The following is a 72089-nucleotide window of genomic DNA, read 5'->3' on the forward strand; positions in this document are numbered from 1 at the left end:
ATTAATTTTGAATCATATCCAAAATGAAATTTATATTATAAAGTTTAATTAAAATATAAACTTTATATTATAATGTATCATTATACATTATATTATTTCACTAAGTGAATTTGAATATTTCAAACTCTATTCAAGACATAATTATCTCAATTTCATTTACGATCTAGGAAGGAAACCTCATGGACCTACAGATCAGAAGCTTCATCGATATGAGATTAATTGGGTAAACTCATTAACCTCATTAATTAATATTCATTAACTATAGGTACACTCCACTAAAGACCCACAACTACACTCTTCCCACAGCAGATATATTTCTGTATCCATGGATATAAACCAATAATAGCAAGTTAGTCCTTCATAAGTGTTCGTAACACCAGCTGGGTAAAAAGTACCATTTTACCCCTAGGTTATTTCTTTATCCTTAAGTACTAGTGCTCCTCTAATGAACAACGTATTCATGGTCCAACCATTAAATAGAAACTTTTCTCAGTCCAGTGAGAGGGTATGGCCCTTTGTTCATGTCTTAGAGACACCACTTAGGGGAACCTCATCTACTTACTCTATTGTCGGGAATGAATGAAATTCATCTTGTATTATTATGTTTTCAGCTCTTCACTCGGTTTTGTCCCCAAAATGGTAGTCATATTGAGTCGGGGAACTGGTCACTCTCACCTATACAAATAAAAAGACAATCCCTCGTAAACAAGAGTTCATAATAGACTCAAGATTAAGACTAAGTTACCTAGGTCATCCTACTGAAATAGAAACCTAACTAGTCAACGGAGTTACATCTAGTGGTTACTATTTTGTGGCCCGATCTTATGTAAACTCATTGCATAGGCTCCACTCACATGTCACCTATACAAACACATTGTATCATTGCATTTATATCAAATACAAAGTGGGTCGTATCCATAATGTCACCAGGATAAGGTACCCAACCTTATCCCTATACTGTAAATCCTTTAGGTTGTATCTTTAACATTGATCCCTGTATATCTCCACATATAGTTCAAGACTCATAAGACGGCCTAGGATGTTAGTTTATTGAATTAGGGTTATTAAGACAAAATGAATTCAACACAATCAATAACACTTATTGAAATAACTCTTTATTGATGACAATCAATTATTTACATTTTATATCTACGAGTTTTAGGGCATAAAACCCAAAAAACTTCCACTTGAACTAAAACTCTAGTTAGTGGGATGTACATAATACCAATAATCCGAAAAAACGAGAATGGTAAATAAATACATTAAACTAGGGCATCCATATACTATTACACATCTCCCACTTCCCCTAGATTATACAATGTACATGTCTTGCTGACCTAAACTCTCTAAATGACCCTCGAACACTTTAGCCGAGAGAGCCTTCGTAAATAGATCAATGATATTGTGCTCCGAAGCGATCTTTGTGATGATCACATCTCCTCGTTGCACAATCTCCCGTATCAGGTGGTACTTCCTCTCAATATGTATACCTCATTTGTGGCTACGAGGCTCTCACAGTTGGCTACTGCCCCACTATTGTCACAGTATAAGATGATAGGCAAGTCTATATTTGGAACAACTTCCAAATCATTTAGGAACTTCCTAAGTCAAACTACTTCCTTTGCTGCTTCACAAGTAACTACATATTCTGCGTCCATGATGGAGTTTGCATTGTATCCTTGCTTGATGCCATGCCATACTAAAGCTCCCCCATTTATGTTGAACACTAATCCTGACGTGGATTTCCTAGAATCCTTGTTAGTTTGGAAAGCAAAGTCGGTGTATCTTGTAAGGATCAAATCCTTAGCTCTATACACTAACATGCAGTCCATCATTCTTCTAATATACTCGAGGATGTTCTTAACTGCAATCCAATGGTCTAACCCATGATTGGACTGGTACCTACTGACTATTCCCACTACATAGTAAATGTCTGGCCTAGTGTAGAGCATAACATATATTAAGTTACCCATAGTTGAGGCATAGGGAATACGTCTCATATCCTCAATTTCTTGAGGTGTCTTAAGACATTATTCCTTAGATAAGTAAACCTCGTGCCTGAAAGGTAATAAATCCTTCTTAGAATTTTGCATCAAATATCGAGTCAACATTTTATTCATATAATTTGTTGAGGCAAAACCAATGTTCTATTCTTACGATCTCTAATAATTTAGATCCCAATAATATACTGCACCTCTCCCAAATCTTTCATTTGAAATTGGGCTACTAGCCATTTTTTAACGTCAGTAAGGTACCCTACATCATTCTCAATGAGTTGGATATTATCTACATAAAGTACCAAGAAAGATACTTTAATGTTGATGATTTTCTTGTAGACACAAGGTTCCTTAACATTTTGATCAAAACTAAAAGATTTGATTGCAGTATCAAACCTAATATTCCAAGATCTGGATGCTTGCTTCAACTCATAAATGGATCGATTCAGTTTGCAAACTTTTTGCTCCTGACCTTGGGCTAAGAAACCCTCAAATTGAGACATGAAGATGCTATATTCAAGATTATAATTCAGAAAAGTAGTCATGACATCCATTTTTCATATCTCATAGTCATAATATGTGGCTATGGATAAGAGAATTCTTATAGACTAAAGCATGGGAACAAAGGAAAAAGTTTCCTCATAGTCAACCTCTTCTCTCTGGGTATAACCCTTTGTTACAAGTTTAGTTTATTGGATTTAGGGTTATTAAGACAAAACGAATTCAACACAATCAATAACACTTATTGAAATAACATCAATAACTCTTTATTGATGACAGTCAATTATTTACATTGTCCATCAATGAGTTTTAGGGCATAAAATCCAACATAATCGACATCAACAAGGGCTCTTCAACAACTCTTGTTGAAGTTTCAGTATTTTCATTAGAAAGCTCATTTAACACAATTTTACTGCGTGGCTTATGCTCCATAATGTGTTCCTCGTCTAAAAATATAACATTTGTCGACAAAAATACTTTATTATCTTTACGATCGTAAAAGTAACCACCCCTTGTTTCCTTGGAATAACCTACAAATAGGCATAATTTTGAACGAGGTTCCAATTTTGAAATGACATAAATTATCTTTATGATCATTCCATAATTCCAAAGGTATTTCAAAAACACTCTTAGATGGAATGTAGTTCAAAATATAAGTTGCAGTCTGTACTGCATAACTCTAAATGAATCAAGTAATTGAGCATAACTCATCATAGACCGAACCATGTCCAACACGATTCTATTTCTCTTTTATGATACACCATTCTACTGAGGTGTACCAGGTGCTGAGAGCTGGGATGCAATTCCATGTTTTATCAAATAATCTTGAAATTGTATACCATATACTCTTTACCTTAATTGGTTCAAAACATCTTAATTGTTTTACCTAATGTATTCTCATCCTCAGTCTTATACTCCTTGAACTTTTCAAGTGCTTTAGACTTATGTTGCATTAGGTAAATATACTCATACCTAGAATAATCATTTATAAAAGAGATGAAATATTCAAACTCTCCTCTTGAGTTAAAATTCATGGGAGCACAAAGGTCCGAATGCATAAGTTCCAAGGGTCTTTTGGCGCTATAATGGTTTCCAGTAAAATTTCTTTTATTCATTTTGCCTTCAAGGTATGACTCACATACTGATAAAGAATTTTCTTCTAACTCGTTTAAAAGTCCATTCTTAACCAACCTCTCAATTCTATTGAGATTTATATAACCTAATCTTAGGTGCTAAATTTGGTCATTTTCTTTAAGAGAATTTTTTTGTCTTTTATTCTGAGTTATCACAGTTCAGAATTTCAATATTAAGAATGACCTTAGATGATTATAATCTAAAGACCTTAGCACATAAAGATTACTTTCTAAGTTTGTAGAATAAATAAAAGAACCATTCTTGTAAACAAATAATTTATTTACATTAAAGTTAAGAGAATAATTCTATTCAAGCAAACATTTTATAGAAATCGGGTTCCTTTTCAAATCAGGAACTACATATACACTATCCAATAATAAATATTATTTCTGTAAAAGTAATCGAGGCCTCTCATTGCCACAACTGAGACGACTTGCCCAGTTCCAATTTAATAGTCATCTTGCTAGTCCTGAGCTGCTGCCAGGAACTAATTCCCTGAAAAGAAGAACATGATTAGTGGTGCCTGGATCAATTATCAGGAAGAATCATCATTCTCTACTAAACAAGTTTCCAAAACTTGTAAATCACATTTATCTTGTTTGGATTTCCTTTTTTTCGCCAAATTCTTAGGATAGTTCCGTTTCCAGTGTCTTTTCTGGTTACAATAGAAGCAAATTCCTTTGGTAACCTTGGCCTTCCTGCCCCTCTGGGCTACAATTCGGTTAGCTTTTCCTTGACCTCCCTTCTTCTCCTTCCACTTTTTGGTGCCGGAAGAAGAAGTTATAGAATTCGTTCTAGAGGTTGAACCTTTGTGAAACTTCTTAGCCGAAGTGGCAACATTTGCCTCTCCCTTCTACTTCTTGACTTTCATCAAGGACTGATAAGTCTGAAATTCATTAAGGAGGGTAGCCAGGTTGTAGTCTAGCTTGTTCATAATAGCGTTACTACAGAACTGGAGAAAACTCTCGGGTAGAGTCTCCAAAATGAAGCTAACCTAATTGGCTTCGTTAATAACAAACTCATTCATCTCAACCATGTTAAAATGGACCATCATTTTGAGAACATGTTCTCGAGCAGAGGCCCCTTCTTTCATACGGACATTAAAAATGTATTTCACATCATCATGCTAGAGTTGTATGGACGGTTGTCCAAACATCTCCCTCAACGAATCCATGATTTCACGTGTAGTGACCATAGTTTCCTACTTCTTGGCCAAGACTTCAGATAAGTTGGCCAAAATGTATGCTTGGGCCTTTCGTTTGCCTTGACCCATCTATCATATGCATCCTGAACATTTCGAGATGCTCCAGTAGAGGGTACATGAGGACATTCCTCAACAAGGACAAACCTCAAGTCATCGATTATCAACATAATGTTTATAGTTTTTTTTCTAACTCGTGTAATTGTTGTCATTCAGTTTGTCAGCACTTAACATGTTTATTGTAACGCTAGTCATAATTGAGGATTACTGAAACCATAAAATTTATTTATATTAGTTATTAAAGAATTTTCCATGAAAAGACAATCAAATTTTAGCAAAAAACTAATGTGCCCTATGTGACATCTATTTTGCAATGATGCTTTAGCGAGTCGGGATAAAAGCCACCGTAGGGTGGTTAGTCACCCCTTCATTAAGTTGAAACAATCTTAACCAACCATTACACTAGAATAACTCTTATCTCTATAATGATTAGTCACCATTATTTGGTCCAGAAATCATTAACTCATTTAAAAATTTCTTGTAAGTGTAACCCTTCATTTTAAACTATAGAGTTCTGCCCTAATTAGTCAACCATAAGGAAAAATCGATTAGGGCAGTAACTAAAGAATTCCTATCCATTTTTTAAGTTTGTATAAAATTTCATGTAAATGTCATCTAAAGGAGGACACAAGCAAAGGTGCTTCGAGGCCGAGTGGTAACGGGTAGAAATGCACGTTATTACAGTGCTAAGTCATTAAACAATGCAAGTTTGCGTTGATAAAATATGTTAGATTGCGTTCAAAAAGCATTAAGTTCATAACATTGTGGTCGCATGCGTTCATCACATAAGAACAGTTAACTTTTATATTTTTATGCAGAATATGCGTTGACGTAAGGCGAAAAGCGCGATCACAAGAAATCAATAGTCGAGCGCAGCACTACCGCAAGGCTTTGCGGTGATTTGTGCTCGCAAACATCTACTCAAGAAGGATTGTCGCTTAGAGACGGCGCAACTTGGTGGGCGCATTTGGGTGAAAAGCATAATTAATCACAATGGAACAGAAAGTTGATGACGATCAAGTCCGAATTAAGTTGACAAGCCGCTAACGATAAGAAGTATACTCAGTTTTTCGGTGACAAATATTTGGCACATCAGCCAGAGAATTAAAGTCATCCCATTAGTGCAATCATAAGAGAGAAGTCGCCTTTCACCCCGAAGCTCTATAAATACCAAGGACAACCTTCAGGAAAGGAGTTCGGATAGTTAGAGAATTTTCCCTTAGAGAGAATAGTCTTGTTCTTAGTTTTTCTTTTATTTTAAGGTGGAGCGAGAGAAGGAAGAGACACGGGAAGATCGCTCAGGGCAACTCGAAAGAGAACCCGGAGGCATGGAAAGCCAAAGAGTGGGCCGACTCTCGTGAGAGCGAGACTATCTTTAGAAAAGACAGTGTAAAAGCCTTGGGAAGCAAGAGGTTGCTACCAGGCTCTTTATTCTCATCTTGCATTGTTATTTTGTATTTCAACTTTATATCTATACAATGGAATTTCTTTATCTACATTTGTTCACTCTCTTGAAAGCATGCATGAGTAGCTAAATTTAATGAATGGGTTGATAAGAACTAAGCTAACATGACCTAGGATCTTCATCGCATGCGATTATCTTGTTTTATACTGTGTCCAACACCCCTTTAGAGCTACTCGAGAGAGAGTTTAAAGAAAGAACCTAAGACTTGAGAGAGCTAAGTTAGAATCTAGACTCGAGAGAGCAAAATTTGATCTGCATAAGCAAGAGATATGAACTTAGAGATAAGCTCTGTTTGCCAACCTGCATCGCATGCACCCTAGAGATAGGTTATGATATTATGTGGTCGCCTTATTTGTGTGTGTGTCATTTTGTCATCGCATAAATAAGAATAGAGGCTTATGTGTAGGTCTTATAGACTCATCGCATATATCACATGCGTTATAGTATTAGAAGCTGTAGCATCTGCGTCGAGAGATGGTTTGCTATTGTATGTGTGTTGCATGATCGCATAACATGAACGCATCCTAGGAAGTGTTAGCCGAACCCCTTCTCAACCCGTTCACCGCATACTCATCGCATCTTCCGCACACTAAACAACTATTTGATTTATCAGTTACCGTAAAGTCTTTTGAAAAATTATCACCGCATACCGTTTTCCTTAGTCTTTGAGATCGACCCTGGACTTACCAGGAAACTCCGTGGGGTTTATACTTGGATTCCACTAAGAAAACTTGTTGCTCAATGCATTCCATCACCACATTTCATTCCATATTTTCACCTCATAAAACAACGCATCACCGAGCATGATACTTTACAACAAACCAATGAAGAAGACCGTGGGATGTGTTGACACATTCCTCTCCCACTTACTATAAACACTCTCTTCATTCACCTTGGTATTAATCTATGGAAACAACATTCGTAGGGAAACACAAACAAAGGTGTCTTGAGGCCAAGCATAGATCTCACGGTGTGAACTATTTAGGGAGAAAGATGAAAGAAACTGACATATCATTTACATCATTTTTCTCCCATTGGGTGTTTTAAATCTAGGGTTTATTAACTTAGAAAAATTTGACTAATAATTTAACTCAGTGTTTGTTAAATTTGCCTAATATAACTCTTATATTGGATAGTTTAACAATAATGATTCTTGTTTATTAAACACTTTAATAAACCTAATCATTTGTTGCATACTTATAACATATTTGTCTAATTCATCTTCCAGGTTAGTTCCCAAGTAGGGGTGTTTCTTTTCCGTCAGCTTAAATACCCTAGCCTTAGACAGAATCTTCCTTAGACAAAGGTCCCTTATAGACAATTATGTTATAAAGTTAATTTTTTATTTAATCTAATTTAATCCTATTAGAAGGAAATTAAAAGATTAAACCTATTTCTAATCATATTAGAAATATTATTAGCATACGTTTAAGTGAAATCAATTCTAAACCATTTAAAATTAAATTAACTTATGTTTCCATGCAACTCTTGATTATAGATTTTAATTTTAATTTCATTAAATTATAATTCTTGTTAAGAATAATGAAACAATTAAAACCTATGCATGCATCTAATGATATACTTCAAAAAATATATATATATTTCTAGTGATGTCATGCTTCATGCATATCCAATTTCATTACATAACATAACATTTATCTTATAAAGTAACGAAAACTATAATATCCCTCCATCATCCAAACTATATATTATAATAATTATAATATAAAATAATGCATGGACATATTATATATGCATGCAATCATATAATATAACAATTATATTAAAATTAATGCATGATATAATGTTTATCATGTGGTGGAATTTTTATACTATATGGAATATATTATGCAATATTATAAACTATGTTGATATCAAAAATCGCACCAACAGTAAATTTGTATTTTTGTTTAGAGAGGGTAACTCGATATCCTACAAAAAAAAAATGAGTAAAGCTAACACCGGTGTGGTGTTGAGCCCGGTGGTGAGCCAAATTCACTTTGATGCTCTAGTTAGAATTGGGTTTGAATCTAATTCAACTAGAAAAAAATTAGTATAAGTTTGAAATCATACCCCTCTTTGACCGCGACTCCAAGATTGGGTCGTCCATTTAATAACTGAACCTAGCTTAACCTTTCGGCTTCCAAGCCATTACCAATCTTTAATTTGCCTGTTTCCAATCTAAGTCATCATTATCTAAGCCATTACACATTTCAATCTTTAATGTGCTCAACTCTTGGGTAGAACTATGACGATTGATTCACCAATTATTATTTGTAATGTAATTATATCTCTTTAATATATTCATTGCCTAGCAAATAATTGGGTTACACAAAACGAAAATGGGCAACTTATTAGTCTCCAAAAAATAGTTATTTTGATATGTTCTTTTTAATGTAAATGCATGGCTTATGCATATCTAGGCCATACTAAGAATTCTTTCATAATACCAACATGGCCTTTGCATGGCCAAACAATGCAAAATTCTACTAAGAAATTCTTATAGTATAAATATATATATATATTCCAACATGCTATACAAGGCAAAAAAGGCTATGCAACCTTGCCTCAAATGGGCTTGCCCATTTGAGGCACCTTGATAAGTTGGTTGGAAAGTTATTGACCCCCTCTTTCTTTTTCTTTTTCTTTTTTCTTTTTTTTTTTTTTATAAAGATGGGCTGACCTCCTTTGAGGTCAGCCAAACTGGCAATCGGGCTGCCTTACCAACCCATGAGGTTGACATTTCAAAATGGGGGTCAATAAATCGTTGACCCCTCCCCTCATTATCTTTTATATATATTTTACTATTTTGCACAGCTAAGATGCATATTTCACAATATTGCTCCTAAATGGCTAAAAACCATAAAAAAGACTATTAGCTTGGCATCCTAACTCGAGTTATTTTCTGATCTTGACTTGTTTTTCTTAGCTTAGTATTCCAGCTCGACTCGATCTCTTAACTCGGCTTACATTCTTAGCTCAAATAGGTCAAGCTAATTAAAATATTTTCTCAGCTCAATTACCTTTGCCCAAAACTTGGCTTTAATTAAATTAAGTAGGTTTAATTTCACCCTCCACAGTCGCCCTCTCTGGAACTAGGCTGTGTATAGCCTTTAAACGGAGCCTAGCTCGAGAGTTCTTTCTCAAACCTTAAGGGCGTTCATTGCTTTAGCTTGCCTTAGTAAAAATTTCTCATTTTTCGTGCCAAATTTCCTAATAAAAAGGATTAATGTGGCTATCAAAATTCACCACATTCCAATCTTCATCTTTCTTCCACCAATCCTCGAGGTAATTTCCTACTTAGCTTATTTTTGTCCATGGAGAACACCCAAGCCTTAGCTCCTAGGATCGATGTGTCAATCGATTCCAATGATACAACCTTCATCCCCAATCAAAGGCCTCAAACTATATTCGGAGGGAGTGTGGATTCTGAGATGACGATTTGGTTTCCCATGTTCCTCTCTCGAGTCCCTTAACCATAGATATTCTAAATTCCGTTAGAAAAAAATTTAGAATTCCTGACTCGGTGCACATGAGAATCCCTTTCTTAGGCAAGGAACCATCTGACCCACTCTTAATTGAATTAGCTTTCTATCCTATCATGTTCACCTTCAGAGTCAGGCTTCCATTCCATCCTTTTATTCAATAATTTTTAGCTTACGTAAATATGGAACCCTTCCAACTATTTCCAAACTCTTACTGTGTCTTATTGGGTGTTATGTTCTCTAGCTGCAACTAGGGAACCCCAATCCCATCACTATGGGGTGTTTATGTCCCTTCATAACCTTAAGAAAATAAAACCTTCAGCAAACTTCTATTATGTTACCATCCGCAAAGGAAACTTCTTTGTTTCATGTCCAACTACCACAAAAGGGTGGACCAAACAATCGTTTTCATCAACGGTGACTGGCTCGCATCAAACTGCGAAGGTTCTTCTTTTCTGGTCCTGACCGAGTTTCGGACTTTTAGTAAGTTTCTCACGTGTTCACTCAATGGGAACCAACTTTTATAACATTCTAAAAATTTTCTTTTTTTCTATACAATTGATTGCAAGCCTACTTTGACCAACGCAACTACTACTTTTTGAGAATCAATTTTTTCAACAGACAACTTGCTCCGCTACGGTTCATGCTTGGTTCAACAAGAATTCCACGACATCTTTAAGCTCGACCTCTCAGTTTACATTGGTTTGACTAGTTTTCTCTTCTTTTTCTTTAAAATGCAAATAGCTATGGAGAATACTTTGAAGCTTTATCTAACCATTTTTTTTTAAGGAATGGCTCCTCGCAAAACTATACACCAAAAGATGGAAGTCGAACTGGGGATTAGTACGCGTATTCCTCAATTTTGCCTTTCAAACCCCACTCCCATAACTTTTATGGTGCAACAGTGGGGCCTAGCTCCTTTTAGAATCCATCCAACAAACCGCCTTCCCAATGCCCATGCGTTTAGACTTCTTCTTGTCACAATATCTCTACTCAAATAGTGATCATTCCAAACCCCTCAACTGCTGAAGGATCCAATTTGTCCTCTGCATATCCTTTCTGTTGGATCGACACCATCACAGCGGAAGAAATCAGGATTTATAAGCATTCTAATTCATTAATTTTGGTTGAAAAAAAACATGCTAAAAACAAAGTTTAATGGGTTTCAAGAACATACCTTGGCCGAACCAATGAAATCTCCATTTCTAGCTACAAAATTCTCTGAATCCTTGTGTAGACCACCACAAGATCTTTCCTACTATTCTCTTGGTGCTAGATTGAGTTATAGGACTAAAAATAAGCTGGAATAAAAAAAAATATGGAGAAAGCTCACTGAACAGAACTCATTGAAGAACACCTTCTTCATCCGAATTTTTCAGCAAAAATTCAGTCGGTTCTTATGTCTTTCTTCACTCCAATCTCTTCAATATATTGCAGACTATCATGAAAAGAGATTTGCTGCATAGGATGCAACTCATGCTTGGAGTAAAGCAAAGGAGGAGGTGGTGGGTTCTTTATAAGCTACTCAAAGATGAATTGAAAAATCCATTTTTTCAAGTTTTTGTGTAACTTTCAATTTCCAAAATCTATTTTGATTTAAAATCATATTTTATTTCTAAAATCAATATTTATTAATTTTCCAAATTAATTTTCTTATAAAATTAATAAATAATTATTTAAACAATTTAAATAATTCTAATTAATTTAATATCCAATATTAAATTAATTTTTACACAAATTCATCTTCATATATTTAAATCATATTTATATATATTTTCTCCAATTCGTTTGATTCTAATTTGAACGTTTCAAATTAACTTATCACACTACTCTAGAGTTAATCCACTTCCGAGCTAGTAGGGGGACCTCATGGACCTACAAATCATGGGCTCCAACGATCTAAGATTAATTGACTAAACTCGTTAGACCGATCTAACCCCCATTCGTTAACTAATGGGTCACTCAACTAAAGCCCATAGTTGAACTCCCCTCACTGTAGATATATTATATCCACTCGATATAACCATGATTAATAAGTTAACCCTTCACAAGTTATTCGTAATAACGGTTGGGTCAAATCTATGTTTTACCCCCAACACTACTTGTTCTTTAAGTCCCCACTGATCCCTTAATGAACAATTATTTTGTGATCCAATCACAAAATCGAGTCCCTCTCATTCCAAATGAGAGGGCTAGATCCCTTGTTCAAGCCCTAGAATCAGCACTTAAGGGAACAACCTCTCTACTATCCCTAAAGCGGGTAGGAGTGAATTCCCTCTTGCACTCTATATCCCCAGCTATCTATCCAATCATACCCCTGAAATGGCAGTCATATTGAGTCGGCGCTGTTGAGCCAACCCTGGCAATCCTAGATAAATGGGAGTTCATAGTTAGCTCAGGATTAAGGTTAAGTTACCTAGGTCATCGCTTTGAAATAGTCAGTCTTAAACAGTAAACAACGTTTTAAAGTAAGAGTGACTCATTTCATGGTCCGATCTTGTACAAACTCTTTTGCACAAGGACACCCCCAATCCTCATGTCCAACATGAATAAATTAGGATCACCTCGTTTGTAGCACTTTACAACTCCTTTAACAACTACATAGCAGGTCGTATCCAATAGTGTTACCAGAATAAGGTAACCAACCTTATCCATGTACTATAGATCATTTTGACTATTTACTCTAACCTGATCCACCTTTATGTCTCCACATAAAGTTCAAGTACTCATCAATAGTCAAGAGACTTTTAGGTTTATTGGATTTTTATTCAAGCAATAGATCTATTCAATAACACTTTTATTGAATTTTCAGAATAAGCTCCATTGTTTACATACCACGAGTTTTAGGACATAAAACCCAACACTTTCGACTTCAATGAACCATACAAGTCCGAAAGTGACGAAACTGCATACCTTACTCTAAAGGTGTACATAGTTCGGGTTGGGTCGGGTTGAAAGATTTTTGTGGACCAACCCAAAAAATTCGGATTGGCTAATAATGAACCCTATTAGTTCTTTTTTGGAGGGTCAATCCAACCCAACCTAACTTAAAATTTTTGGGTCGGGTTAGGTTGGGTCACCGATTCTGTTTTTTTTTTTTAATTTGACTGTTTTTTTCATTTTTTTTATATATATATTCGGGTCAGGTTGGGTCGACCCAACCCGACCCTGAAATGGAGTAACTCTTGACCCAATCCGAATTTAATATTTTTTAACATTTTTAACCCAACCCAACCCTTGCGATTTGGGTTGGGTAGTCCGGGTTGGTCGGGTTACTGGGTTTTCTGAACACCCCTACCTTACTCGAGCTATGGCGCAATGTAAATGAAAAGGTGCCAGCTCGATGGCATGTCGAACCCAGGTCGGGTATTGCACAGGCCCAACAATACCTTTGCATGGTACAAGATTATATTAGATCATACTTTTGCATTTTCCAACTGGCTATATACATATTCTCATTCTTCTCGCTTTTTTTTATAGGCATCCTACAAGATGCTGATGTCTTGCCAGAAATAGAGTAACGAGGTGGAATTTCATAAATGAAACCATGCGAGATTAGGTGAGGAGATGGAAATTCTCAAGCAAAATTCTGTCTCTCGTGGATAATTTGACCAAGTTTCAACTTTGTCTACTGAGGTATCCCCCAAGCTTGCCCACTCTCAAGTATCTTTAGTGACACTTCAATCTCAGTACGATTCTTCGGTCAGTGAGCTAAAGGAGAAGCTATCCACAGTTAACACTGAATTGCAGAAAGCTCGAGCCAAGCTATCAAATGCTAAATATTTGGCTAAGAGCTTCCAAAAAATAGAAACATACTGTCAGATGGAGGATGAGTGCCTTCAGTATGGAGTCACACTACCGTGGGCAAGGTGAAATACCCTAACATTGACTACAGTTTTGTTCAATCCAAAGTCGATTCTTGGCGAAACGATGAAACCTAAGGTATCGATAACATGGTTTTTTTTACTAGTCAAGCCTTGCCAACTGCCCCTCAGCATAACTTTACTGATGCATTCCTCCAGGGTGTCTCTGATTTTCCTGATTTAAGAACTCTGGCAGAGCTTGGTGATATCGAGAATATAGACAAATAAATTTTGTTTTAGATCCTTTAACTTATAAATCCTGAAGGAAATCGAACTCGAGATTTCCATGATTGGCGGAAATAAGATCATTCCAAATTACAATCATGAATGAACATTACAAATTATAGTCGTATAGAAATATACAGTTATGCTATTGTTACAGAAATTACAACATGAACAACTACAAATGAACAAGGAGAAAACTCTACGAACATTTGTAGACTCGTCTCCACGCTAATTGCTCACGAACGCTAGAACACAGCTACCTCAAACGATCGAACAACACAACCGCAACACTGCACGAACACCGCGCACTCGTCCTTTACAATTGCCTCAGTCACGAACACCTGAGCAACACGAATGGCCTCCACAGAACCTCAATGGTGTTGAGTTGAGTATGACACCACCAAGAAGGTTACCTGGTATTCTCGGTGTGAGAATCTAGAGGGTGGGCTCTGTTCGGACTTGGTATGAGGCAGGCGAAGGAGGAAAGAACAATTGTGTACACGATCGAGCAAGTGGGAGAAGATAGAGACATATCGTATAGGTCGATGCCCAATCATTTAGTTAAAGCTAAGCGATCGTCTAGCAAAAGCTAAGCGATCGTTTAGCTCATCGTTTAACTTAGTGTTTGTCGCCTACAAATACTACACGATCGTTTACTTTCAGCAAGTTGTTGCTTAGTAAATACTGAACGACCGTTTAGCTTGCCCAAGCTGTCATTTAGTAAATTTGTATTTACTTGACAACTACCATGAGTTTTCTTTTTGCGAGAGAAAAACTCAAAACCACATTCCAACATTTGTAAAAAACTTACTAAAATTAGGAAAACTATTTTCCTTTTAACTCACAGTTACCATGAAAACATAATAACCACCCACTCAATTGGTTATTAAAGAAAAAGAGTTAATTATCCAATAATTAATATTATTATAAATATAAATGATAACTAACTTATCATGCAATATTTATAACCTATAGTTTTAATATTTCATCTCATGAAACATATAAACCATAACTCTTTTTCTATTCCATGGTACTTAATGTAAATCTCATTTACATCAATCCTCCACTAGATGTATCTCACACATCATACCGATTATATCATATATAATCAAAATACCTCTTGTCAATTTGAACATTTCAAATCAACACCAAGAACTAATCCTCAACTGAATCCATTGAGCTACCAAGAGGACTTTATGTACCTGTAGCTCAAAGCTCTAGCGGTACGTGAATAACTGACTAAACTCTTTAGCCACAGGATCCACCATCCATTAACTGCCAGGCACTTCACTAAAGACTGACAGTTGAACTCTCCTTACTAAAAATATATTATTTGTTCATCTTAACCAATCAGAAGTACGACAACCCTTTACAGATAGTTCATAAGTACAACTGGGTCAATAACCGTTATGCCCCTGTAGTTACATTTGTCTCTTTAAGTACCATTGATCCTTATAATGAACATAAGTTATAGTCCTACTATGACTGAGTCCTCTCTTCCAAAGAAAAGTCGTGGCCACTATGTTCAAGCCCCGGAATCAGCCCTTAAGGGTGCAATCTCTCTACTTATCCCTGCTTCAGGAAATGAGTGAATTTCATCTTATGAATTGAGGTCCCAGCTCCCAGATCAGACAAGTCCCCAAAAAGATGAGCACGTTGAGTTGGCAATTTGACCACTCTCATCCATACTAATCAAAGGACCGCCCTCAAAGGCAGGAGTTCCCAAAACACTCAGGATTGAGGTCGTGTCACCTATGGTCGTTTAGGTGAGATGCAAGTCTCTAGTATCAACGGCGTTATATACAAAGTTTAGTCATCTCGTGTCTAGGTATTATATAAACTCTTTGTATAGGAGACCCCCGCTCGCACGTCTCTACATGAATGGTTAGGATCTATCATCTATAGTAGTTTAAAACACTTGTAAACCTCTACAAAGTGGGTCGTATCCGTAGTGTTACTAGGATCAAGTATCCCACCTTAATCCTTATACTACAAACCTATTTAGGTTATCACTTAAGTCATGATCCACTTGTATATTACATATACATGCTTAAGTTCGCCGACCCAATATGCCTACCGTTTTAGGGACGAGACTGAGTAGGGAGCTGGAAATATAATAATACAAGATGGAATTCACTCATTCTCTTAAGTGGTATCTCTGGGACTTAAACAAAGGGCCTTACCCTCTCATTGGCTCGAGAGGGTTTCTATTTATTGGTTGGACCATAAATAAGTTGTTTATTAGAGGAGCACTGATATTTGATTGCGGGAAATTAAAATCAATTTTACTCGACAACCAAAATCCCGTGGATGCGGTATGTGATGCATGTTCTTAAGATATGCGTTGAGAGTCATGTGTTGGACTGATAATGCGTTAATGAATGTATACGATGACCATGCGTCCTGCCACAAGTTTTCTTGCGCTCATGCCAAGTATAACACGAACGCAAGTTTCTCGGAGAATCCGAGGTCGAACACAGGGACTTGTAGCTATATATATGCAGCAATGTGCATGTGGCGGTTTGAATAAAAGAATGGAAGGGATGTTGCTAAGTTATCCTACTTCAACTCCTATCTAACAGACAATGCAATGAGAATATGCATGAAAGGTAGAGATACGACAAACCTTGACATGAAATAAATGTGTGAGAAAATAGATAAAATGCGGAGATGATTTCATTGCAACCCTTAAGAGTGATCGCGAGGGCAACCTTAGTCAATGCAAGCCAATGCGATCATGCTACACTCATACACGGCAAATCATTTTCCAATGCAAATGCGGTGCTCCTAAGTCGAGGACGCATGTGTTGAATGCAAAACTATCCATTGAGCTCATTTCTAACTCTTTTCCTATGCGACGAGTAAAATGCACACAATGCTGCGGAACACACAATCGTATCCTATCTCTACGATGCATGCGATGGGTTAATAGCAAACAGTGCTTATTCCTAAGCTCCTATCTCTTGTATTATGTGTTCTAATCTGACTCTCCCGAGCTTAGATTTTGACCTGACCTGACCTTCCCAAGCCTGGATCCTGTCCTTAGACTACCCTCTCGAGTATCCCTAATGGATGAATGAAGCCTACATAATACAAGACAATCGCATGAACTTGGTTGACGCAAGATTGTTACTATCCCTAGTGAACAATGCATACATTGCTTAATGCGTCCAACCACTTACCCTCTCGGGTAGTTGATTGTTGCTGACTTTATCATAGACAAGCAATGCGTTAGCCTATAGACAGGCATTGCAGTAGCTTCACACTAAGCAAATAAGATTACTCACACACTCGTGCAACGCACACCTCTCGGTGGGTTGCTACATGCTTCATATCCTTAATTCACATGACTAAGTATGCAATACCCAAGCAATCCTTCTAAGTGTTGCAATGAAAGTAAAGATGCTAAGCAAAGAAGATGGACATGGAATCGAAGGAACAAAGAAATGCATTGAAAACAAATTATATTAATTCCTTAATTCCAAGATGTCATACAATACAATATAAGAAAGAAAGGAAAAGGAAATGACCAGCTGGAAGCAAAGATTTTCTCCCAGCAGATGTGCGTCAAGGCTGCCGGTGCTGCCATGGATGGGTGGAGGAACTGACTCTTTCGAGATCTAGCTCCGGTCGAAGGCTCCGATCGTCACTCGGAATGGATGAAGGAGGTGAAGAACTCTCAACCATCTTCTCACGTGTTTGTCTGGATCGCAAGGATTCGCCCTAAGCGAACCTCAGACGAAAACCTTAGATAACTTGAATTTCTGCTCATTGGCTTCTATTTATAGAGCTTGGGTCACCGACAGCATTACTTGAACTGCTCTGAGTCTAACGTTCGACGCGTTAGTCCTTTATGAACCTTTGCCACTAACGGCGTGGTAAGTGAAATGTCAGCATCAGCTTTGGATTTTCTCGAGGTAGATGCGTTGATGCGTTCATTCCACCTACCTTGCGTTGATCCCATTAGAATGTGTTGTCGCATAGCCGCAATCATTCAATGGTCGCATTTGCTTAATACCGCAACTCTACATGATGACCGCAATCGCTTGACGACCACAACTCCCATGCGATGGATGCATACGGCTGATTACTGCAACATCCATGCGTTGATCGATACGTTTGCCTTTATGATGGAGTGTTTCTCCGCATGTGGTCGTCTATGCGGTGGTCCGGTTTCTGCATTTGCGTTCATTTCCTGCATTAGCTACAAAAATAGAACATTGAACATATAGTTAACGCAAAATAACAGGTTGGCTGAGATTCGACATGTTGATCGACGCAAGCTCATTTTCTCGTGAATTCCTAATATGATTGCCGCATATTCTACCTAACAACCTTCATAATTCTAAGTAAAAGGCCTAAGATGACATGCATTTCTGCATGTCATCAGTATTTAAGAAGCCAAAGGTAACCTAAGGGTAAAATAATAATTTAACTCAATTAGAGTTACAAACACTCGTGAAGGGTTAACTTGCTAGTATTGGTCCATATCTGTGCACAGAAATATATTTGTAGTGAGGAGAGTGCAGTTGTAGGTCTTTATTGGAGTGTACCCACAGTTAACGAATATTGATTAACATGGTTAATGAGTTTAACCAATTAATCTCATATCGTGGGAGCTTTTAATATACAGGTCCACCAAGTCCCCTCGTTAACTCGCTAGAGGATACTTAAGAGGGATAATTTGAATTGTTCAATTAATTTGAGGAAACTATATATTAATGTGATTAATATATAATTAATTATGGATATGATCTATAATCAAATTGGAAAGTAATATTTGAATAAGATTCACAAAGAATTAATTAATAGAGAGGTTTTGAACATATACATGGGATGTATATGATAATTAAATGTGTACACTAAATTGGGTTTAATGTATAAGTAGTTATTTAATTATTGTGCAAATCAAAATTAAATAAGTGTTGTTTGTTGTGTAAATTAAATAAGTGTTATTTAATTGAGATGTTTAATTGAATAAGTGTTATTTAATTAAATAAATGTTATTTAACTAATTAATCGAAAAGGAAAATGTATTGGGAAAGATACTTGGTCTTTCTGTATATAAAGACCTTCCTATGGCCCTTTGGGAATGCACAGAATACACAATTCTCATTGCAGAGAAACTCTGACAATACACAACTTTTTAGTGTTATTGTGTAGAATTTTCTCTAAGCCTCTCTACTCTTCAAAACCTTATTCTTCTCTCTCTCTCCTAATAATTGGATACCACATATCCCCCTATTGGAATCCCACAGAATAACAAGGTAACTCTCGTAGTATTGTTCCAGATCGCTCAAGGAGGTTTTGTGATCAAGACTGTTTGGAAATCCGTTCGTTGGAACTGTTGGGTTTGATGTCTTAAATCTCGTAGGGTCCTATAGTTTGTAAATATCATGTACAAACTCATTGTTTATTTAATAAAATATATGATATTTTATTCCATTTTTTGTTGCATTAATCACAAACCAATAAACTAAGCTTCATGGTTATCTCACAACTTAAAACATGTATGTAGATACATATGGATGGATCATGTTTTAAGTGATAACCTAAATGGTCTGTAGTAGAGGGATAAGGTTGGATATCTTATCCTAGTGACACTACGAGTATGGACCGCTTTGTAGATGTTACAATTGTTGTAAAGTGCTATAAGTGATATGATCCTGATCATTCATGTGGAGACATGTGAGTGAGGATATTCTATACAAAGGAGTTTGTATAAGACCGAACCATGAAATGAGTGGTCTCAATATATAACACCGTTCTTAATAGAGACTTCCATTTCATCAGGATGACCATAAGTAATACAACCTGAATCCTGAATGAGTTGTGAACTCCTACCTATGAAGGTGGTCCTTTGATTTGTATTGGTGGGAGTGACTAGATCACCGACTCAACATGCCTACCATTTTGGGGATTTATTTGATTGGGGAGCTGAGAACACAGTTACACAAGACGAAATTCACTCATTCCCCAATGTTGGGAAAAGTAGATAAATTGCTCCCTTAAGGGCTGATTCCAGGAAATGAACTTTATGGCATCACACCCTCTTCTGGCCCGAGAGGGGTTAGTCATAATGGAACTATGATTTATTGTTTATTAAAGGAACCAGTGGTACTTAAGGAGTTAGATGTAACTATAGGGGCAAAACGATAATTTGGCCCAATTGTACTTATGAGCAATTTGTGAAGGATCGTCGTACTATGGATTGGTTATATCCAATGGACACACAAATATACTTGTAGTGCGAAGAATACAACTGTCAATCTTTAGTGGAGTGCCCGACAATTAACGAATGGTGAATAATTTAATTAAAGAGTTTAATTAATTATTCACGAATCGTTGGAGCTTTAAGCTACAGGTCCATGAGGTCCCCTCGGTAGCTCATCAGATTTTATGAGAATCAAGTTTTGAATTAATTTGAATTGTTCAAATTAATTGAGGGAATTAATTATATATGATATAATTAAGTTTATGTAATTATATATGATATAATTACTATAATGTTTCATGCATTATAGTAGTTTGTGTTGATTTGAAGGTTGGGTCAATCATATCTAACATTCTTTTGACCTTTGATTTTAAACAAATGGAAATCATATATTAGTAGGGTACAGAGTCTACAAGTTTAATATAGTGCTCCATTATACTTTACCTGTTTATTCTTTTTGGCTATTGAGGCTTGCACCCCACTTGATGGACGAAGTCTACCTGTCGCACACATTGATGGTCCAACAATTACATCCTATGCTAGGTAACTTTTTTTTTAAAGAAAAAAAATTATTAATTCTTCATTTAGTAACAAGTTTAACCATATAGTTTAAAAATAAAATCTTTTTATACCCTCATAACAAAGTTTCCCTTGTGGTGTTTGGACAACCTTTTATATACTTCCTTCTCATCTATTGACCGTATGACATTGTCAATTATATCGTCTGGGTATTTAACATGCTATTACATGTCATAAACACACTAGATATCATGAATTGTTAGGATCTAAACTATAAAATTCAGTTCATTAGCATTTTATTACCTTGTAGCATGTGTTCCTCCCCCTTCTATCTTTGACTCTTATGGTTCTTTTGCTTTAGATTCTTGGGGTGTTGGGTTACTATAGGCAATATGCTTTGTTTTTCTTTATTCATCGTTCCTCTACCTCCCTCATGTTCATCATATCTCTTTAGCTTTAATTGTTCAACACCACAAGTTGTAAGATTTGGATTATCTTGCATCTTCCATAGTATCCAGTTTCTTTATGAACTCAGATGTTGATTGTTTGTATGTAAGTGTTATTCAACTTTTTTTATGGGTCAAACAACTATATTGTAATTATAGGACATACCATAAAAACTTCACCGATATTTTGATTATGTCCATGCTCTTCTATATTTTTTTTCATTTGTTACAATATCAGGTTCATTTTGTCCATCAATTCAACCATTTGTTACCTCAAGGAGTCTTCGTTCTTCATCACAATCTATTGATTTTCATTGATGTTTGATTCATCATCTCTTGATGTTTCTCCATCCTCTTTAGCCACTTTGTAATATGTTCGGTGTCTATTAAACGATGTAGTCTTCTATTAATTATTTTTTCTTTTGAAGTTCCAATTCAATTTCTTGAATTACTTTTTTCTCTTCTTCCAGGAATGGCTCAAATCATGGCATTTTCATTTCTTTTGAAGTGACTAAGAGTGGAAAAATTTCGAGCTAGATAATATAATGAAGAGACAAAAACTGTTAGTAAACATTTTATTACTTAGATTATTATGCAATTTGTATTTGGAATTCAATGTTACCTCGGGTGATTAAAAAACCTTCTTCTTCAAGTCCTTCCATTTTGGTTGGCTATTAGCAGTCCAGTTAGTATTCTTGGTAGATTCATATTAACTTTCCTTGCAAAGCAGTTTTGTCCAGTTCTGAGGGTAGGTATGACTTCTTAAGCCTATACTAGGATCGAGAATACAAACCCTCCCAATGTCAATCCTGTAGTACACTTGGCAGAGATGACATTATGCATCACGTCTACCAGAAGATCAAAGGCCAACCTACCCGAAGGATAATTTCTAAAAAGCTCCCCATCATCCACCATAAAGATATAGTTGATGTTTACATGTACAGTATCTTGTTTTGACAGAAGGAAACTCTCCAGGAAATATAGCTGGGCCATTTTTAGGTCACTCTCAAACCTAGCCTTACTAACCTTAAAGCTTAGATTTACATACCTTTTTATAACTGTCTTCTCTCCCTTAAAATACGTCTCTAATATGACATTCCCTTTTAATCTTATCCTTATCTATGTTAGGCAAAGGTCCACAATTTAGGCATATAATTAGAGAAAATTCTCTAAGGCCAAATTTTAACATTATACCATCTATTAAGAAGTTTAATTGTGATGAAGATTTAGGCTTGCGTTTTCTCTTAATCAAGTGCATCAACAATTGGGAAAACTGGTTTGTTATGGAAAAGTCAAGGAACTGATCAAATGGAATTTCCCTAAACATTTCTAAAAGGGATCCTCTAAGTCTCTCCTTGAGTTTATCAATTACCTCTAATTTTCCTTGTAGATTTGTCCGTAAGGGTTCATCCCTCTTTGATTTTAGCATTAAATATAATGCATCTCCTAAAAAAACTCATAATAAACATTTATGTTAAATATTCGTTTTGTTATTATATTCTATTAGAGGTTTGATTAATATACCATTTGAAGAAAATCAGACATGAGGATTTCCATGAGCAGCAGAAGGATCGTTCCAAATTCCATTCAAAATTTAACATAAACAATTATAGTCACAAAACGGAAACTCACAGGTCATGCAACAACTAGAAATTATAGTATGCTTATAAAAGAATCAGGGGATAGAGTATGCGTACCTTTGAAGAAGCATTCTTCAAACTCCCTCGATCTGTCTCCAAGTGTCCAAGTCCAAGAGTAGCAACAATCGGTGCACAGCACGATCAACAGCACAAACACAACGAACGACCAACGATCACGAACCTAACGAACGACCTCCAGAACCTCGAACTCAATCGAGTTGAGTGAGGACACCACCAAAATGGTTACCTTGGTATTCTCGGTGTGAGAATCCAGAAGTTGTGTGCTCTGTATGAACTTGGTTAGAGGAAGAGACTGAAGGAACAACAATCATGTGGATGATTGAGCAAGTGGAAGATGACACAATCTATCGTATAGACGATGTGCTCAATCGTGTAGAAAATGGCAGCCTATCGTATAGACAATGCCACGTAGTCATTTAGCTACGACCAGCTGAAAGAACTATCGTATAGCTAATGTCCACGATCATTTAGTCTCTTTAATGCTATCGCTTAGTGAAACACTTTCACTTGATAGCCTTGTCCTTGAGTTACTTTCCGAAAATAGCAACTCTAATTTTAAGAAAACATTTTTTCTTTTATCTCACGATTACCATAAAACCACCAATAACCTCTCACTCAATTGGTTGTTAGAGAAAAATATATAATTATCAAATAATTAATATTATTATAAATATATATGATAACCAACTTACCATATTATATTTATAACATATAGTTTTAATATTTTATCTCATGAAACATATAAACCATAGTTCTTTTTCTATTTTATGGTACTTAATGTAAATCATATTTACATTAATCATCCACGTGACATAACTCATACATCACTTATATCATATATAATTGAATTTCCTCTTGTCAATTTGAACATTTCAAATCAACACCAAGAATTGATTTTCAACTTGAATTCATTGAGCTACCAAAGGGACCTTATGGACCTGTAACTTGAAGGTTCAACGGCACATGAATAATTGACTATACTCTTTAATCACGGGATCTACCATCTGTTAACTATATGGCATTCCACTAAAAACGACAGTTGCACTCTCCTCACTACAGATATATTTTGTGTCCATATCAACCAATCAACAATGCGATAACCCTTCACAAATCGCTCTTAAGTACAACTGGGCCAATTTATCGTTATGCCCCTGTAGTTACATCTAACTCCTTAAATACCACTGATCCCTCTAATGAACATAAGTCATAGTCCTACTACGACTAATTTCTCTCTTCCAAAGAAAGGATGTCGCCACTATGTTCAAGACTCGGGGTCAACCCTTAAGGGAGCAATCTATTTACTTACCTCTACTTCGAGGAAGGAGTAAATTCCATCTTGTATAACTGAGTTCCAGTTCCCCAATCAAACAAATCCCCAAAAAGGTAGGCTTGTTGAGTTGGCAATCTGGCCACTCTCACCCATACTAATCAAATGACCGCCCTCAAAGGCAGGAGTTCCCAAAACACTCAAGATTAAGGTCATGTCACCTATGGTCGTTTAGATGAGATGTAAGTCTCAAGTATCAATGCCGTTATATAAAGAGACTATTCATCTCGTAGTCTGATCTTATACAATCTCTTTGTATAGGACACCCTTACTCGCATGACTCCATATGAATGATCAGGACCAACCATCTGTACTAGTTCACAACATTTGTAAACCTCTATAAAGCGGGTCGTATCTATAGTATCACAAAGATCAAGTATCCCTTCTTAATCTTTATACTATAAATCTTTTTAGGTTATCACTTAAGGTATGATCCACTTGTATATCTTATACATGCTTAAGTTTACATACAATAACCATAGAGCTTTATTTATTGGATATGAGTAAATGCAAAATAAAATAACTCTTGTTTTATTCATAACAATGTGTACAGTGTTTATAAACTACGAGACTCCAGGAGAATTAGGACACCAATCCCAACACCATTTAACAATACATTGGTTTTATTACAGGAATGTGCTAATATGATAAATCTATTATGGTGTGATTATGTGTTTCTCATCATAAAACATACAACAATACTATGTTATCCTTACTCACATTACATCATAACTAGTCACATTAAACCATGACTTAAAGTTATATGCATCTAGCCAGTCACATAATACCATATTTGTAGTTTATATTCAATATCTAACATATAATTAACAAAATTATTTGTTATAATAAAAATTATTGTATGTAGTACAAACTGCACTACTTTCTTTGACTATAACAACCTTTTGATCTTCCCGTTTTGTCTTCTTTCCTTTTTCATTCTCCTTCTTAACTATTTCCTTCAAGGATTAATATTCTATTAGAATTTTGTTATAAATTCACTTGAGAAACATTATCTTTTTTATTTGTTTTCTACAATGGGTGAGTCTTCTGGCTGTGATGTTATTTCTTCTTGGCTAAGATAGTCCTTTAATCTCCTCATTGCTATCATTTTCAACATCTTCTTTTGTGTGTTCTTGATTTTCCCTTTCCTCCATAGTTTCTTCCTGTGTTACTTTCATCTTATATTGATCCAATTTGAACATAATTATGACCTAATTTATTATTTCATACCTTTTTCTCTTCAATATCTTCTTCATGTTTGTCGGCATCACTTATTCTTGTCTTTCTTTTACCCCCCCCCCCCCCCCCGCCCCTTTTTTTTTTTGCCCTTTTACATTCTGTTAAACAATGTAGACATTATTTCAAGGCATCTATTTAATAATTGCTATATGAAGAAACATGAAACTTCAATTACCTTTGAATTTATTTTTGCCATTTTAGGTGTTTCGCTTACAGTAAGGGTTGTTTCACTCCTTTTTCTTTTCTTAGATTTTCTTTTCGAGTTGATTCTTTCAACTGAAAGACTTATTATTGTGTTATTTGTTCCCTATATCAATACAAATAATCAATTCATAGTTATATTTATACAACTTACAGCTAAATAATTACACTTTGGTTATATAAAATTGTTTCTATAATCTATTGCATATAATATACATAAAAACATTCTCATTGAAAAGATATGTACCTCCTCATCACTACTTAAAGTGTATAATGATTTGGTTTTTTAGGCTTTCTTCCAATCATCCCTGCAACACGCAATCAGTCGCTACTTCTAATATTTATTTTGCCTTCTTTTTTACCATCCCTTTTAATAACATGAACAAGATATTAAAATCAATTTATGTATTCAGCTTGTGATCTCTTAAAAATCAGACTAGATCTGTTTTTCTTTTCCTTGAAAAAAATCAAAATAAATCTTTTGTATTTTGTATAAAAAATCTCGCATGTACGTTTAAGGAGAAGATTATGTATGTCGAACCTTTGTTGTAGTGCTCTTCAAAATTTTGTAGATTTAAGAGCAGAGATTTATCGTCGAAACCCTAATCCATTCATTTTTTGAGTTCAAAGACTGTATATTGCATATTTCCGCCAAAAAGAACAGTCGAAGCACCTTCTATCTACGACTACTTCTCGGATTCTAATGGTTTCATCCGGATCTTCCAAGTATCTGTCGATTTCTTGTAGTTTCTTCCGAAGAAATAGCCAGAACACCTCCTATGGAGCAAAAACTTGAAGATAGAAGGATGGGGAAGTTTTGTATTTTGGTGGGAAGAGGAAGAGTTTTTATCTATTCATTCAATATTGGAAGTGACAAGTTCAAAAATAGGGTTAGCTTTTTGGGAAGATAAATTGACAGGTGGACTTTGAAAATGCTTGACACGTTTTCCATCACATTAAAGGTATGTTGGTAATTTTGGGTGGGTATAATTAAAGTGTATCTAAAACCTTTTCTTAATAAGGGTTGTATCTATGTGTTAGGGGTACTTTGAACTTTTACAATTTAATTTGATTTATTATTTTTTATTCCGTTTTGCCACTTTTATAAATGAAAAGTAAGTTTTCTATTTGTCCAAATAGAAAGTTAAAATATGCTATATTTCTTGTTAGCCAGAAAAAAAGGACTTAATTTAGCCCAAATGTTGACTAAGCTAAAGAATTCAATTAATTAGGCCTATGGGCAGGTCCATGACAAACCAAATCCAGACCCATATGGCCCCATGACAACTCTATAAATGGGGAAGTTCTCCATTTGAAGTTATCAGAAATTTAAGACTTTAGAGAACTCAGAAAGAACCACCCTAACCATCAAAAGACTCCCTAAACTCCTAAAGACTACATATTCATTGATACGTTCTTCAAATAAAGTGTACACATTCAATAGAGAGAATCAGAGAATCAAGTATTAGAGATTGAATCACGTTCGTGAAAATCTATATACACTCAAGTTCAACTTCACAAAACATGTTTCTCTGAAAACCTCGTGCGAACCATAAGAATCTATTTATGTGGGGACATGTGTGCTTCTATTGTTAATTAGATCAAGCTCGTAAGATCTACCTAAATTAATATGATTAAATTAAAAATTTAATTATCGAACTTTTATATATGTGTTTGATACATAGGTCTTTTAACTTTAAAAAGTGTCCATTAGGTCTTTGAACTTTCAATATTGTGTTTCATAGGCTCTTGTACTTTTAAAAATGTCTATTAAGTTTTTAAACTTTCAATTTTTATTTTATAGGTCATCAAATTATCAATTTTATGTCTAATAGGCCCCGACACTATTTAACATTTCTTTGAAATTCACAAATCTAATAGACACAATATTGAAAGGATATTGATAGATATAAAATCCAATCAAGTGTAATAGATTATTTATATTTTAAAAAATTTCGAACTCGTTAGAGGCACATTAGACACGAAACTAAAAATTTAAGACCTATTTGACAAAGTACTGAAAGTTGTTCGAAAGTTTAATACACAAACTGTTAGTGATAATTTATTTAAAATGAAAAAAAAAATCTCACGTTGATTATTTTATCAATGGAAAGCCTTATCATATACCTCACTTTTGCTTCTGGGTTTAGGCCCCAAGGGGTATCCATGTTTTAGAGGGAGTGAGAAAATAGGCAAATATCGGTATGATGGACATCCTACACACGTGCACTGTCACCATTCGGTCAGACATGACGCGTGTGTGTGAAATTTTTTTAATTAAAAATAATCATTTTTCGAGCATAATCAATTTTAGAGAAGGGTGTCAAAATTTTGATTGATTCCATGCAGTTGCGATTGAGATAAAAGTTTTCTGGGTTGTTTTATCTTGGGGACAGTGTGACCTTATTTCGAACTGCTTACACAAAGGGAAGAGCCAAGAAACGTCTTAAAGAGAGCAAGATCCGCGATTCAATCTACTTTCACCGTTTGTTCGTTTTGCATTTTCTATTTCCGATGACCACCATTCAAACTATCCGTTTATTATAGTCTTCTGTCTGTTAGATCGTTATCAACACAAATATATCATTTAACCTATTTATATCTAATTAAAAATACCTCATCCACAAGGGCACAACACATCCAAGAAAGTCATTAAAAACTAATTGACTTAAGATAATATAAAGTTCACATTCACATTTTACACTAATAATTAATTTCAAATAAATGGTCAATTGTTTTAAACATGAACTAAAAAATATTTGCAATATCCTATATGGTACCATTAGAAGGTAATATATAATTATTGCCTAGTGTTCTAAAGTTATCAACAACTAATTGACTTAATATTTGGTAATCTTTTTTAAATATATATATATATATATATATATATATATATAAACACGTGGTGGCAATGATAATCTCTACTTTTTAAATAGTTTAAAAAGGAGATGAAAAAAATTGAAAAAGCGAGTCCAAATTAAACACCGCCGGTGGGGCCGAGCGCCACCGCCGACCTGCGGTGGTGGAAACATCCACAAATTCACGGGATTTTTGCCGCCCTTGAATGTTTGTTAGCTGTTAAACGGATTTCAATTTTTTAAATATCAATTTATATTTTAATTAAAATCCAAATTAATATGATGTAAAACTTTAATTTTTCGATTAGACTTTTAATCTTTTAAAAATAAATTAATTTGAACTTTTAATTATAATTCTTTTTAAATCGTCTACCTATATCAATTATAATCGATCATTTTTTTTTTAATTTGATATTTGAAGAAATCTACACATATATAATAATTGATACACTGTGATTTCCAAAAATAATCTTAATTTTTAATATAAAACTTAAATCGATTCAATTATAATAATTTAAGAATTTAATTGAAATAATCATAAATTTATATTTTCCATATGGTAAGAGGGTATCAGTTGATATTTGTTACGTAAATTTAAATTGATTAGAATTTTTTACCACTTTTAAAGTTTACGTGTATAAATGGATATTTATTCATTTATTTATTCATTTGGACAAAAAAGTTCCTATCAGTGGGTCCCGCGTTATAATTCAATGCTATTGCATCGTAGTCGTCCATATCTCCATCACTGCTGATCCGATGGCGTATGTCTCGAGTCAAAGGTCTATCTTGATAGGTATCTTTGACCATGTGGGGAACATGTTTTTTTTTTTCTTTTTTTTTTTAAATTATTATTTTTTTTTTCTTTTTAAATCTTTAATTTGAAAAATATAATTCAAAAATATTATAATTTTCAAACTTTTGACTGGTGCTGCCACCTCCCAATCTTAATTTTCCTCGTTCAATATCTAGTTGCTGTCTTAAATTACCTTCTTACCCTTTTTCTCTTTTTTTTCCTTTTTAAGTTTAATTATTTTATTTTCCCCATTTTTGTAGGGATGCCTCAACCCTAATCAGCATAATAAATTTTGTATTTTTCATAATAATAAATTACATTGCTTTAAACAGAAAAAAAAAAATTACATTGTTAGTTCCCTAATATTAAAAAAAATGTAAATTTGATATCTCAGTTTTAAAAATCTAAATGATTAGCCTTCAAATTTTCAAGAATACGTATATTTAGTCCTTAAATTCTCAAAATATATATTTTTAGTCGTTAAATTTTAAAAATAGATTTAATAGATCCAAATTAAAAAATAATTTTAGGAAGAAAAGATAATTTTTAAAAATTATTCTTTTAATCGAAAATAAAAACATTTCTAAACAAGTATATCTTCTCAGTATCATAATTCAAATATGAGAAGATATTTTCATCTCAATCTCAATGCATTTACAAGAGATTATTAATGTCTTAACCAAAGTGAGTTATTCTACTAAAAATAGAAGTAAGTTTAGGGATAACTTTTTTGTCATATGAAAATGAATAATTATGCTAACATTTCAATTAGAATGTCAACACAATAATATCAAACTCACAATTATGTTCATTAACATTATTTTCAACATAATTAGTAAAGGATGGGATTTTTATTGACCGTTTAGATTATGTTTTATGTTTTCAGATTTCTTCAATGAATCTAATTTTAGCAGTGTTTTTTAAATTGTTTATAGTCACAGATGATGTGATTTAGATAGTGAAAAAAATTTTAGGAAAAAAAACAAAGTTTTTATATTTTAAATGTATTCATATTTTGAATTTGAGATTTTAAAATGAAAAATTCTATTTAAAAAGACTAATTTTTATTTAATAAATATAATATTTTATCTTCTACTCAAATCTTTATAATTAAAATATGCATGATATACTATTTTATAAACTATATGATATTGTAAAATAATTTATACAAAATTTATAATTTATCAAACGTGATATAGTAAAATTACTAATAGTTTATATTCAATCTAATATTTAGTTCATAATTATAACAATTAATTTTATACTTTAGGAATATACGATCAAACAAGTTTGAATAATTGGTGAAATTGGAATCAAATCTCTAAATTTGCTACCAACCACTTTTCTAAAAAAAAAAAATACATGAAATACAACTCTATTTCTATCAAATATTTTTTTCCTTCAAATTTTTATTTTCATACCACCAACCAATACACACCTTAAGATATTACAAAATTTTAGTTTAAAAAATATTTTTAGTCTATGAACTCTCCCATTTTCAAATTTTTAACAATTTAGTCCTTAAATTTTTCATAACTCCATATACTTTACAATTTATAATGATTTAGTCCCTATTGTGTGAAAAGTATTATTACGATTTAATGAATTTTGTTACATGTGTACTTTGATAATTTGATTATAAACTATAAAGACTAAGTCGTCGTACTAAACAACAAACTAAGACTCCATTTGGTTTTTGTTGTTTTTAGTTCTTGAAAATGAAGCCTATAAACACTCATTTCACTTCTAAATTTCTTGCTTTACTATCTATTTTTTACCAATATTGTAAAAAATCAAACCAAGTTTTGACTAAAAAAAGATTATTCAACTATTTTACTTAAGAAAAATGAAAACCATTGGTAAGAAACTAAATGGAAATATGCTTAATTTTCAAACTCCACTCCCTCCCCCCCCCCAAAAAAAAAAAAAAAAAAAAAACTAAGACCCCATCTGGTTTTTAATTTTGGTATTTGAAAATTAAGTCTATTTTCTTTTAAATTCTTACAATGGTAGCATATTCCTTAGATTTTAACTTTTAGCCAAATTTAAAAATAAAAAATAAGTTTTAAAAAATTATTTTTTAGTTTCCAAACATGAGTTGATTTTTAAAATATCGATAAAAATAGATAATAAAGAAAAAAAGTTAGGGGTGGAATATGTGTTTATAGGCTTAAGCTTAACTTTAAAAAATAAAATGGTTACTAAACAAGCCCTAAATTGTTCCATAATAAAATTAACAATTAATTTTGATGAATTTTTTTTTCAAATAAATGATAGGTACTAAATTATTACAAATTTAAAAGTCTAATAAATAAATTACACATGCTAAAATTTAAAGTTTAGATTGTTATAATTTTAAAAATAAATAGATCAAATTATTATAAATTAAAGTTTAAAAATAAACTTTTACCATATGAAAGTTTAGAACCAAAATATTTTTCAACCTACTATATATATATATATAATGTATAATGGCCAATGCTTTTAGATTTGGAATTGCAAATTGGAATTAAGCCATATTTTGAATTAGGTATCAAAAAAATCCATGTGCCTTAAGATGCAAATCTATGTGATATCACACCAAAACTTTGTGAAATACAATACTAAAAAATTATATCAAATTTAAGCATAACTCAAATTGATTTCTTCTTTATGACGCATAAAGAAAATACAACATATTAAATATTATAATTTAAAACAAATCTTATTTTGTGAAGTTCAACTACGAAATATTGAATATTTAAAAACTAAATTAAATTTAATTATAAATTTAGTACGAGAATTTTTTTCATATATTTAACAGATTAAGAAGTTGTGATGGATTCGTGATATTTTAATCACACGTATGATAAATGAATAGACAATAAAAATATGAACTTAAAAAAGTTAAAAGACTTGATAAACACGAAATTGAAAGTTTAAAAATCTACTAAACACAATACTAAAATTAAAGGGAAAAAAAATACATGTTTCGTCCCTTAAGTTTTAGGTGTAGTATCTTTAATACTTCTCTTTTAAAAAGTTACATATTTAGTCAAGTTTTAAGTTTGATTTCAATTTAGTCTCCATATTTCAAATGTCATAGTTTACTCTTGAGATTTGAATTTTGTTTCAATTTAGTCTCTAGGTTTCAAGATCTACCATTTTAACTCTAATTTTTCTATTAAATACTTATTTTTCATCTTCAAGATTAATGTCTATTATTAAATTTTAAATATTTAAAAGAATTATAATTCATTAAGTTTCACTCTTTTTCACCACTATAAAATTTTACTTCATAGTTATTTAAAAATAATTAATCGACATCAACGTTAATGATTGAAAGTAAGTATTCAATAAAATATGAAGGTTATAGGTGAAAATTTTGATACACAAAAATCAAATTGAGATAAAACTCAAAATTCAAAGGTAAAACTGTAACATGTCATGTACAACATGTGAATAAATTGAAACCAAACTCAAAATTTAATAATTTAAGTCCCGTTGGGTAACCATTTTGTTTTTTTTTCTTTTTATTTTTGAAACTTAAGTCTATAGATACTATTTTCACTTCTAAATTTATTCATTTGTTATCTAGTTTTTACCGATTTTTTAAAAAACCAAAACAAAGAACTAAAAAAAAAAGTAGCTTTCAGAAGCTTGTTTTTGTTTTTTTAAATTTGGCTAAGTATTCAACTCTTGCAATTAAGAAATGTACAAATCATTATAAGAAATTAGGAGGAAATAAACTCAAATTTCAAAATAAAAAACAAAAAACAAAATGATTAACAAATGAGACATAAATATGTAACATTTTAAAAGTTAGGAACCAAATAAAAACTAGATCCAAAATCTAATGAAAAAAAAATATTTTTATAAAATAAAAGATCAAATATACAAAATATAAGCACTCAAATGAAAGAATAAAAATGAGAGTTAAATGCAAATCCAATTTTTTTTGAAGTTATATGAATTTATTATCTTTTTTCAAAGAAAAAGAAACAGAAAACCAACAAGAAAAGGGATGAGGAGGATAAAAAGGTCATAAGGAGAGGAATATGCTATTTATGGAGACCATTATTAAATAAAGATACTTTTTGTTAAAAAAAAATATATATGTAATAATAATAAGTCTGTTTGTTTTGGTGAGAACTTTGACCACTGTTCATTGGAGGCTCTCTTTTCTTTCTCCTTCTGTTGCTAACTAATTCTTAATCATTTTCCCTTTGTTTCACTGTTTTTGCTCTCAAAATCTTGCTCAATCCTTCTCCTTCTTCTTCCTCATCTTCTTCTTCTTCGGCTTCAATTCTTTCTCAGAAACCCCAATTTCTTATCCCCTTCATTTCAAATCCGCCGATCTGTTCACTCTTACTTGCACCACTTGCTTTCCTCCAGGTATTGATGATTAACTCTCTGAATTTTGTTTCATATTTTCTTTTGAATTCATCCAAAAGCTTCGTCACTGTTGAATTCTTTCTGAGTTGGCTTCTTTTTCTTTTGTTTGGTTCGGTTTTTCTTGTTTGAAGATGAGATGGAGATGGGGTTTTTTGTTTGTTTTGTAATTGTAACGATTGATTTTGTGTAATCGGGTGAAATGGGTAATGGGTCTTGTCGCCATGGAGATGGGGTTTTGTTTGGTTGATTTTATTTGATAGGATGAAATGGGTAATGGGGTTTCCCCCAAAAGTTAGGGTAATTGAGCTTGTGGGCATGGTTAGAAGTTTGTGATGATTTATATATGGTGCTGCTTTTTCTTGCCATTCTGAAGATGAAAAGATAATGGGTATAGAGCTCTGATGTTTACTCTTTGATTATCTGCTGGAGGAGATTTATTTGGGATTTGCTGAGTTTCTGTTTGATTATTCATGGGGTCTATATGAATTTCTCAGAATTTTCACCTGTTTGAGATGGTAATAGTTGCTAATGTATCACTAAAATTGTTGATTTTTTCATCTCCGTCTTTGGTTTGTATTATGTGTGGAAGATTTCCAGTAAACAAAAAGGGTGATTGAGGGCCCTAACTGGATTTCAACTTCTTTTTGTTTGTTCGTTTCAATCAAGTTCAAAATGTCTAGGCGTCTCATGGTGATAGTTGAATTTGAATGCACCAACAATTTAGCTTTTTTTTTGGGGGGGGTTATTAATTTAGAACTTGGTTGATTTTATGTCTTTTAATTGATGGCTTAGTCCTTTATTTTATTCTTTCTTTTTGTAGGTTGATTAAGAGTAAGAGGCTTGTTCTCATTACTACCATCTTGAGCATAAGATGGGGTGTTTCACAGTTTTAAAGAGCAAGAAGAAAAATCATGCACAGAGTGCTCATGACAAACGCGTTAAGTCTAAAGAAATTGTGCCAACAATGCTGCCTGAACCCCAAATTCATACCCGCACATTGCAATCTGCACCACCAAGTTTTAAGACCAGAGTGAAACCTGTACAACCAGCTAATGGAGCTGCAGGAAGTAGAATACGTACATTGTCTGCTCCATCATCTCTTGATGCAGCAGAACAGGATGCTCTTTCGTCAGTTGAATATGATGAACCAGAAGAGTCAATTGACCGCTTTGGATTCAATAAGGAACAAAGATCTCCAAGTCCTCAACCCCTTCCTCTTCCATCACCTCAGGTTATTGTGTCCCTAAAGAATACTGGAAGCTTTAAGTCAGTGATGTCGTCCGGCCCTCTATATTCTTCTGGACCTTTGCCACTACCACCTGTGGGAGCGGTCAGAAATTTTTCATTTGAAGAAATATCTGCTGCTTGCCATAATTTTTCTGCTGAATCCTGTGTTTCAGAAGGTCTATCTTCTTTAATATATAGGGCTTCTTTTGGAGATGACACTTCAACTTCAAAGAAGTTTGAAGCCACCGTTACTTGCCGTCATCCATCCAATCAGGTGAGATATAGCATCTGGTATACTACTACTTCATGTTTCCATTTTTAGTGGCCTATGTAGTTGATGAAGTCTGACATGCCGCGATCTCTTATTGAGTGATATGGAGAGTTTTGGGAGTTGGTTAGATTTTATTCTTTGTTATGGATGTCTGCTAATCAAACACTTTGGTGTTACCCGTTGGGTTTGAAAATTAGGAAGTGATCCTTTTTATTCTCACACATGTATACACGATTTAGTGCACATGAAAACTCAGGAGTAGCATTGAGTTTTTATCACGTTCATGTGAACTCGAGAAGTATTTTGAACTGTCAGTTTTTGGTTAGGGATAACTTTAGTTGATTTTTATCTCTGTGGTCATGAAGCAACTGAAGATTCTTACGCACCTGCTATTCTATACTCCAGGGTTTCAAGGAATTTGTTTCTGAGGTTAGTACTCTAACATCTTTGCAACATCCAAATCTCTGTAAATTGCTTGGCTTTCATGGCCATGAGGGTTCGGGACAGAGAATGCTAGTGTACGAGAGGCTCTTTCATGGAAGCTTAGATCGTCTATTGTATGGGAGATCAGATGGGCCTCCTATTGATTGGAATACAAGAATAAAGATTGCATTATGTGCTGCACAAGGTCTCACTTTCTTGCATGAAGAAGGACCTTTTCAGGTGAGCATTTAGTGGTCCATTTACTTGTCTTCCTTGCTTCAATCAATACCACTTGAACCTAGAGTTGTGTTTTTCTAACTGATTTTGATTTGGAAGTAATTCAATTGACCAAATAATTATTAATAACATTCCATAGACCCCCTTGCAGCCAAAATACAAAGTCACTCTGAAGAAAAACAACAGAATTTTAAAGCTGAATGTGATATTTATTTGCAGGCAATGTACAATGAATTTTCAACCGCCAACATACAAATTGACAAGGATTTTAGTGCCAAGCTTTCTGGATATGGTTGTGTTGGACAGATTCCTACACCCGAGACAGAGATCTCTAACAATTCAGTGGTGAGTTCTTGATTTTTATATTCATAGTGGAACTTTTTAACGTTGATTTGCCTCATGCGGTAGAGTTTCTGGTATTTTTGATGGTGGTACATGCTATTATCTTGGCCACTTAAACCTTTATTTTTCGTTCAACCAATTTGAATGCAAGGCTGTTGATTGCATTTCATATTTTTACATTTTCAGGGATCGGCATATCTATCAATGGAGACATTGGAGAGGGGGCTGCTTACTCCGAAGAGCAACGTTTGGAGTTTCGGAATTGTTCTTCTAGAATTGCTAACTGGACGAAGAAATCTTGATTCTCGTTACCCAAAAGAAGAGAGGAACTTAGTTAAGTGGAGCAGACCGTTCCTTACCGATGATGGTCGATTGTCATTGATCATGGATCCTCAATTAAAAGGCCGTTACCCGACCAAGGCAGCCAGGACAGTGGCTGACATTGCTCAAAAATGTCTTCAGAAGGATCCCTCAGAAAGACCCACAATGAGAAATGTAGTTGAGCATCTGAAAATCATCCAAAATGTAAAGCAATCGAGCCGATTCCCTCTGCAAGAACCCATTGCTGCATCCCCTGCAAAACAGATGCTAAGATCACCAAGCCTTGATGGAATCATTACACCAGCAGCAGCCAGATTAAGTTTCTCACCTTCTCCACCTTCTGGATTTCACCCATCTCTTTCACCTGGAGGGACAACTTCCTCTCCTAGACCCCCGCCTCGGTTATGTTCAACCCTCTCCTTTGAGGATTTCGATCGACAAGAAAGGCGAAAATCATCCGCATCAGCCCTTCGGAGACCTCGAATCGAAGGATACTAATATTCTAAATTTATTCTATTTGTTTATTATTTATTAAACTTTTCTTCTTTATTTTCTTCTGTGGTCTTTTGGTGATTGATTCAACACAATGTACAGCAGATGGAAAGAGAAAAAAAAAAAAAAACCCCCCATAAATATATGCTTATTTTTGTGTAGATATAGTTCTAACAATGTCATTTAATGTAAATCTATACACTTTCTCCTGCCTGAGTTATAAACTACTCCCTTCGTCAGCCATGGCTTTATTTTTTCCTAAACTATAGAGGAAATTACTTCTGTGATTAAGTTTTGAGCAGGATCAATGTTGAAGCAGATTGAAGATGCCATTCAGTAAAGTCTCAAGCAAGGATGTCAAAAGGTTTTTGGTTGTTGTCTCAATTAGGTTTCCTGAAAAGTTAACTATAGAAGAAGATGGGAACATGTGCCATTCTTTGCTTGCCCGATTGGACCAAGTAAAGGCAATGCTGAGTATTGTAATCTGATTCACATTGTGTCTATCTGGTCCTATAATAAGTTTTCTCAGTCAAGTTATAAATTGAGTTCGTTCCGTTCATAAACAGTTGAAAACGCATTTGATTTAACTAATTTGAGCAAAATTTAGATTTTAAAGATCAAAAGTTTGAATCTCATTTCTACGAAATAAAATAAAAATGATAAATAGACTAAAAAAAGTTCAACGATATTTACCTAAATAGCAAAACATAAGGATGTATTAAAATACGGAATTTTAGAAGGGAAAAACTGAGGTGCCACCTATTTTCTATGCAGCCCAAGCTGTACTCAATGAAAAACTGTCACGTGGTAATTTATTTTATTTTTTATAATATATATATATTTTTTTATTTTTTTGTATGGTAGAGAGGAGGGGGCTCACGAGTATAGTATACCTAATCATTGCTCTTTTTTAAAATAACATAATTCAAAATCCAACTCAAACTTATATGTAATTTAGAACGTAATAAGAAAAACCACACTTCTATATAATCGAAAAAATAGGTGTGATGTTTTTAAGAGTGTCTAATAAATTTACGTGGAATAAAATTTCTCACCATTCAAATTTACATACCTATTTAATACAATTGCTACTTATTTGTGTATCATATTGCAACTATGTATTAAGTCATTAAAATAAGAATGGAATACTTAAAGGAACGGTAAGAGCTTATTAAAGATAAAGAATTAAATCAACATAAGAACAAACAAAAATTAACCATAATGGATTGATATAATAGTAAATAGAGGGACATGACTTTGATAAAAGGCTAAAAAATTATAGGTTCAGTTCATGATGACTACTTACCTAGAATTTAATATGCTATGATCCCGTGAGATTAGTCGAGGTGGAACAAAAATACATGCAACATTCAACGTATTTTGAGGTATTTTATATTTAATGTAGAGGTCTACTTTATATAACATCAAATATGTAATCAATCTGAGTTGATCTAAATCAATAAGATATCAATTAATTGTGGTGGAAGCAAAACTCGAAACTTAGGTATGTTAGATAATGTAATGAATATGGGGTTTCACAAACGCAAAAAACCTTGAGAAAGGAAGCACCAAAAAACATTTGATTGATAGGTACGTGATTCTTCCCACCAAACCCAAAACCCAAAACGCCAAAAAGATCAAAACTTTCTCATTGTATTTCATACAAATGCTCTCCTTCACTTCTCTCTTCTCTCCATCTCAAATCCCCATTTCTATAAAACCCTAATCCTTTTTCCTTCTGAGCCTCGAATCCCTCGCCATATCCCTTCGTCCCGTACCCCTTTCCCTTTCTCTCTCTTTCTCTGCTTCAATTTCTGCTAATGGAGTCGCTTTTGGTTCTCAATTGCACCCCTTGTTCCGGCGACTCTTTCCCTTTGAAACTCAACATGTCTGCTGTTCTTCCTCTCCGCTCCCGCCCCTCTTCGTCTCTGCGGGTCGATCCCTTGATGGGTTTTGGTGCCTGTAAGGTTTCCTTTGTCGCTAACACTTTTCAGCGTAATGGGTTTCTCTCGTCGTATCGAAAGTGTTCGTTGAGTCGACGGGTTCTGGCGTTTGCCGCGTCGCATGAGGAGTCGGTATGCAAAATTCTATTCATTTCTGTCACTGCGTTGAATTGTTGGTGCTGATTGGGATTGGGGTTAGGGTTTAGCATTCTGTAGAATTTGGTATAATTTATGATATTGGCTTGAGGCTATGGGATTTTGTCTCTCTGATTTTGACTCGAGTGATTATTGAATGTTACTTGGAGAATGATGAGGTTTGCGGTTTAGTAATTCATATGTGTATTATGAATTACACTATCGAGCAGTTAAAGTTTTAGCCATTTATATTTATTTAAATTGTCTTATCTCTATGACATGTGATCAGTAATCTAGCGATAGCTACATTGTCCAGCCAAGCTTTGTTGAATAATGATGGCTTTTTTGGCACTCTAGGTTGTTTTTTAAGGCCAATTTTTGCATGAAAGATATGGTATATTCATTCATTTCTCTTGATGGAAGCTCGGCTTCTTACCAGAAATAATAATAGTCAATAATTGCCTGACTGGTTTTCGATATTCAGGTTTTATACATTAGCTGAAAATGCTGGGTGCTTATTTAGTTATAAAATTTTGCTCACATGCTAAACGTGGTGACTGACTTTTCAAGGTGGTATAGTTGATTATATGCGTTGAACGTAGATTGATAGTCCCCTTTGTTTTCCTATTTGAATGACTAGCACTCAGAAACTCAAGGGGAGAAAGACGAAAAAGATTTTAATTTTGATGCGGAAAAGGCACAAGAGTTGTGGAAAAATGCTTTAGATTCCTTCAAAGAACAAGCTCTGAAGATGAAAGCCATTTCAAAGGATGCGTATGATGAATATTCTGAGAAAGCATTAGTTGCTCTGAATGAAACTTCAAAGCTTTTGAAAATTCAAGCTGATAAGGCAAAAGATGATTTGGCTTTAATAGTGCAAGAATTCAGTGAAGAAGGCAAAGAATATATTGCCACTGTCGCAGAGAATTATCCTGAAGAAGTCAAGGAGATTGTGGAAACATTTACTTCTCCAACTGATGACTTAAGTGATATTTCAAAAGTTCATGAATTCTATTATGGGATACCATATGGTATGTATTACCAAACTTTATGTGAGATTTGAATGGAGTAGGGTCAGCTTTGCTTTAGTACAACCATTTATTTCTGCTTCTACTTGAGTAATCCATCCAAGTCAAATTTGAATTTGGAGGGAAAGAAACCTTCAGATAGGATAATTGAAAGGAATTTAATATCTGTATATATTGCAACACTGCCCTTTCAGGATTCTATCTATGACTCGTTTAGTGGATATTATTCAGGTCAATTTATATAGTCCTGTGGGCTCATAAATCTCCTGCTGACCCTTTTCTTAACTCTTTCTTATTTGTTATTGCTAATGGTCTACAGGACTGGTCCTTTCTGTTGGTGGTTTTCTTTCCTTCATGCTAACGGGAAGTCTTGCTGCAATTAGATTTGGAATGATACTTGGTGGTGCGTTGTTGGCCTTGAGTATTTTAAGCTTGCAGGCATACAAAAGAGGACAATCACTTCCACTTGCCCTGAAGGGGCAGGCAGGTCAGTCTGCCATTAATTCAATAACATAACATACATAACATAAATGATTGTCACTCATAGAGCTATTTGTTTGAGTTAACATTTTGGCCTCAATTCTACAGCATTCAAATTTGTTTTAAAATGCATACTTGGCAAGTACTTAACTGTTGTGAATTTCACATGCTTCATTTTCTATCATCTTAAGCTACCATATCTCACTAATGCTGCACACATTTTCTGAGTCGCATTCTTTTTTACTTCATCAGCTTTGAGTCATCTGATCGGTTTTTCAACCTCTTTATTTTCTTAGAAGGAATTTTTAAATGTTTCAAGATTTTTTTGTGTTACAGTGATTGCAAGTATTCTATTTCTTAGAGAGTTGCGCATGGTGTTTCAGGTGAGAACCCTGGATACTAACTAAAGATTATTTTACGTCAGTTTTTGAACCTACAGAATTAGAATTCTTTTCTGATTCTTTGTTTTTGTTTTTTTCTCATCTTTTCTGCTTCTTTCTCAATGCAGAGACCATCATTTGTTAGTCTTGTGACAACTTTGATCAGGTTTATATCTTTTCTTACTTCATTCTTCTCATGTTCATTATTTGCTTCTTCTGTGGATGGATGGCGAAAAGTCGGTTTGGCTACTTTGCAATAATCCAATTTATTCTTCATTGCTTATATCTTAGCATGTAGTGTAAAATCCCCAAGGTAAAGCCTCTGCATTTATATTTATTCAGCACCAAAGGACTTGACCTTTGGCAGTTAGATTCACTAATATTCTTAACCTAATATTCTTAACCTTTCTGCTGATAAATCAAATGTATACATTACTTTTTACACTTTTATTTTCTGTTTTTCCCTTTTAATTTTTCATCAAAAACAAACTTTTATACTGCCCGCATCCTGCCTACCCTGCATTGATTTAGTCAGCCGTTGTTGCTGTATCCACTTTGAAGGGTTTGTTAGCTGACTTTTTCTTTTTTGTGCAGTGCAACTATGGTCTCATTATATGTCTATAGGATCGCGCTGGACGCTCGCATCAAAAAGGGAAAAGATTTTAGGACTGAATGAAAACTAGTCAGGTGTGCTACTTTTTATGCATGTATGAATACTCCCAAGTTGATGGGTGGAAGGTCATTAGATAAAGGCAGTTGCCACAGTCTATCTAGATATTCGCGGCCGATTGATTTTAATGGAGGAAGTTCTCTGAATTTCTGTCCTGATTCAAATTTTCTTTTTACTTGTAGGAGAAATTCTGCCAAATCTCCATATCATCTTCACAATCTGAAAACCATAATTAGCTTACTTGAAGAGAATAGTTTCTGCTGGTTCAGTGAAAAAAGGAAAAAAAACAACCCTTGGAGAGAAATGTTATGATGCCAAGGCTAAGAGTTACTTCTCCAAGTCCTAGGAAGTAGACTATGAAGTTGAAGTTGGTGGGAAAAGGGGTATGGAAATTTGGATCATGATTCAGTTTGATGGTAGGGTAGCTGGCAACCTTTGTTCGACTTTTACTTAATATGTAGACAGCTAGCTGGTTTAAGAGCATCAAAGAAATGGATTTAGTTCTTTTTTTTTTCTTCTCGTTTTTTGGGGTTCATTTTTCTCTTTTATTGAGTAGCGACAACCATGTGAAGGAGCTAGACTGAGTGGAAGAGATGTGGCCAAATCGTTGGAAAAAAACTGGCAACTCCCAAGTCCCAAATAATTTGAATGTGTTTCAGTTTTGTCGACACCAATTGTACTAAAAATAATTGTATAACTGTTGAGAGAAATGAATCATCATATGATTTGATGTGGTTTCTAATTTTGTTGGTTTCACACTATTGGATCTCACCTATACTCACAAGGATGAAAATATTGATTTAACTTGATTTACAGATATTATCGATGTATATTTATTTGAATATCGAGGAATCACGGATGTAGAAATTTATAAAATATATTTTATTATTATTATTTTTAAATGAAATTTCAAAATAAACGTGTGTAAGTAATTGATTTTAAGCATATAAATCAATTATTAGAAGCCACATATAATTAATAATGAAATAATAGACAATAATGAAAGATTACAAAATGAATATATGAATATGAAGTGAATGTGTCTAGGTCATATGGATAGAATGTTAAATACAGTATCCGATGGTTAGATAATGACCTAGGAGATATTAGCTTAACATTTGCTCAATTTATTTGATAGTGATAATCTTGCTTCGAGTCATGGTATGTTTAAAATTTCTAATATAATTGGATATATGTTATGCAAAAGTACCAATGCTGTTATGTTGGCTGCAATGGTTTCAATAGGAGACTTTGGATCAAACCATATTCGATCTAATGAGTATACTTTGAAGAATGTAGATAATGTAGAGGTTCTAAAAGTGAGTTTTCATCGCTTTCACGAGTAAGTCGTGCTCTTGTGTATAGATCAATATGTTATGCCTATCACTATAATCATAAGAACCATAGTCACTTGAATGATTATAGTTACTATTGCAATGACCATAATTACTAGTATATTGTCCATGTCTATAACTAACTAATCTCATTCTCTCCATGTGAAACAAGTGAGTCTTATCAACTTGACTATCATTAGTTGTGGATCTTGTATTGATGCAAGGTTTTCATATTACTTCAATTTTTGGTCCACCAGCTCTATGATCATGATCGGGGTCTTGTCTGGCATGTATAAATTGAGATTCTCCTGTAAAGAGACTTAGTCCTTTATGTTGTTAACTTCCTCCAACATTAACTTACTTGATCGCCTCAACTATGATTACGAAAGTTTTGCATGGTAAAAAATGAAGAAAAAATCATATCAATTTAATTTTGATGAGAAATGAAGTGAAAATTTAATAGAAAAATAAAACATAAATATAAGTCCTTTTTATTTCAAATTTATTTCTTAGAAATGAAGGTTAGGTGGTAAAAAGAAACAAAATTTAAATGGTTAGCAACTTAAAACATCGTTATATATATTTATATATATATATATATTGTATTTGTCAACATTGACAATATTTTGTAGATATATTGAGGGAAAAAAAATGTTACCTCTTATATTTCTATTGGTTCCACAAATTTAGCGATATTTCAACAGCCAAAATATCCCAATTTTTTTCATTCTTGGTTTACGAACATTTATAGAAGAAATGCCTCCCTAATATGTTCAAAATCATGTTTCTAATCAATACTATCATTTTCCTACATAACATTTTGCAATCAAGACTACGCAAATAACCATGCAAGGAAATAAAAAACTTGGGAACTTAATAAATTCCCTCTGAAACACATCAAATGGGTAAATGTTATGAAAACAATGCAAGGAGATCAAGTTTGCTTCTCTACTGAAAAACCATTGGCAGTTTTGTTCTTGCCATTTCATGAAGTTTTAAAGGGTCCTATCATTACAGATCAATGAGTTTCCATTCAAACAATTCAACAGCTGAAACAAAATGAAGATTCTAACTTTTTCACGTTTATTCCTTTTTCATTTGATGTTTAAGCTAAAATGGTTACAATGCACAAAAAAGAGGTCAATAGAATCCAAAGGTGTATGTGAGTGTTGTACTTTCCCCATCACACTTGTGTCATTCCTTATGTTGATGCGTAAAAATTTCTCAAATCTTTACAAGGGTTAAAAAAAGAAGGAACAAAAAAAAAAAAAGAAAGAAAGAAAAAAAGAAAAAAAGCCCCCTATTATATACTTTAATTCAATCTCTCCTTTCTCTTTCAAACTGTGTAGGTTCTTTTTACCTCAGCACCCTAATATCATATGATACAGTATCAGAGAATTCTGCGTTTAGTTCCATCCTCCTCCCATTCCAACAAAAAAACAAAACATAAACCCTATGACTCGAGATCCCTCCACTTTGGACACGAAATTTTGCATCCTTTTGGCATATCATTTGCTGGGGCATTGCATCTTCTCCCATCTTCGTATCACACCCAACTTCAAACTCTGTGATCCAACTCTCGTGATGCACATCAGTCTGAGGACGAACTGAAAGAAAATTTGTATCATATGACGACCTTCCTAATGCGTCTTCAGCTTTCAGAATGGACATCTATCCTCAAAGTATAATTAACTAAAAGAATTCATCTATGTCCAAGGACAAATGCATCACTTGGCACGTCTAACCTTCAAAGTTACAATCACGCATGTGTACCACAAGGAAGCCATCTGCAAATGAGTTTTTGCTCACAAAGACGGTAAAGAGTAGACACGTGTTAATTGGAATCTCGATCTCGCTTTGAGCCCATTTGTTCACGACCTTTTCGTTTTCTCAGCACCTCGGCTTCTCGGGCTATCTGAATATCTGAGGGCCAAAATCTTTGATTCACAACTTTGAAAAGATAGCGTGGAAGCAATGCTACAACTATTATGAGCAATATAGTCAACCAATAGGTTGGGGACTTAGCCAGATGAAAGATCGTCCTGCAAAACAACAACAAAAAGGTTAAATCATGCATGTAAATACACTAAGAGGCATTTGGAACCTCAACTTGCCTTAGGTGGGGAGTGGGTTATTATAGCAATTTAATGTTTGGACCTCCCATTATAATAGTTGAACTTCTAATTTTCATAATCTATGCTTAGTTACAATAAAACTATTTGAAAACCTTCATTTTCGGTGGTGTTTACTATTCTGTAACCATCACTCTTCTCATTTGTAATCTAAACTAAAATAGTCTGTACCGTAACCTAGATTAAAATAGTTTGCACTCCAAATACGTACTATTATAACTCATAGACTACTATAACCCACATATTATAATAACTACTAACTATAATAACCAATTCAACGTCCCAAACAACCCCTAGATAAACTCCTAACATTTGCAGCATAAATAAGATGAGACAATCAAGTTTTGATATAAGATACCAACCAGTAGTTAGGAAAAACAGGTATCGAATCCAATACCACCATGCAGGCATATGTTATGACTATGGACCCCCAGACTGCAGCATGTGTAATATATACCCAACGTTGAACATCCATCGCCAGGTGCACGTTCACAAGGATAACAACTGCTATTGTCCATAAACTTCCCAAGCTCCATATATCAATGGTACTCTCCTTGTAAATGTATAATGGGACATAGAAGAGAACAAGACTCTGCCACAGGGTATCAATCATTGTGAACCAAAAGAGACGCAAATTGTATGCCTCCTGTCTATGGCCAGCACCATAGAGCTTAGGATATTGGAGTAGGGTTTTGTCACTCAAGTCTTTGTCCAGAATACCAACAAAAATAGTAGGGATAGAAGTATAAATAACAGAGTAAAACACACTACTCCAATCAGTCAAAGCTGAAGTTGTTGAGAATGCCGTGCATAGAATGTACCTAAGAAATACAAAATGAAAGGGCACATTAATAATGCAAATTTCATCAAGAGATGACACGTTTCATAGCCGTGATTCTGTTCCCTTTTCATGTTCCGGATTTGGAGAGAAGGGAGGCCATAAAATGACCTCCCTTTTTAAAAAAGATCACCATCATAAAGGTCAGTGCCATATTGTCAAGATGTAATTTATTCATAAACCAGCATATAAAATCATAAAATGATTCCTTTTATAGCACAAATTACACTTTCCATTTTGAAGTATTTCTCTCTAAGTTCATCAGATGACATATAGTATTCAAGGCGACCTTGAAAGCAGTTCGATGTTGATGGTTTGGAATTCATGTATATCGGCCATATGATGCAAAAAGACACTTATCATACCAGAAGAGCATCAAGACGAAAACAGCATTGCGGTAGAAGTTGTAAAGAACCATGTAGCCTACACGTTGATAGTTCCAGTGTCCATGCACTAGAAGTAATCTTTTCAAAAAGCGAAATTGTCCCATGGCAAAATCAGATGCCATTACTGCTTGACGCCCTTCCTGTCCACATATACCAACACCTACATCGGCCATCTGAATCATTGAGACATCATTGGCCCCTAAAAGAATTGCCATTGGACAGCAAACGAGTACAGCACAGAAAGCATTTGTCAGTTATACTCAACAAACAGAGGTTGTGATATTTAGGAAGTCCGAGAAGAAATCTTACCATCTCCAATTGCCAATGTCATATCATCAGTTCTACTCTTGATCAAATCAACAATTCCAGCTTTCTGCAGAGGAGCGACACGACAGCATAGCACAACATCGCATGAAGTTGCAAGGTCAAAAAGCTGCAATAAAATACAAATCATTTCAACAATCATTAACAAGCTATGAAATAATACAATGATACTACTGATACAGCAACGTAAAGGTTCTCAAAGGTAACAACAAGATTCTTGCCTCTGACTCCAATTCCTTCTCCAAAATATACACCAAGCTGTTTCCGTCAATTATTAGAGCTAGTGGTTTATCAGTCACGTCTTCTTTCTCTTCATTAAAATCTGACATACTAGATGTCTTTGGTAAATTATGACATTCATTCTCACAATTCTTCAGCTTCGGTCTTTGACTTCCACACTGTGTTGATTTAATATTATATTTTGCCATAGCATCAGCTAAAAGTTGCCTGCAATCATTCTCGGAATTTCCATTGATAATTACTGACTGCATATCAGAAGTCAGCAGTTTGCAGGAGAGACCAATTGATATGGCTGTCTCCTGCTTATCTCCAGTCAGAATCCAAACCTTTATGCCTGCCTGCCGAAGAGATTCAATGGCTTCAGGTACACCATCTTGAAGCTTGTCCTCAATAGCAGTTGCACCCAAAAGCTTTAGATCACATTCTATAAGGGATGCTGTCTGACGTAGTTTTACTGCTCTTTCAGTCAGTGAAGTACTAGCATCCTCATATCTGCTTTGCCACAGCTCAAATTCAGAATCTTTCAGATCTCTGGCACCAACTACAAGTGTTCGCAAACCTTCCATTGAATATTCACACAAATGGCTCTGAGTAGTATGCTTGATAAATTCTTCCCTATCAGAGTCAGTGCCTACAATACTCAACATCGAAGTATCGGCACCTTTTACCAGTACCTTTATAGTGTTGTTGGGGAATCTGATGACAACAGACATTCTTTTGCGAACACTATCAAATTCATGTAAACCCAAAACGTCTAACCTAGAATTCACAAAAAAGGAGGACAAGATGTAATGTTGTATGGAGCAAACTATCATAAAAATTGTTCAAACACAACATAACAGGGTAGGAATAAAAAATAATTAGACAAGCTTAGATTAAAATTAGAAAGCAAGGGATTATCTACCTTAAATTCTCACCATTGACATCAATAACAATATGCCCAGACGTGCGCTCAAAAAGGGTATATCCATAAGCGGAGGCTGCAGCAACTAGTGCTTGCTCATCAGGGGATTCCCCCTGATAATCAATAGTATCAAAATCCTCCTCGTGCAATTCACCATTTGCATAATTAGATTTGTCATCCATGTGAATAGGAATTACAGTATTGCATGCAGCCAATGTAAGAAAAAATTCATGTGCAGCAATCTTTTCATCTCCTTTTAGGTCCTTGTGCAATAATTTGATAAGTTCGGTATCAACAGCAACTTCAGATTTAAGTTTCCACCTCCTCCTCCCTAAAGTTGCTGTTGCAAAAAGATCACACTAGATGAAGGAAAAAGAAAGAAAACACATGATACAATCCCAAAATTTCATCTGCCAGAAGGTTTTGATTACTCGAGGTACAACATCACACGACATGAGCTGGCCATCTAATGGAGGTCATACTGACACCAAAAACTAGAACTAATTTTATTGTCATCTGAAGTGCAAGTCAAACCTAATTCTATTAGTTTCGGAAGTTATGTGCCAACCACCACCTTCTGAACTCTGAAGATCATAGATGAATATACCATACACCTCAACAGGAAAAAAATTATGATAGTAGTTTGTAAAATTGAGAACTGAGACCACCGACAAGCCAGAAATGGCCTGTCGATACAAATCTTTTAATGTTTATACCATATATGAAGAAATACCCAACGGCATTTGTTCGATTAAGAGACTAACTTTGAAAAATGTAACATCTCCCAGGGAGGAAATGTAAGCTCAATAACAAACATCCAAATAGATATTTCCTTCAGGAAAAAAAAAAGTTAAAAATTGAGCAATAAAAGATAGAGAACAATCAGAGTAGAGAAATTTAGTACACTTAGCATGTGTACATTTAGAATGTTGTGCAAAAAAGAAATAAGAAAAACAATCTAATTAGGAGCAACAACAATAATACTTGATACATTTATCAACCACCAAGCTAAAAGAAATGCAAGGAAGTCAAGAAACACAAACCAATGGCAACTGCATTCACAGCTTAGCTTACAGGAGTAAACTTTATGAGCTCACCCAAACATGGATAACAAAATATGATGATGGTAGCAGTGAAATCAATTTCCGTACCTGGGATGGAATACAACATTGATGGATATGCCTCAGACAAGTTGTTCCCGTAATTCTTCCCGTGCACACTAGCTCTTTTAAACTCCATTTTATTTTCAGTAAGTGTTCCTGTTTTATCTGAAAATACGTAGCGAACTTGACCAAGATCCTCATTGATATTCAATGATCGGCACTGGAACCTTGAGGAAGAGATTCTGCAGTACATGTGCTTATCTTCAATCATGAAATATGACTGGCCCAGTCTCACCATCTCCATTGTAATATAAAGGGATATCGGTATCATAATCTGAAACACTATAATAGAACTCAAAAAGGAGAAAAATGTCTCCATGGGTATTCCATAAAACCTGTACCTCTTACCATCATCTGCTCCATTTGTGAAATACCTTTTCCTATAATATGGCAAGGTATCAAGCCGTTCCTTGTGCCGAACGAGCCATAAGCCCATTCCAAGCGCCACAACTAGACACATGATAAAGAGGAAAATTGACAACCACAATGTTTCCCTGTTCATGTAACCCTCCAGTTTACTTCGCTTGGCAGGAGACATGGCACTGTTTAGCATGGCTTTTGTCTCTTGTCCAGCATAGACAACCACCCCAATAATCCATTCTGTGTTCTTCAGCTGACAACCACGCAAGACTATGTTTGACTGGCTCAGGGGAAATTTATGGCCATTGAACTCCATATTGGCAGTGAACTCATAAATGTTCCTATTAGGTTGTTCACATCGAATAAGACCAGAATATGAACACCCCTCAGCTACTGCAGATGCTGTTTCCTGCCTAGCATACCTTGTCTTCAAGTTTGACTCACCATCTAAATTCATCGTTTGGATGTAAGCAAGGCCACTGGGATCGCTTGACCCCAATAAAACCATGTCACAGGGAATGACCTCATCAGCACAAATCTTTACAACTTCACCTGCTCGTATTTTTTTCCACACTTTAAATCGGAATTCATCAGATTGAAACACCAGAGCCTGTCTATTGTTCTCATTACGATCAGATCTGTGTCTACGCCAATCTTCGTAGCCATCTTTAATAGCTGTAACACAGAGCACAAACAGAAGGGGGAAAAGAGATACTGTTCTCCCAAAGACTGCCAAAGGTGGAAGCTGGTTAAGAGCTGCAATAGCAAGAAAATAGAGGTAGGCTACGCGGTGGAACTGAATAAAGAGGTTCTTTGGCAAGAAGGTAATCAATGTGTACTTGCTGGTGGTTATCTCATTTCCTGTGAACTCATACTTGTCGTTGGTTTTCCTTGGATCATTGATGTATATCAACCTTGGATTATCGTCATGCTGTAAATTATCATCAAACTGCATACTCTTATGACGACTTCTTTGCGCCTTATGCAACTTCTCCTGGACCCTAGTAAGTTCAAAGCTTGCAGTGTTATCATCAATATTATGCAACTCCATTACACCCCACGAGACCAGGCGTCTTCTATCCTGGGTGGGGTAGGCAAAAGGAAACTGCTGAGGAAACAAAGAGCCAACAGTATAAAATTGCCTCTTCCTAGAAAGCGAAGAGGACCGTCTGAGGCAATTCTCACTACTCCAACCGTTATCTCCAAAAGGGCTGGCACAGTTTTCCTTCACATCAACAATGTCACTCTGAGCATCATCGTAACCGGAAGAGGTGAAGGAAGCACTGCGACATAAACAACCAACGGAACCACGATTTCGGGATGGGGATCTGTATTCAATACCTGATGGAGATTCTGATGAAGCCAGCAAGGGCTGACCAGATGTCATAAATTAGCTTCTGACCACATTAGGGAGTCACACATGCAAATCAAACGAAGCCCCAGTACACATTAAACCTTTCATCCCAACTCCATCCAAGCAAAACACAAAGAACCAAAAGAATTTGATCTCCATCTCACCAAGAATCCGCATCCCATCATCCTCCTAAACCCATATTCTTGTTCTACCCAACAATCAATTCCAACGTCCACGCCTCAGCGACTAAAGGTCATCATGATTCAAATAAAATCAAATAAATATTTTTTAAAAAAATCCTTAAAAGTTGGACGAAAAATCCCTCTGCCTGGAAGTGAAGAAGACAGTGAAATATAAGGGAAGATGGAAGGGCTTAGCAATGACGACACATTCAAACTCCTGCCTTTCCCTCGGACACCGTTTCCAATTAACAAGAGAAGTGGCAAACTTACACGCAAGAAAAATCAGATCAGAGACCGGCCCTTCAAGTTTCCAACAGAGCCCCACAGAAATCTGATCAAAGAGGAATCAATGATGCACAAACAGCTCGATTCGACAAAGTATTGACAACGCCCTCTCGTGGATCCGAAACAGCAACACCACCTTAACGATTCCCCAAGCACGCAATGCCAAAAACTAGATATCAAATGAGACAAACGCGAATTAATAACCAACCCTAGACCTGAAAAACAAAACCCCCCCCCAAGAATTTTCTTCCCCTTCATTTTTTACTTTAAAAAACTCCCAAATCGAATCAGACCCGGATAAGCAATCATCACAAAAAACACAAAAAGAAAAGGAATATGCAAATAATGGGTAGAATTAAAGAGAAAGAAAGAAGAAAGGTACCTGTAAGAAGCGTATGAAAGAGAAGGGTTATCGTCTCGGAATTGATGAAAGAAAGTAGAGGAACAGAGAGATCAGAGGCCCCTTCAATGCACTGAATACGAAATCATAGAGCAAAATGGGAGAGAAGTGAGAGAAACAAGAAGGGGGGAAGGGCAGATCGGAGGATCTCCCACCTGAAATGGGTTATCACCGGAGAGAAATCGTGGGGCGGGAAGATCAAAAACACCCAAAAGAAAAGGAATAAATTAAGACACCGGGGAAGGGGAAGAATGGGAAGAATGGAAAGAGGGATAAGAATAGAAAAGGGAAAGGGAAAAAGAAAGAAAGAGAGATTGAAAGAGGAATGAATTGGAGAGATAGAGAAACAGAGAGAGAGATGCTAAGACCGAGGAAATCGCAGACAGACAGAGAGAGAGAATCGGAAAACCACCAATTCGAAAAGGAAGCTATGCAATTGGAAATGGGTTTGTGTTTGATTGAATATGGTGCTGTGGTTTGGTTTCCATGGATCGATCCGATGCCTGGCTGGTTCACTGAATAAGGCACCGTCTCCTTCTTCACCCTTCTTTTTTGTGTTTGTTACGCTCTAAAACTTATCATCTTCCTTTCTCTCTTTTCTCTACCTCTTTCTCTTCCATAAGTTTCATGGTCTCAAAGTATTTTTGTCCCTCAATTCTCGAAATAATATATAAATCTTTCTAACTTTAATAAATAATAATTTAGTACAAATTTATAACCCTCTCGCCTCTATTATAAAAAATCTATTTAAAATTAAGAAAACGTTTGATTCATCCACGTGAGTTAAGTTGAGTTGGTTATTTTTACCAACTCAATACAACTCTCCCTCCGTACAATATCTTTGATAGCTCCACCCGTCGACCACTCCTGGCAACTACCACTGCCATATTTTGGTGACTAACTTTGTACTCCTACAACCACCTCCGATGACAACTTCAACGAACACCACATTTGATAATCAACTCGTTGACAACCATCTATGAAGACCAATATTGATATTCACCTCAAGCGACCAACTCCGACAAAGACCAACTCTAACGATCAACTTCAATGACGACCATTTATGGCGGCCAACTTTGATAAGTACCTTAGGTGACCAACTCCAAACATCAACTTCGTCGTTATTCTCCAACGACTAACACTAACAACTAACACAACCGATTATATACTAAAAGAAAAGGGGAAAAAACTCGGCTAGCGAATGTGTTTTTAAATACAAATTTGAAATTATTAGTTTATTAGTTTTTAGCATTTAATAGTCATCTCCTAACAATCGAGTCATCCTTATAGACATACTTTTCATATACATCCAAAAGACCAATTGCTTCTCAACACTTTCACCACAATTTAGAAAGAGATATTGTTTACTCTAATTGGAGGACTAATTAGTTTGACTATCTTAAGGAACAATATTTTTTTTGTATGCATGAAATTGACTCATTGTTGTGTAGGTCATGTTTATATTTTCTTTTATGAACATGTAAATAAACCTCTAATGACAACTCTGTTTTTTTGTGCATGTTCAATTCATACGTTCCATGATCATTAAAGTTTGTAGAAGGGTTGTTTTTGTTGTTGTAAGATTGTTGATTATATAAATAATAGTATTATATATACATTAAATGTAATAGTTATATGTAGAAAATTGTTAAATATATTCAATTATTGAGTTCACATCAAATGAGTGTTAAAAATTTGGGAAAGCATGTGTAGTTGAATGGTGGAACTAAAAGTTAAGTAAAAATACAAAACATAACAATAACAATAACAATAGTAGTAGTACTAATAATAATAATAATAACAAAAAAAAAAACTCATAAAAATACATGTTTTTTTAGGTTACAAAAAACTGTACTAATATCTATAACTCAACTTAACTCAAATCTACAATTCAAACACAGACTTCCTATACCAACACAACTCAACCCTGCACCTCAAACATAGACAATTATTGTCAACTCAACTCGACTTTACACCTCAAACATTAATAATTTATTAACAATGCATGCAATTAAAACCAACTTAACTCTACCAATCAAAACACACCCTTAGTGTCAACTTTTATCATATATCATGGGTTGTTTTGGACAAAGAGGTAATAATGTAAAATAGTGGAAGAAGTAACATGGCTCTAAGCTAACAGGGAAAGCCCAAAACAAAGAAAGGTTGGGGAAAGAGAAATCGGCCTATGCCACAGGCCTCGACCTTAAAAGAATGCCCCAAAATAGATATACGGGAGATTTAGCCCAAAAGAGAGGAATCTGATAAAAATATAACCAATAAACTAAGGAGATGTTTGGATTGAGGGAATTAAGATGAGAATAAGGGTAGGAATGGGAAAGAAATACACATCCTCTTGTTTGATACAAGTTTTGAAGTTTTAGGCATAAGATTAAGCTATTCCTATGCATTTCTTAGATGATACCCATCCAGAAGTGTAGGTTTTCTTGATGCTCATTATCTCTCCTTTTTTAATACATGAATTTCTTCTTTTATTTTGTATTATTAAAATTAATTAATATGTGAATATTAAATTTATAATTTAGAAAATTCTATTAAATATTAAATTATAATATTTGAATTTAACTACTCTAGATCAATTAATTAATGATATAATAAACCGTAAAGAACCAATGCATTAATACTATTAATTATAATTAATGTCGGGTTGTATGTCCTAAAACTCACAGTTTGTAATGTTAAACATATTCTATAATCAATAAAGATGTCATTGACGTTTATTCAATAAAATTATTGTTGAATATATGAATTGCACTTGTAAAAACTAATCCAATAAACTAAAGATCCATGACTATTATATGAATACATGAACTTTATTTAGAGACATAAGAGTGGATCAAGTTCAGTAAATAGTCAAAATGGTCTATAGGAATAAAGTTAAGTACCTTATTCTAGTAATACTATCGGATACGGCCCACTCTGTAATTGTTACAATTTGTTATAAAGTGCTATAAACGAAAGTGATTCTGATTCGTTCATGTATTGCCATGAGGAGCAGGGGCGTCCTATGCAATGAGTTTGTATAAGATCAGACAAAGAATTAAGTCACTCTTACTTTATAAAATTGTTTGTTGTTTAAGACTGACTATTTCAAAAATAGTTAACTTGACCTTAATCTTGAGCTAACTATGAACTTCTGTTTATTCGGGATTATCCTTAGATTTGCATAGGTGAGGGTTGGCTCAACTACACCAATTCAATAAGCCTTTCATTTATGGGGTAAGACCAGGTAAATAACTAGGGGATATAGGGTGCAAGATGGAACTCACTCTTACCCACTTTTAGGGATAGTAGAGAGGTTGTTCCCTTAAGTGTTGACTCTGGGTAGAACAAGGGGTCCCACCTTCTCATTGAACCGAAAATGACCCGATTTAGTGATTGAATCAAAAATCAATTGTTCATTAGAGAATCAGTGGGACTTAAGGAGCAAGATGTAATCTCGAGGCTAAAACAGCTTTTGACCCGGTCATTATTACAAACAACCTGTGAAGGGTTAACTTACTAATCATGGTTATATCGAGTGAACGTAATATATCTATAGTGAGGGGAATGCAACCACTGGGCTTTAGTGGAGTGACTTGATAGTTATCGAATGGTGGTTAATTAGGTTAAATAGTTAATTGCGGATCATTGGAGCCCATGATTTGTAGGTCCATGAGGTCTCCCTATTAGCTCATATCAGACTAAACCTTAGAACAGTATGACGAATGAATATGAAGTGTTTAAATTTGATTTTTGGAGCATAATGGTAAATATATACGATATATTTAACTTAATGTTTAATTGTGAATTAAACATAAATAGAGAGAAAATAGGAGATATTTAAATAAGATGTTAAAATAAATAGGTTCAATCATAAATTTAGTCCCTATATTTTGATAAAAATTTAAAAATTATTTATGAAGATTTTACCATATTATAAGACTTATTTACAAAGTTTTATCGAGTCATAATGACTAAATTTCAATTTAGGACTAAATTCCAACTATCTCTAAATTGTACGGATCAAATTTGTTATTTAACCTAAAAAATACGTTGATGTAAGAATTGGAAAAAAATGAAGCCAAGAAAAATAGGATAATCGACCTAGAATAACATGATAAGATAGCAAGTGACGTTCTTGCTACTCCTAATGACTATATGGTCTTATGTTCTCATTTTCGTCAACGAAGGATTTATGTAGTTCAACACATTTGACTTTATGGACAAGACTTAGTATGAAGTTTTGTTTTTTTTTTTTCCTAAGTCCTATTATAATATCATGATTATGTTTAATTAGGGATGAGCAAAGCAATGAATACGACCAATTACAAATACACAACTTTTTATTTTCTCTAATTTATGTTATTGAGAAAAATCCATTTATACACTTAAACTTGTCAAATTTTATTATGAACTTTCAGTTCATCAAATTAGACGCTAGACTTTTAGCGTTACAACTTTTACTCACTATTCAATTTTTGCTAATTTACCTACAATGAAAAAGTTGGAGGGTTCTTAATCGGTGATTTAAGATGGTATTAGAGCAGGTGGTTCAGGAAGGTCCTGTGTTTCAAGCTATTGTAATGTTGTTTCTCTTCCCAATTAATTTTGATTTTCACTTGTTGGGTCTTTTTTGTATTTCAAGTACACAAGTAAGGAAGAAAGTTATATGATATAATTAAATTTACCTTCACTCATAAGTTTAAGTTTTTTGGTCGATAACCTGAAATTTTGATTCAACTTCAAAGGTAGAAATTGTTTTTCTTTCCTAAAATGTTTTTTTCTTGTGAAATTATTTTACAATCTCGAACTACAAAAAATTGACCAATAAAACAAATGATTACATTAGGTGAGATATTTTGAACCTCGTTCAATTTCAGTTTATGTATTTTTAAATATTTAAATTTAGTTTTTACATTAAATCATAAATCAGTCTTCACAGTTAGTTTATCAACATTAAAAAATTAAAAAAAAATCTATATTAATCTTCCTTCTCTAAATTTTTTTAACATATTCATTTCCCTTTTTTATTAAATTTTTTTGTTGTTATTTTACAAAAGTTTGAATAAAGTTAATTTCGAATTAACGGTAAAGAATAATACCGAAATCATTTTAAGTATATATTTAATTAAATTAAAACATAAAACTAAAATAAAATGAGATCTAAAGCACTGGAATCAAAATAATATTTTAATGAATTATATATTTAAATAAACCGAATATATAAGTTGTCAAGCATCCTATAATTAAAATAAACATAACTCAATTGACATAGTGTCCGGATTATCAATTTTGATATTAGAGGAATAATTTTCGCTCCAAATATTATTAAAAAAAATATTAAATCGTATGTTTGCTTTAATTAAAACCTTAATCAAATAGGTTTCCTCAATATAAACATGTGGTGTTTTTGGGCTTCCCCCTTTTCAAAACAACCAACTTTATTTATGGTATTTACTTTAGTGAATTTCACTATATATATTGAATTTATATTTAATCTTCTCAATTAATTTAATTTGCAAATGCCTTTCTTAAGATAAATATACTTAGTAGCTAAGGAACTTTTTGTGCTATCATTGTCATAATTTCATATCAAATAACATTAATGCTTTGACTCTCTACATTTATTATTGCTTTTCTCTAAAAAGATCTAATAAAATAAAATAAAATCAAATCCCCATGACATTACGCAATACATAATATGGGCTAACTTACTTTTTGGATTTTAAAGTAATAATTTAACTCATTAATTTGTCCTAACAAAATATTGAACTCAATAAATTGATAAAGGTTTTTTTTTTTTTTTTTTTTTAAGTGTTCAATGTTTGTGGAGTGGGATGAGACGTTAGACCTTGAGAAAGAGAGTATATGTCAATTACCATTGAACTATGTTCATTTTGAATTAATTTAATAAAAATTGTGATCATCTTTAGACTTGTGTTTGAATCATGGTTCTAAATAGAAGGGTTTAAAAAAGAGTTAACCAGATAAATAGCAAAATTTAAGGTTTCATTTGGAAAAATGATAAAATATTTTTTTAAATTGTGAAAATGAAAAAATCGAATTAAATAATAAAAATAATAATGTGAAATTGTCAAAACTACCCTCACTTAAAATAAAAGACCCAACATTCAGATATTGAAGCTAGAGAGTTTCTAAACCGTTCAACAAACAACAAATACACTATAACTAAAATAATTATCCCAGTAAATGATGTAGTCTGCCAAACATCAAATCTACACCTACCTGATATGATTGTTACCAAACCAAGGCGTGAATTCAAAATACAAAAAAAAAAAAAAAAAAAAAAAAAAAAAAAACCCTAAAACACAAAGAATTATAATCCCACAATAAAAGAAATTAGGGATCTTCAACTTTTCTCAACCGACATCAAGACACATCAGAAGCATGAATAACAAAATCACTCTCTATTCAGGCGACCAACCATAAAACCTCTTTGCTCAGGTGACATACCACAAAATCTCTCTCCCTATCGTGAGAAGAATCTTTTCTATTGTAGCGACACTAACGAATAGACTAGAGATTCCCATCCATTGTCATAAGGTAAGTGATTGTAAATCGTGGACGAAACTTTCACCTTCTCGTGTATACTTTTCTCTAACCTTTGTTTGCCCGTTTAAGGGATATTGAAACTGATCCTGTTGTAGGGGACTCTGAAACTGATCCACATGTTTTTCACGACAATACCACATGATTTTTTATAGGTAGGGAAACTAGAACCTTCTTACAATCTTTCTTTTTATCCATGAACTGTAATATGTTCTATACATTGTTTCCAATATTAAAGGTAAGAAGCGTTGAATAGGAATCTCTGGATATAATATATAAAAATATCTATTTTTTCCATAAATAATTAAAATTATACCAAATTATTTTAAAATAATATTTTATTTCAAATTTTTAGGCAAACTGAATAAATTTTTGATATACAAATATATTCCCCTACTTTTTAGGATTACAAAACAAAAACGGAACATTAGTTATTTATCATCATTTAATAAATTTAAAAATAACCAACTAGTCTTTAAATGCATTCAAAGAACTAGAGTTATGAAAAAAGAGAAAACTGAAGGAAGAACAAGAGTCGGTGAAATATTGAGGGATACTAGAATAACTGGTGGGAAAAACAAGCAAATCAAGACCCAATAATTGCCAACAGTGAGAATGAGATAACTCACTATTCAAATACATTATGTTTCTAGAAGCTTGGAAATTAATTATTCCAGTATTGTGATCACACTGTTGGATGGAATGGTTTGTTCCTGCTAACTAACTATTCGAATACATTGTATTTCCAGAAGTACCAGACAATACAGTGTAAACAACTACACATGAATCATTTTGGGGGAAGTTAGATAAAATTGACATCAATCACAAAACACCCTTATCTTCAACAATCCAAATAAGATTTGAATTGTTGGAACCATCCCAATACAATGTCAAACGAGATACAGAGAGTGGAGAACGAAAAAGGCTTACCTTGAGTATAATCAACAAATTGTTGGAAGGACGAATTTTATGGAATATAAGCCTCAACAATACGATAATCATGATAGTATGAACTTGTCACACCCCCTTCTAGATTACCTTCTTAACCTAGAAGGAGATGTGAAGATACTAAACATCACCTCCCTTGGTGACATTTAACATCTGACCTTCCAACTCAACCTATATATGAACTCGAACAATTCAACAATGATCATACAGTATATTTAATTTTCATTCGCCATATTGATTTTTGACATTCATAAACACATTTCATAACTTTCTCCGTCTTTTATTTTACTAAAACTTGATTCAAACACATTACTCAATGGCAAATATATATGTGTACAAATCATCAACAAAATGTATTTACATCAGAACACATTTACAACCACACAACCAAACTACTACTCTATGTCCCATGTTCAATTTTGGTATCAGAACATAATTTTGGGAAACCTAAGGGTTAGGTGTTAGTGAATTAGCATGTCTTAGGCTTGCATTTAGTGGGATATAAATGATTTTTACTAAACATTGTTTCACACATATTGCAATCTAGGGATTATGACTCATCGTGACAGGATAAAGAAACAACCAATTGATGGAACTAGTAAAACTTCTGGTGGTGTGAGAAGTGGAACCGAAGAATCTGAATCTGAAACCAATCAACCCCACATTGAGATGAATTTCAGGAATAGATGATGACTAGATTGGCTTAGGAACTTGCTGCTAATGTGAAGGCCGTTTAGGATAACCCTGAGAAGAATTTTGGAATAGAACGTTTGAAGGCCCTGGAGCCATAACATTTTCAGGGACAGTTGATCCTGCGGATGCAGAGAAATAGACGGAAATGATAGAAAAGTGTTTTGGGGTAATGGGATGCCCAGATGACAGGAAGGTGGGACTTACCACTTTCTTACTACAAGGAAGGGCAGATGATGGTGGCGTATGACTCAGTTATGCCATGGAGGTAAAGTGATTAGTTGGGAGGAATTCAAAAGATTCTTCTGTGATAAGTTCTATCTAAGGTCATTCTGTGATATGAAACGAAATGAATTTTTGAAGTTAGTACAGGAAATGATGATGGTGGCAGAAGAAAAAATATACAGAACTGCCCAAATATATTGTTTTAGTAATTAAAGATGGGGGGGACAAATGCAAAAGATTTGAAAATGGTTTGAGGGAGGAGATTCGTACTCTAATTATCGCCAGTGCTGAATGGAATGACTTTGCCAATTATTTGAAATTGCCATGAGGATTGAGAATAGTCTATTTGAAAAGAAGATAGAGAAATAAGCTGCAAGGAATGTTCGTGTAACTACCTCTTCGAGCCAACTGCATGATAAATCTAGTAAGAGGTTTACTTCTGGAATTTCAAACAAAGGAAGCTTTAAACCCAGATATAATTGTTCTTCCAACTTTAAATCAGGCAGAGGAGGAGGATTCCAGTCTTTTAATAGTTTAAGGTGACCAATAGAATCCACAAAAGGTTACAAGTTAAATCATCTAATGGTGCTTCAGCAGGAGTTGAAAAGTGACCTTTATGTGCAAAGTATGGTAGGAGTCATTGGGGTTCGTGCTTTGGTAAGAGCAATGTACGTTTCAATTGTGGACAATCTGAACACTTCCACAAAGATTGCCCTCAATTACTGCAAGAGGGCAATAAAATCAAATGACCACTTTCTCATACAATGAATCAACCATTTGTGCTAATATCTCCCAAAGGCGAGGAGTCAAGTGAAGGAACCGTGAGGTCCACTACGAAAGCAGGATCATTCCCAATTTTCAATATTTCACAACCTTAAAAGTTACAGAACATAAGTTATGTATTTTAATAAAAGTTACAGCATGCTTTAAAGAGGGAATTAGGGAAGAGAAAACAACTTCTCCTTGAAGAATAAGATCTTCACGAAATCCTCAAACTGATCACGAACTCTCCTCGTACTAGAATTCCAAACATAAGAAAATCAAGTAGCCACCACCACAAGTGAACCTTCTGTATTCTTCTTAGGGGTAGGGTGAGAATTCAGGAGTTATTGGCTCTGAATGATTTTGGGAGAGAGAGTTATTGAGAGAAAGGAAAAAAGATTTTTGCATAAAAGAAATTTTTGTTGGAAGAACGTTCCTATAATCTTCTGTGAAGAAGATGAAGTAATCGTGAAAACCCAACAACCCACACCCCCACACACGTTTGATTGAGAGAAAAAAGGTGGAGGGAGTTACAACCCTTCCTAAATTAATTTAAAAAATTAATTAAAAACTAAAATAATTAAACTATATGTTATAACAAATATAAGATATAACCTATAGTTTTTATATTGTATCAAATACAATGTAACCTATAGTTTATATTTCTCTCAATAATGTATGGTATTTAATATCAATCCAATTCATATTAAATTTAATTATATGAATCTCATCCATACAATGAATATTTGAATCATATTTAAATATTTAATTCCTCTCAAAATAAACTTTATATTATAATATATCAAATACATTACATTAATTATATCATATATAATTAATTTAAATTAAATATATCACATATAATTAATTTCCTCAATTAATTTGAACAATTCAAATTAATCCAAAATTAATTCTCAATAATCCCTATTGAGCTACATAAGGGACTTGTGGTTTTATAGATTGAAGCTCCAATGGTACTCGGATAATTGATTAAACTTCTTTAATTAAATTATCTAACATTCATTAACTGCCGGCCACTCCACTAAAGACTAACATCTGCACTCTTCGCACTACAGATATATTTATGTGTCCATTGGATATAACCAGTCAACAGTGCGATGACCCTTCACAAATTGCTTGTAAGTACAACTTGGTCAAAATTACCATTTTGCCTCTTTAGTTACATCTAACTTCTTAAGTACCACTGATCCCTTTAATGAACAATAAATCATAGTCCAACTACGACCAAACCCTTCTCAGACCAAGAGAGGGTGTGGCGCCACATTGTTCAAGCACCTGGAATCAACCTTTAAGGGAGCAATTTATCTACTTACCCGAACATTAGGGAAAAAGTGAATTTCGTCTTGTGTAGTTGTATTCCCAACTCCCCAATCAGACGAATCCCCAAAATGATAGGCTTATTAAGTCCGCGATCTGGCCACTCTCACCCATACAAATCAAAGGATTGTCTTCATGGACAGGAGTTCACAACTTACTCAAGATTCAGGTCATGTCACCTATGGTCATCCTAGTGAAATGGAAGTCTCTATTATTGACGATGTTATATAATGAGACTATTCATTTTGTGGTCTGGTCTTATACAAACCCTTTGTATAGAACACTCGCATTCACATGTCTCTACATGAGTGATCAAGATCAGATCATTTGTAGCACTTTACAACAATTGTATCATCTACAAAGCGGGTCGTATTCGTAGTGTCATCATGATGAGGTACTCTGCCCAAGTGGTGCTAAGCAGAAGGCACCAGTGGGTTGTCACCGTGCTTAGGGGAAGATTTTTGTGATGACCCAATAGAAAGTTGACGAAACACCTGATGTTGTGATTGATACGTTATTTCTTTTTGATAAACCTGCTCATGTATTGATTGATCTTGGTGCTACACATTCTTTTGTGTCTCGTGTGTTTGCTATGAGTGTTGACAAAAAGCTAGAATGTTTGCCAGAAGAGCTAGTAATTAGTACACCCTTGGGTGAAACATTTGTGTCCAAAAATGTATATAGAGATTGTACACTACGTGTTGATGGAAGTGATTTATCTAATAATTTAATACCCCTAGATATCCAAGAGTTTGATGTAATTCTAGAGATGGATTTCTTGTCAGATTATCTAATAATTTAATACCTCTAGATATCCAGGAGCTTGATGTGATTCTGGGATGGATTTCTTGTCAGAGTATCATGCCTCTTTAGATTGACATTGAAAGGAGGTAGTGTTTAAATAACCTAGAAAAGTTGAAGTGAATTTTAGAGGTGACAGGTGAATCCTGCCAACATATGTAATCTTTGTGCTGAAAGCAAGTAAGATGCTAAGGAATGGTTGCACTGCTTATCTAGCTCATTTGATAGATAAACAGGTCGATAAGAAGTTAAAATTAGAAGAAAATTAATCCAAAAATAACGTCCAAAACCCCTCTCCCCCCCCCCCCCCCCAACACATACACACTCACACTTTTAGTTCTCTTTTCTTCACTTATAAATTTTTGTTTTTGTTTTTCCTTCTTTTCCTAATACTTAGAAAATTATCCACTCATAATCAATTTCTCCAACACTCAAATGAATTACGAAGTTACTAAATAAATAAAAAAGGAACTTGCACTTGTATAATAAACTCCAACTACCAACTTCAATACTTAGGAATCAAACATACTTAGGTCATGTAATCTAAATGATTTATTTAGGTAAATTCTAAACTTATTTAAGTTAATCCTAAGCTTAAATAAGAGGAAAGAAACAAGGGCTTACAAATTAGTACCCTATTTTGAAAATTTCATCCTCGAAATTCAGTTGGAAGTCATCAGGAGAATAACTGAGAGTATTTGACTCTCATTTGTTGTTCGCTTTCCCAGATTGCTTCTTCCATTGCATGGTTTCTCCATAACATCTTAACTAGTGGAACTGTCTTGTTTTCCAACACTTGTTCCTTTCTTTCTAAGATCTATGTAGGTTCTTCCTTATAGGATAAATTTTTCTTAAGTTGTATAGGTTGGTTTTTAGGACATGTGATGGATCCGGAGCATGTAGGGTTATATCAGCAACAACGAAAGCACAAGAATCATCTAAGCACTCAAATTCACTAATTTTGGCAAAATATAAAGCACGCTCTTGCTGTAAACAAGTAAGTTTCAAGACATACCTCTTGTAAAACTTCTTCAAAGCTCCTTCTCCAACTACTATCTTCTCCAAATCTTGTTGCAGACCACCTCAAAATTTTTCCCACTATTCTCTTGGTGCTCTAAATTGAGTTGTGGGACTCAAAACAAGCTCGAATCAAGGGATGGGGGAGAAATGCTCACTGCGGAAATCTAGTTGAAGAATTCTTTCTTCAAACCAAATTTTCTCTCAAATTCTCTATAGATTGCGTCCCCGATTTTCACTTCAATCTCTTCATTATATTGTAGATCAACATGCAAAGGAGAGGCTTGCATGAGTTACAGCTCATGCTTGGAGAAGACAAGACAAAGAAGATGCATTTTGAGTGAGCAACTAAGGAAATGGATAATGGAAAATCTTGTTTTTTTTCATTTTTGTGTGTTTTTTCTTTTCCTTTTTAATTTTATCTCAAAAATAAAAATTTGATTTTATAAAATCTATTTTGATTTTAAAAAAGAAAAAATTAATTAATTTCATAAATTAATTATTAAATAAAACTTAATTAATTTAATATCAAATATTAAATTAATTTTAACACATATCCATCTTTATATATTTAAATCATATTTAAATATATAAATTCTCCTATTTCGTTTAATACTCAAAATAAACATGTAATTATATCTCATATAATTAATAATTCCCTTAATTCTAATTTGAACAATTTAAATTAACTTATCACGCTATTCTAGAGCTAGTCCGTTATGAGCTAGTAGGGGGATCTCGCGGACCTACAGATCATGGGCTCCAACGATATGAGATTAATTAGCTAAACTCATTAAACCAAAATTAATCTCCATTCGTTAACTAATGGGTCACTCCAATAAAGCCCATAGTTGCGCTCCCCTCATTGTAGATATATTATGTCCACATGATTTAACCATAATCAGCAAGTCGACCCTTCATAGGTTGTTCGTAATAACGACTGGGTCTAATATCTGTTTTACCCCTGAGATTACGTTTTATTCCTCAAATCCCTACTGATCCTCTAATGAACAACTAGTTTGTGATCCAATCACTAAACCAAACTCTCTCAGCCCAGTGAGAGGGTGAGACCTTTTGTTCAAGACCTGGATTCAGTATTTAGGAGAACAACCTTTCTTTAGGCGTGAACTCTGTTTTATACCATATGTCTCCAGCTATCTATCCGGTCTTACCCCTGAAATGGGAGTCTTATTGAGCCGACGCTATTGAGCTAACCCTTACCTATCCAAATCTAAGGGCAATACCGAATAAACAGGAGTTCATAGTTAACTCAAGATTAAGATCGAGTTACCTAGGTCATCTAGGTGAAATAGTCAGTCTTATACAGTAAACAGCATTATAAAGTAAGAGTGACTTATTTCTTGGTCCTGATCTTATGCAAACTCATTGCATAGGACGCCCTCACTCCTCATGTCATAACATGTACGAATGAGGATCACATCGTATGTAGCACTTTATAGCTCTTTGTAACAACTACAGAGTAGGCCGCATCCAATGGTGTTACCAGAATAAGGTACCCAATCTTATTCATGTACCATAGATCATTTTGACTATTTACCCAAACCTGATCCACTCTTATGTCTCCACATAAAGTTCAAGTACTCATACAATAGTCATGGTTCTTAGTTTATTGGATTTAAACTTTCATGCAATTTATGAAATCAATAACAAGTATATTGATTATAGAAGATGTTTATTATTTTACAAATTGTGAGTTTTTTAGGAAATAAAACCCAACAATACTCCCACTTGGACTAAAACTCCAGTGGATCAATATATACAAATAGATACAATGTTGAGTTTACATGGAGAGAATAAAATGTACAAATACAATAAACTAGGGCATTACAATATCCACAAATTATCCCACTTACCCTAGTGATACAAAACTCATAGACCTAGTCCTACTAGGTGACCCTCGAACACTTTAGCCGAGAGGGCCTTCGTAAATGGATCAACTAAGTTGTCTTGGAAAGCAATTTGAGTGACGATAACGTCTCCTCTGTGTACAATCTCCTTGATGAGATGGTACTTCTGTTCGATATGCTTTCCCCTTTTATGGCTTCGTGATTCCTTTGAATTTGCAACTGTTTCACTGTTGTCACAATAGAGAGTGACAGGCAGGTGCATATTAGGAACTACTTCCAAATCTATCAAGAACTTTTTGAGCCATACTGCTTTTTTTGCTGCTTCGCTTGCAGCTACATACTCAACTTCCATTGTGGAGTCCGCAATACAACTCTGCTTGATGCTTCTCCACACAACCGTTCCTCTGTTTAGAGTGAATATTGACCCCGAAGTTGATTTCCTCGAATCAATATCGATCTAAAAGTCAGAACCAGTGTATCCAGTAAGGATCAGAGCCTTAGAACCATACACGAGCATATAATCTCTCGTTCTCCGAAGATACTTGAAAATGTTTTTAACAGCAGTTCAATGGTCATGACCAGGATTGGACTGAAATCTGCTGAAAATTCCTACAGCATAGCATATATCGGGGCGAGTACACAACATTGCATACATCAAACTCCCAACTGCATATGCATATGGAATTCAATTCATCTCCTCAACTTCTTAAGGTGTCTTAAAACTCTGTTCCTTAGACAAGTGAATTCCATGCCTGAAAGGTAAAGATCTTTTCTTGGAATTTTGCATTTTATACCTAGACAACATTTTGTCTATTTAAGATGCTTGAGATAATGCTAATGTTCTGTTCTTGTGATTACGAACTATTTGGATTCCAAGAACATACTGTGCTTCTCCCAAATCTTTCATTTGGAATTGTGAAGCCAACCATCTTTTAACGTCAGCTAGATATTCTACCTCATTCCCAATGAGTAGAATATCATCAACATACAACACTAGAAAAGTGACAGTTTTGTTGACGATTTTCTTGTATATACAGGGTTCGTCAACATTTTGTTCAAAGCCATAAGATTTGATCGCACGTCAAATATCATATTCCAGGATCTAGAAGCTTGTTTTAATCCATAAATGGATCGATTAAGCTTGCAAACCTTTTGCCCTTGACCCTGCTGTATAAACCCTTCTGGTTGAGACATATAGATACTCTCTTCAAGATAGCCATTCAGAAAAGTTGTCTTGAGATCCATTTTCTATATTTCATAATCATAAAATATGGCTATGGACAAGAGTATTCTAATAGACTTTATCATGGCAACTGGAGAGAGAGTTTCTTCAAAATCTAACCTCTCTCTTTGGGTAAACCCTTTTGTCACAAGTCTAGCTTTGTAGGTCTGCACCTTACCAGCTTGGTCTTGTTTTCTCTGGTAGATCCATTTGCAACCGATGAACCCTTCTGGTTGATCTACAAGATCTTAGACTGAATTGAAATACATAGATTCCATTTCAAGGTCCATGACTTTGATCCATTGGTATTTGTCCACATCGTTCATTGCTTGATTAAAAGACAATGGATCCTCTAAACCATCATCTAGTATGATGAATTGAGTTTCAGTTAAACCCATGTACCGGTCAGGCTGTTGCACAACCTTCCCACTACGACGAGGCATTCTCAACTCTTGAGAAGGATGTGAAGGACCTGCTCTATCAACAACTCTTGTTGAAGGACCTGCTCAATCAACAACTATTGTTGATGCATTTGTTGTTTCTCTGGACATTTCTTTTATTACTAGCTTATTGCAAGGTTGATGGTTCTTTATATAATCTTTCTCTAAGAAGGTTGCATTTGTCGATACAAATGCTTTATCTTCTTGAGGATCATAAAAGAGACCACTTTTTGTTTCTTTTGAGTAGCCTACAAATAGACATACTTTTGAACGGTGTTCCAACTTTTTAGGATTTTGCACCAATACATGTGCTGGACAACCCCAAATTCTAAAGTGAAATAAATTTCCTTTACATCCTCTCCAGAACTCGTAAGGTGTTTCATAAACACTTTTCGAGGAAATCATGTTCAAAATATACACCGCAGTCTCAATTGTGTGTCCCCAAAAAGAATTTGGTAACTGAGCCATCATGGAACAAACCATGTCCAACAAGTTTATGTTTCTCCTTTCTGCCACACCGTTCTACTGAGATGTGCCAGGGGCTGTGAGTTGAGACTAAACTCCATGTTCTATTAAATAGTTCTGGAATTCTATGTCCATATATTCACCACCTCGATCCGATCGAAGTGTTTTAATCTTTTTACCTAATTGGTTTCCAACCTCAGCCTTATATTTTTTGAACTTTTCAAAAGTTTCAAACTTTTGGGCCATTAGGTAAACATGCCCATACCTGAAATAATCATCTATAAAATTGATGAAATATTCATACCCTCCTCTTGCTCTAACATTTAGATACCCACAAAAGTATGAGTGAATAAGCTCTAGGGGTTCTTTGGCTCTAAGACCTTTTCTAGAAAAAGATCTTTTTGTCATTTTACCCTCGAGACAGAACTCACAAGGTGGTAATGAACTGTCTTCCAACTTGTTTAAAAGACCGTTCTTAATCAATCTCTCAATCCTGTTGAGATTTATGTGACTCAGTCTTAAGTGCCAAAGATAGACATTTGGAGAAATCTTCCTCTTCTTATGAGTCCCAGCAGTTTTAAACATCTCTACGTTCAAAATAACTTTGACCTTAGTTGGTTTTAACATGTACAAGTTATTTTCTAATTTTACTGAGAAAATCTGTTTATTTCCCATTTTGATGAACACTTCATCATTTTCAAAATAAACTATATGATTTTGTTCTAGCAAACAAGAGACAGATATTAGATTCCTTTTCATAGAGGGAATATAATATACATTTTTTAAATAAATGTAGTTATCTCCTATAAATAACTTCATATCTCTCACTGCTTTGGCTGAAACAATCTCCTCGGTCCCTACCTTAAAGATTGTTTCACCTTTTATCAACTGCCTCCATGAATTGTTTTCCTATGAGATAGTATATACATGATTAGCGACACCTGAATCAATTATCCAGATTTTATCGTTTTTCACTAAACATGCTTCGATAACATGTAAATCATATTTATTTTGTTGTTCGAATTTAGCAGTCTTATGTACATATTTCATAATTTTAGATGAGTTGGGAGATAAAGAACAATCCTCTGTTAAAACTCTTTTGTTGTAATTAACTGCTAGTAATTTGTTTGTTGATTTGATTTTACTGTTATGTACATTGGAAGTGAGTATTCTAGAATTCGACATGCTGATAAAATTCAAACAAATTATAATTAGCAAATTGTAACTAAATCCAAAATCAAGTTTTAGCAAAAAGTAATAATGTACCCATAACCATTATTTATTTGCAACGATATTTTGGTGAGTCAGAATATGTGCTACCGAGGGGCAGTCATATACTCCTTCGATAAAACAAACAATTTTGATTAAACACTATCTCTGGAATAATTCTTATCCCTATAGTCGTTTAGTTATCGTTTTCGGTCAATATCTTTACTAACAACTTAGTAATTCTTGTAAGTATGACCCGCCATTTTTAGATCCTATAGAACGGTATGAATTTGCCTCCAAGATAGAAGACAACATCCAAGACGGAACTATAAGAACCTATTCATTTTACTGAAGCTTGTGTTGTTTCGAATCCTATGTTACAACCTTCCAAGGGGATAGCCGTCGCTAAACGACTAGCAAAGGGCGGCCTAAAGCAAACAAGCAGACGCAACATAGGAATCTCACGGTTCAGACTAATGGAGGAGGTCGTAGGATATATTGACACATATCATTCACCCACTTACTATGAACTACTTCCTCCGTTTACGTTGATATTGACTCATACAAAACACTTTTCACATGGAGGTCACTCCAGGGTGACATGAAACGTTGTATGAATCTCACGGTGTATACTATGTGGAGACGTGGCAATTGAAATCTATATATCGTATAAAAGACTTATATTCGAACAACTTCCTCTTATTCATCAAAATCTAGACTTAAGCTAAAAAAATACTTTCCGAATGGAGGTCACTCCCAAGGTGATACGAAGTACCGCTTAAATCTGGATTGTGAACTTTTAGAGACGTGAGAGCTAAAAATAACGTATCATATATGTTATTAATCTCCCACTGAAGTTTTCTAATAATTCTATCATATAGAAGTTATTAAACTGCCACTAAAGTGTTCTATTTGGGTAGATTTATACTTAGGTTCTTTTCGGCTAATAAAACAACCCTAAGTCTATGTAGTTTATCCAAGTATAACTTTTATAATTGGATTTAACCTATGATGTCTAGGTGATAAACCATTTTATTACCTCACATCACTCAAGTATGCTCATAAAACCGATTACCAACGCTTAATAATTCGGCCATAATCCCCAAGTAGGAGGTGTTCCGTAAATCGTCAACTTAAGTACCCTCAGCCTTAGACAGGATTATATACCGGTTGAGTTTGTAACCTAGGTTTTATAAGTACAATTAAAACAGGTGGTCAACCTACGTGAGCATACAGCTATTGTTTATTGAATTTAAATGTCTAACCCAATTTTATAACAACTTATAAAACTTTAGACATGCTAAACATCCATAACATACTTAAGGCATTCAACATTTAAAATAACATTTATATTAAATACAAGAAACCCTAACATGCATACTATATATTATAACAATTATAACATACTTTTAATGCATGTAACATGCTTCCTATGATGAGATTTTAAATCTAAATGACATACTATATGCAAATACAAGATTTATTTAATTATAACATACATCAAATGCATAAATAATTAAACACAGATTGATATAGTTTTAGTTTTGGCAAAAACAAACAAACAGAAGCCAACTATTACAATCAACTTCAAAACCGTCTTTGAATGGCTCGAACCACTCCAAACCGAACCCAAACATCTTGAATTGGACGGAATAAATCGGAACTGGACCAGCCAAAAACACTTTGAGGCTGAACCAGATTGGACCTTGAGAAAATCGGTCCAACCTCAAAGTCTTGCAAAGGCCAATCGTGTAGCGCTGAAGGTTATCATCTAGCTTCATCGCCTTAAGTTGTGAAGAACTATACGATCGCTTAGTGTTTGCCTCAACTAAACAATCATTTAGCTCCATCGCATAGAACTACACGATCGCTTGGTGTCTGTCGAAGCTGAACGATCGCTTAGTTATCGCTTAGTTCTATCGTATAGAACTAAACGATCACTTAACACCATCGTCTAGCGCTTCATGTCATCGTTTAGTATCTGTTGTAGCTAAACAATCGTTTAGCTCCATCGTATAGAAGATCATCGCGTCGCTTAGCATTTCGTCTACACGATCGCTTAGCTCTTCATCTAAACGATCACTCAATGCTATCGCATAGCACTTCATCGCATCGCTAAGTGCACATCACAGCTAAACGATCGTGTAATACCATCGTATAGTAAATTCAATGTATAGTTTAGTTCCCACGCTAAAACTAAACGATCGCTTAGTGCTATCGTATAGCAAATTTAGCGCAGCGTTTAGCTTCCACAGGTACACGATCCTCTAGTGTTCAACATCACAATGACCAATGCCCATTGCTATACGATCATCTAGCTTTTCTTCACATCATGTAGCGTCTGGAACTAGATGATCGCTTAGCAACTGGAACCTCAACAACGATTTTGAACAGAAGCTGAAAACTGGAACAACAGCTCGACCTCCTTCACTTGTTTCTTTAATTACATCTTAATGTTAACTCTAAAGACTCGACATAAATTACAAACTCTTGCTGACACATAAAAGCTCATCAAACAAGAGCCAATTACAAATTTAAATGAGAAATTAAAGAGAATTAAAATGCCAAAACTCAGAAAATCATATCAGTGCATCAATTTCATATTTCTCATATAAAACACCCGCCAAACCAAAATTAAACCAAATTGAATGCTTATATGATGCTCTGATACCAATTGTAGGATTGTATCAGCAACAACGGAAGCAAAAGGATCATCTAAGCATTCAAATTCACTAATTTTGACAAAATATAAAGCATGCTCTTGCTGTAAACAAGTAAGTTTCAAGACCTAGCTCTTGTAGAACTTCTTCAAAACTCCTTCTCCAGCTGCTATCTTCTCCAAATCTTGTTGCAGACCACCTCAAGATCTTCTCCACTATTCTCTTGGTGCTCTAAATTGAGTTGTGGGACTCAAAAAAAGCTTGAATCAAGAGACGAAGGAGAAATGCTCACTATTAAAATCTAGTTGAAGAACTCTTTCTTCAAATCGAATTTTCTCTCAAATTCTCTATAGATTACATCCCCCATTTTCACTCCATTCTCTTCATTATATTGCAGATCAACATGCAAAGGAGAGGCTTGCATGAGTTGCAGCTCATGCTTGGAGTAGACAAG

At 34.3% G+C, this 72089-nt stretch overlaps 3 protein-coding genes across 4 annotated transcripts; 2 read left to right on the forward strand and 1 right to left on the reverse strand.

Annotated features, from left to right (window-relative positions):
- The first annotated feature begins 33263 nt into the window (after positions 1 to 33263).
- On the forward strand, positions 33264 to 37118 carry LOC120074485 (putative serine/threonine-protein kinase PBL1). The gene is made up of 5 exons (XM_039027619.2): positions 33264 to 33566; positions 34387 to 35067; positions 35470 to 35727; positions 35944 to 36069; positions 36253 to 37118. Exons 2-5 carry the CDS (start codon positions 34438 to 34440, stop codon positions 36883 to 36885), a joined length of 1647 nt encoding a protein of 548 aa, XP_038883547.1. The 5' UTR covers positions 33264 to 33566; positions 34387 to 34437; the 3' UTR covers positions 36886 to 37118.
- Positions 37119 to 38322: 1204 nt separating this feature from the next.
- Positions 38323 to 42257, forward strand: LOC120074595 (Transmembrane proteins 14C). Its single transcript, XM_039027757.2, has 7 exons — positions 38323 to 38954; positions 39598 to 39988; positions 40305 to 40472; positions 40802 to 40848; positions 40974 to 41011; positions 41440 to 41532; positions 41698 to 42257. Exons 1-6 carry the CDS (start codon positions 38700 to 38702, stop codon positions 41519 to 41521), a joined length of 981 nt encoding a protein of 326 aa, XP_038883685.1. The 5' UTR covers positions 38323 to 38699; the 3' UTR covers positions 41522 to 41532; positions 41698 to 42257.
- Positions 42258 to 43993: 1736 nt separating this feature from the next.
- Positions 43994 to 52059, reverse strand: LOC120073993 (phospholipid-transporting ATPase 1-like). Of its 2 annotated transcripts, XR_005480858.1 has the most exons (9): positions 51400 to 52059; positions 48825 to 51186; positions 47674 to 48013; positions 46751 to 47528; positions 46515 to 46638; positions 46185 to 46404; positions 45344 to 45802; positions 44595 to 44891; positions 43994 to 44456 (listed from the first exon to the last, which is right to left on the reverse strand). XR_005480858.1 is itself a non-coding variant. In XM_039026946.1 (8 exons), exons 2-8 carry the CDS (start codon positions 50581 to 50583, stop codon positions 44684 to 44686), a joined length of 3888 nt encoding a protein of 1295 aa, XP_038882874.1. In that variant the 5' UTR covers positions 50584 to 51186; positions 51400 to 52059; the 3' UTR covers positions 43994 to 44683. The 2 variants fall into 2 exon arrangements, 1 of the variants encoding a protein (XP_038882874.1); XM_039026946.1 differs by having other exon boundaries at positions 43994 to 44891.
- Positions 52060 to 72089: the final 20030 nt, after the last annotated feature.

Source organism: Benincasa hispida, chromosome 3 (genome assembly GCF_027475165.1).
Source record: "Benincasa hispida cultivar pf3 chromosome 3, pf3_genome.v1.1, whole genome shotgun sequence".
In the NCBI taxonomy this organism is placed as follows: Eukaryota; Viridiplantae; Streptophyta; class Magnoliopsida; order Cucurbitales; family Cucurbitaceae; genus Benincasa; species Benincasa hispida.

Coding starts and splice junctions, on each gene's coding strand:
- LOC120073993 (XM_039026946.1), bottom strand. CDS start 50,583: ATGACATCTGGTCAGCCCTTGCTGGCTTCATCAGAATCTCCATCAGGT. Junction 48,014..48,824: donor AATGTTGTATTCCATCCCAG/GTACGGAAATTG, acceptor TTTTTGCAACAG/CAACTTTAGGGAGGAGGAGG. Junction 46,639..46,750: donor AGAAGGAATTGGAGTCAGAG/GCAAGAATCTTG, acceptor ATTTTATTGCAG/CTTTTTGACCTTGCAACTTC.
- LOC120074595 (XM_039027757.2), top strand. CDS start 38,700: ATGGAGTCGCTTTTGGTTCTCAATTGCACCCCTTGTTCCGGCGACTCT. Junction 38,955..39,597: donor CCGCGTCGCATGAGGAGTCG/GTATGCAAAATT, acceptor TTGAATGACTAG/CACTCAGAAACTCAAGGGGA. Junction 39,989..40,304: donor CTATTATGGGATACCATATG/GTATGTATTACC, acceptor AATGGTCTACAG/GACTGGTCCTTTCTGTTGGT.
- LOC120074485 (XM_039027619.2), top strand. CDS start 34,438: ATGGGGTGTTTCACAGTTTTAAAGAGCAAGAAGAAAAATCATGCACAG. Junction 35,728..35,943: donor ATGAAGAAGGACCTTTTCAG/GTGAGCATTTAG, acceptor ATTTATTTGCAG/GCAATGTACAATGAATTTTC. Junction 36,070..36,252: donor AGATCTCTAACAATTCAGTG/GTGAGTTCTTGA, acceptor TTACATTTTCAG/GGATCGGCATATCTATCAAT.